Here is a 70,919-nt window from a genome sequence, read left to right as displayed (position 1 = left end):
GGCGCTCACGCTCCGTTTGCACAGTTTCCACAAAGCAGGGAATCACCACATCGAGTAACTTTATGAGGGCTGGGGGAGATTTCAAGAAAAAAAAAAAATTGTTATCAGTTTCATTTGACATCTTAGATAAATGGAATAGAATATAATCTTGCTGTACACATATAAACATATAGTTATTCATCTCTCCCACTAGGCCAGAAATGCCCATGTCTTTATCCCTGTATCCTGCATTACCCTGGTGGTTGGCCTCAGTGGGATTCTCCTTCCAAACTTTGTGCTGAGCTCTACAAAACTGGCCCATAGCTGCGAAAGCTGCCCTGCGGACGTCCTCATGGGGGAACTGAGGAGAACACACAGAAGCCATGAGCTTACAGCAGAGCCCAGATGGGCTGCACCAAGCACTCATATGGACACAAATACAAACATTCATTCAAGCTTCCATAACAGAAAATAGATTAGAGAATCTAATAGAATAGAGAACTTCAGAATGCTGAGAAGACTTGTGGGACCAATATTGTTTGACTGCTGTATAATTCTATTAACAATAATCTACTACTACTGTCATTCAGCAGATGCCTTTTTTCCTTACATGTGAGAAAACATCACAAGTAATAAATCACATCACAGCAGGATACAGCATGGATAAGTGCTGGTCAGACTGCTGTGAGTCCAGTTGGACACAGGAGCTGCCATGCTAGTGGCATTTTTTTAGTTCCCTTCCCACCCTACAAAAGTCCCTTTATTCAGCAAAGGGAAGGTAATAATCCTCCTTAGTCAAGGGATGATCACAAGTCTGAACCATAAAGCGTGAGGTTAGAACAGAATTAAATGCCGTCAGTGAGTTTTGATCAACCTACTACATATTAAGACAAACTACAATTATTGAAGTGAGAATTAAGGTGACCATTTGAAGCTTTTCTTTCTTAAATGGGAATGTTTTAACAAATTTGTCCACATATGTATATTAGCACTTGATTCTGAAATGTCAGAATATACTTAAAACGGCCATTTTCAATAAGAAAAACTGCAAAGCAATAAGTAAATATTTAAATTGATAAACTAATGAAAGATAATTGATAAATAATAGCTTTTAAACATAATCTTATAAGATATTATAACGCCAACATATTATTCAAAAGATATGGGCCCAAACTGGGCGCACTACGAGTGCTGCGTGAACAAGATTATCTGTCCTTGGACAAGGGCATCAGTCTAAAACCAGACATGTATCTAAGATAAACAATGCACCAATTAAGACAACAAAAGGCCCTTCACAATAGATGTAAAAGAAATGGACAACAAACTTACGTCTCTCATTTCATACACCTGCGAGAAACAGGATTCCCAGTAGGGCTGGAAGGCAACGCTGTCACAGGAAACCAAAGTAACACATGATAAATATGCTCAATAGACATTCACACTAGAAACGTTTAACACTGAAGAACAGGTTTTTGACTCTTTTTTTTTGGTTGTCATATTTTTTTCACAACCTGAAGAGCAAAGAACTCAAGCATGTGTATAATAACCACAGCAAAATGCATTTAGGACGTAGCTGAACAAGAGTCAGGCTGATGGACAATAGTCAAGCTTCAAATAAATATTTAGAGTAGATACTAGTAAATATGTTACCCGGTGCTGTACGCAATCTCTCCCAGGGCTTCACAGGCATCCTCCTTCTCATCAATGTAGGCATTTTCCACACTGAATCTGAGATGTACATTGAATGTGAGTGACAGTAGTCCTTTGTTGAATTAGAGCAGTACGTGTGCAGGTGAGCACATTTGAGAGAACCTACCCTGCAACATCATGGACATCTGGTTCTGAGCCATCGTCCAAAAAATCCTCGCCGACACTCCCTTCTTCATGGTCATCATCGTCAGAATCATCCAGCAGCAGAAATGTCTTGTCTTCTTCAAGGTGCGCCTGTAACCAAACAAGAGGTTTTTCAATCAAACATTTGGATTAAGAAAAGTTTCAGAAATTGCTTCCTGAGTGTCGAAGGTGCATTTTATACCGTGATGCCTTCAGTGGACTTCAGGGCGAGCACCATGACGGTGGTTATGGGGGTGAGGTGGGGCGTCAGGCTTTCAGGGCAGATTGTGGACACAGCAGAATAGAGACTGTACCTGAGAGAAGGAAAAACAGACACTCGTCACAGCTCAATTATGTTCTGTACTTAGTAAATACTACAACAAAAGAGTGAAAACATAAAACAAAAATTTTAAAATAATGTGGCAGAATTTCTAGCCTTTGTGAAGGTCAGTCCATACAAAGTTTGAAATCAGAACACTGTTTTGGATAAATAAATAAAGACTGAAGCAATAGTTCTTTAATAGTTATTTGGTAGACATTTTGAAAACTGATTGCGTTTCAGAACATCTCTGAAAAATGTGATACAAATTGCAGTGCAATGACTCAGGCCCCATTTACACGTAGCAAAAACGGTGGTGTTTTCATGCGTTTTGGCCGTTCGTTTACAGGAAAACGAAGCTCAAAGTCTCCAAAAACGATCATTTCTGAAAACTCCGGCCAAAGTGGAGATTTTCAAAAACTCCGTCTTCACGTTTGCTTAAGAGACAGAGAGAAACTGACATTTAGGCTTCAGAACGTCACATTATGCGACAGAAACGTCACCAGCGTCATGTGTGCGACCTGCGTTTACAATTTGTTTGGCCACCATCAATATTTTCTTGTATTTTGCCTGTTTTATATTCTAAAGTCACACAAAAGTAACTCCACTTCTCTGTCACTCCAAACGAAAGACTCTCGTTCCGTCTTGGAAGTAACTGGAAGTTACTCGTGTCATTTGTTGACGTTTTCTTCCAGGATTCCGATTGGCTAGCATGACTTTATGCTTCTCGTTACACTGCCCCCTGCAGGTTTGGCTGCTCATAGCACCTTAACAGCTATTTATGCCGGTTCGTGTAAATGATGGTATTTTCCAAAACGTACATGGGGAATTATCAGTTTTTGTAAATACCCGGCTATGTGTAAACGTGGTCTTAAACTACATACGTGCAGCGTCTGAGGTCCGGGTCATCAATGGTGTCAGTGAGGTTGAGGCCCAGCTGAACGCACTCTGCAGCAAGAGGACTGAAGACATCTTTGCCAACGGTACGGGCCAGAACAGACAGAGTATCTGAGAACAACAACCAGAGTCTAAATACACTATGATACAAAAGCTACTGAAGTGAATGGAAAGATGAAAGAATGGGCTATGTTAGTGTGTATATATAAATATATACATTTCTAGGCTTGGATAGAGTTTTGGAGGGTTTGCATACCCAAAGACTGAGTTTGCAGCGACCTCATCTCTTCTGTAGTGGTGGTCAGGAAACCCTTCAGGCTTTCAATTATCGGAGGGAAGTAGGGAACCAGCAACTCCTTGGCAGCGTTGGCTGAAATGAGTAACAATAATTCAGGATCACGATAACTTGGTTTTCATATAAACAATAACATCTAGTGGACACCTAAATACAAGCAAATGGATGGTAAACTAAGTTTATTAACAACTCTTTTCACATTGTGTTTTAATTTGGAAGTAACGCATGTGGAAAAACAGCTGCATGAGTATTGATTTAACAATTAGTGTACCGAATGAGCTGTAAAGCATCTGCGTCTACTGTGTTGTGAAGGGCCCACTGTGATCTTCACTTGTGTCCTAGTGGGTTTGAGTCTGAATTCATCCTTACCTATGGCACCTATGGCAGACACTGCAAGCTCTTTTATCTTGAGGTTTTCAACGTTGTTGAGAGCAGACAACATGGTCTCCATCAAGGTAGGAAGATAGGGCTCAATATCAGCTCCTGTTTTTAAAAAAAGAAACCATTCACGTTATTGAGCAATTCCATATTGATGAAATATACTTTTAAAAGAGAAACTACCATTAATGATTTTTGCTGTGATTTGGATATCAAGAGACCTCATGCTTGAGGTTTCCATTTTGTAAATGAGTCTAACCAGTGTAAACGTTCTACTGTCAGTCTGTACTTCCACATTTAGCTTACCAAGGTTCTCCATGAAGTTCTCCAAGGCATAAAAGGCTTTTGTGACATGGCCAACCTTTGCCTTGTTCAAGGATGAAAGGTAGCCCAGCAGCAAAGGCATCAACTCTTCACAGTACTTACTCACTTCAGGCTATATGGCAGAGGATGAAAAAATCAAAACAAAAAAACACAGTAAGCAAACGAAGCTGAGACAAGTATACTTTTATACTACAAATGCTAAAAGACAGTATTTTCAATTAAAATACAAGTTGCAATCTAACTAAGTTTAATAAAATCAATAATTTTCCCCACTTTTGCTAACATAGATTCTAATCTCAATACATCTCAAATGTTAGCATATTGTACCAAAAACAGGAAAATACATGCGTTAAATATATCTATAAATGAAGAGATTATTCAAAGTATAATTGGCTCAGCACAATACTTCCCTTGGTTTAAATTGATTTGTCCTGACTCACCTGTAAATGTTCAGAGAATTGTCCAATGGCAAAGAGGGCAGCACTGCGCACCACCTGATCGTTGTCTGAAAGACTTTGGCAGACTGTGTGCAGCACAGACGACAGCATCCTGCCAGAGAGATGCACAAACAAGCTGAATGCTAAAGAAAAGTAAATGAATAAAAGATAAACTACAGGACACTCATATTTAGACGTACGTATTGCGTATGTGGTCTGCACATCCTTCTGCCAGCACAGCAAGACACATGAGAGCCCCCTTCCTTTGATAGGGGTTTTCACTGGTGAGGCTAGTTTTTGTCAGGGGGATCTGGTGTACAAGACACAACGTGCATAACAATCTTAAAAAGATAGTTCTAAAAACCGGGGCTTGGAATTGGAAAATCTTTTACAGAACTGGGAAATATCTCCATGACTTACAAGGTGATGAAACAGCTTCTCTGGAGGCATATGGAGAGCCATAGTGTCGATCACCTGGAAATAAACAAACAGATTTAAATGCCGATGCTAATCTTCAGCAATGTGAACTTGCAGTAAAATAAAAAAAAAAATGAAACAACTTTCTCCACCTGAGCAGAGCACTGCTTGGGGTTTTCATTATCTGTGCCATCACCAGTGTCGTCTTCTTCATCCTCTGGATCCTGTTCACCAGTTGGGGGAGCTGCTGTCAAGATAGGGAAGATGCTCTGCAGGATGGGGCCCAGCAGCTTCAACTTCAGTACAGTCTACAAAGCAGAGAGAAGGCAGGATTCTTTCCTTTATCAATATTATTATATTGTTATTCCACATACTCTGTTCCTGCTCTGTGAAGCATGTCATAAACCATCGAGGCACATCGTACTTTGCATTCAAATAAAAAGGGAGACGTCAATAAAACAGACCTAAACATTTAATTCCAATGAAATGCTGCAACTTTACAGTTAATGTGTGTTCGATTTCCAGCTCTTACTTGTGTCTGTGACTCCAGAAGATACTGTAAAATCCACTGACGTTATAAAAATCACATCCTCATTATTAAAATCTAATTTCCCTGAAGACTGATTTTTTTGTAAAAATGTAATTAATAGTCAGTGCACATGAGATAGACTTGCTTCAAATTGAATAGCAGCATCACATAAACTCACTGATTAGGATGAAAATAAGGGCATCAGTACTGGCGAGTATTCACGTCTCTGAACTATCCCATAGCAATTATTTATTAGCAAACAGAATCCAAAAACAATAACGTAATAGTGCCTTTTGCAATTTTCTGTTATGAGTTGACTGATACAGAAGCTATATGTATGTGTGTTGTTGGACTGAGAGGACTATTTAACATTAACAATATGGAATTATTTTACACCTGCAAACCCCACCAACAAATCCACAACATGCTCATTACACAAGGTAGCATGTAGCTATCATGTGAAACAAAACAAGTAGTTTAAGTCGAAGGGGAACACAGACAAACCATGACAATGATAATAACATTGTCCATAAAAGGTTAGTAGTAAATATAAATTAATGAGTAGAATAACAATTGTATCAGATCAGTAGTCTGTATTGACTAAACCCAAAGTCGAGGTATCAGATTCAGTATTAGAAAGGACAAAAATGGTATCAGAACATCTTTATTTGGAGAACATTTAAAATTTTCTGTGCATAACTGTAATTTTTTAAACATCTAAAACAAAGACAACCTTCTCTGAAGAACCAGAATCGTTCTGTGCTGATGCTTTGTGAACAGCACTGCAAGTATGGGCTGTTTATTTACAAAAGCTGGTGGATGACTTTACCTTACTCTTCAGCTTGATTAGGAAGGTGATGCAAGAGAGTGCTTTCACACGCAGAGAGTCGATCAGTGTTGTGTCAGTCCCCACCTAACAATAATGTATATTGTTAGAATTCTCATATAAGACCACCTAAGCACTTAAAAAAAACAGTTATTTTATTTTTACTGAATGACTTTAGGAATTAAAACAAAAAATAAAACTCAAACTAAATTTAGACCCAACCTCCAGGCAGAATTGGACAATCTCAGCTACATGAGGAGCGATGATGGACAACTCAGACTCCACAAGCTCAATTAACACTTCCATGGCCTCACTGGCTTGGTCCTGTGCAAACACAGACACAGACAAAAGGGACTTATTCATATATAACTTCAGATTTGACCAGTGTCTTACCAGCAATAAAATGTCTTGAATATCCTAATTTACCTGGTTGGCCTTGATGAGGTGTTTCAGAGCAACAAACAGATTTGGGATGATGGAACGCAGGGGCTTCTGTAAAATGTTAAATGTATAAAATATCACAAATATGTTTTAGATATTGAACATATTCAAGGCCTTAGACATGCCATGTTTGTACGCAATTTGTTAAGTATCCAAGGTAATGCTGGGACATTTATGACATAAACATTTACATGCAATCTGATACCCGTGTTACTCATAAACTTGAAAGGGAAAACATCAGCACTTCCTCACCATCTCGTCTGTGCCAGAGTAAGGTGTTATAGCTGTGATGGTGAGGATGCAGTAGTACAGGGCTGTTGGGTTGTTCTGGTCCTGTAGCACAGCACCGAACAGTTGCAGCAGCTGGCAGTAGTAAGGCTTGAAAGGTTCAGGGTTGGACTCCATCACCTTATTCAGCAGCAGGAGGCCAACCTATCGGGACAAAATATTGGATATTTTAAAGCCAAGACCAAGACTATGGAGTACACTTTAATCATCAAACATATTTGTAGAGCTTTAGCTCAAAACACAAAATGAATGAATTGTCTAAACTCCTCCTACCTGTCTGTCATGGGGGTTGGTACTTTTGGTGGCCTCATTGAGGAGCTGCAGCAGGGCAGGCCAGCGGTCTGGTGTCTCATGTTTAACCATAACTGCACAAAGCTGGGAGAGCGAATACTGCACGGTGTGCCTTCAAAGCAGACACACACCAGCAACAGGTCAGAGGAGCCACATGACAGTTCACACTTGTGTATAGTACCATACTGTGTAGGCGCGTTTCCATTACCCCTAGATTTGCGCAAAACCAAATATTGAAAAAGAAACCCTAATGGTAATGGAAATGACACCAATTCAAAACAACTCCTGAAAACTGAATAAACCTCTCTTGCAAGAGGTGGTTTTTCAGACAATTCGATAATCCACTTATTCACAAAAGTGTAATGGAAAAACTTTTTGCAAATTTTCACATCTCTGGCAGCACTGGATCTGATGTAGCGGGTCAATATAAGGTCATCAAAATCTAGTTTCAAGCTGTTTTTGGCCTCATTAATACGATGTAGTTGTCCTGTAACACTACTTAATCATTAATTAATGAATGATCATCCACTGCATTCATCATCTGGCTATTTTCTCAGTTAGCATTGCAATAATTTATCAAAGACTAAAGATGTTTTAGTCCATTTCCATTGCTATTTTCTTTTTCGTTGCCATAAAGAGAAATCTTGCTGGACAAGATGTGTAGAGTTATACTTATTTGAAAAACTGTGATCAATGGAAACACCAACCCCCCTTTTCAGATATTTAAATTTCTTTTGGGCAAAAGTGTAATGGAAACGCAGCTGTCAATTACATCCAAATACTCACTCTGCTTCCTGTGTGAAGGCTTGCAATACCACTGCTTTTAGGCTATTAGAAAAGAGGCAAACATCAAAATCATGACTAGCTCAATCTACTTTCAGATATATGTGACAATAGCATAAAATTGAATTAACAAAAAAACCTCTCTCTGTCATTAGGGTTAATCTTCTTCCAGTGTTTCTTCACTCTCAACCTCAGCATCACTGTAGCCGACTGCCGAATCTGCATGACAGCACATGAATAGAGAAAAAGATTAATGTAACTTAAGCGTATATAGAGCGTATATATATATCCTGAGATGCAAGAAATGTAAAGTAACATTAACATCTTCATAAATCTGTTAGAGCAGTGTTTTCCTATAAGTGAGACACAGCTTTAACAGTAAACTACGCTTTATGGCTTTGTTCTGACGTGTTCATGGCACTGATGGAGAAAGCCACTACTCTACCATGTTGTGTACTGAAAGGTTTTATACTTTTAAGTGTGTTTGACAAAATTTGAGAGCTTTCAAAAACATTTAGCAGGTCTTATCAATCCCAACTTGCATCTGAAACCTGACTAGACCTGTACCAAAATGGTTATACAAATGATAGTAGGTCTAATTTCACAAAGTCAAGCAATGCAATCTGCAGTAATCAGATTACTGGATTGGAAATGCAACTGCTATCCCATAAAAACCACGGTCCGCTATGATAGTTTCCTGCTTTTGAAAAAAAGTTGACATTTCTCTTTTTCCCCCCTAACTTACAGTTAAGTTTGAAATATAAACGTCGTTAGTAAAGTATAATTAAATGTATATTTTAATTTCATTTGTTGTGTAATGTGTTTTGTGTAAGTATTTGTTCCATGTATGGTTTGTCTGGTGTGTGAAATATGCTGTAGAAACAGACTCAGTGAGTTAAATCAGTGACAAAGCTTTAACATCCGTCACTCCCACTCTCAAACTGCATACAGGAGCTCTGCTGGGATCAAGTGTTTTGTTCGTGTTGACATTTCCACAATACCTGCGGATTTTGGGATCCGCTCATGACAGCACACAGCGCTGGGATGATGGCCGGGTTTCTGAACGCCTGCTTCAGCTGCACTGTCGCCTAACGACGGGACAAAATACATTATCAAAGTTACACAGGCCCATTAAAAGTACATGGGGTTAAAAATTATACACAGAATGCACATATCCCCAAACCGTAGGCATCACTTCAATCCTACTCTCTCACCCATGTGCCTTAAATGCAAGATAGAAATTGGTACCCTAACTCATTGTTTTTGGTCATGTTGTAAATTGCAGGTGTATTGGTCTAATGTGCTATCTGAAATAGAAAAGATATTGGGTTTAAAACTGGAGATGGACCCCGTATCTCTTGTATTGTAATCGGAGGCTGTATTGTATTCTTACTTATGCAGCGAGGAAGAATATTTTATTGCAGTGGATCAATGAAAAAGTACCAAGTGTTAAAGGCTGGCAAAGAGTGGTGTTTTATCTGGCGCCTTTAGAGCACCTGACATGTATATAACATTCAAAAACAGACCAATTCTATAAAGTTTGGGAGCCTTACTTGAACTATGTAGAGCCGGGTGTCTCTAATATGTTGCAGGGATTTTCTTGACTGGTCATACTGTAAATTTTTATTGTAACCAGGGTATTATTTATATGGATCTGAGCTGGTGTTTTTTTTTTTTTTTTTTTTTAGTTGTTTTTTTTTTTGTTCTGTTGGTTTGTTCGCCTGTTTCTTGTTATTTCTGTGGATCATATTACATTTTTTTCTTGTAAAAGTGAAAAATTAATAAAAAATATTGTTTACATACATAAAAAAATAAAAAATAAATAAATAGTACATACGGTTCACAAAGTACAGGGTTCCTACACATTTTTCAAGGTCAAATTCAAGCACTTTTCAAGCACTTTCAAGGGTCATTTTCAAAATCTTCAAGCACCTTATCGCTGGGGTAAAAAATCTACAGGAATATATATATATATATATATATATATATATATTCATAATTATTTTTTTTGCTTTTTAATCACAATGTTGTATCGTGCTGTAAACATCTAGTTATGTTTCATCTTACTGATTTTATTTCTCCTTGTAATAACTAAACTATACAGTCTGATCCCAATGTTGTTAAAGACACAGAGTTATAATTTCAAGCACTTAAAACTAAAATTCAAGCACTTTTCAGGCCTTGAAAACAAGACATTGAAATTCAAGCACTTTCAATGATTTCCAGCCCCAGCAGGAACATAAGTTTGTTTGCTTGTTATTTCTGTGGATCATATTACATTCTTTACTTGTAAAAGTGAAAAATTAATAAAAAATATTGTTTACATACATAAAAAAAAATTAAAAAAAACTGTACATGGGTTCACACAGTACAAATTAATCAAAACTAACCCTTGACTGTGTTTAAAGCTCACACATGTGCTTTAACGGGCGTTGGTTCATTTTAACTGGCAGGAGTCAGCCGTTAACGTGGCTGTTTCTTCAACCGTTATATTATAAATTATTATAAATACAGATATTAACGTTAGTTTTTAAACCACTTTCACAAACTAGTGCTAGCTGTATGAAGTTTGGCCAGTACCTGCTGAACAGCTTCGTTATCGGGCTGTGTCATCAGCAGGAGGATTTTCTCCAGCTCCGCTGTCATCTCGATAGTTGCCATCGCCTTCACTTGCTCTTTACGGACCAAATTAACGTGAATCTTTTTTTTTTTAAACCAATAAGAGGAAAGAAAAAAAAAAGAGTTGTCCTTTTCGCGACGTGTCTGTCCGGCGACCTACTGCTACCCCGGTGGGACAGCTGTCAAATGTTTCCGTGGAGCTGTAGGAGTGTGTAAGAGTGAGCGGCTGAGCTGAGGGTCGGGGTCGTTAAAGTGACGTTAACGTTAACGGCAACACGCGGGGAACCGGCCCGGAGCTCCACGTGAGGGGCGTTCAAGGGACCTGCGTAATTCTGAGTCCCCGGGCTGTTCCAGGCTAAACAGCGCCGACAACTGCAGAGGAGTACGAATTAAACATGTCCCAAACAAACCCACACGCTAAATGATGAGATGTACGATATCTCGTCTTTTACAGTTGTTATAGGTTGAAATTCGATATAAATGTAATCTATTTAACAATTTTGAACTATAGAAAAACAGGCAAGTCTGTTGCGGTTGTAAAATGTTCCAATCCAACGTAAATACAACTTGGTTAAAAATACAACACAGTTAAAAAAAACGGGAATAATGATTAAACTATTAATTTTTTGTTTTTAGTCTTTATCAGATCAGATTTCAAACTTATTTTCTGTCTTTTTTTTAAAGCTGGAAATAAAGTACTTGTACTGGGCTAGAATGAGCTTCTCTCGCAGATAATTTGCATTTTAAAACAGAGCAGTTTTACTGACTGACCGTAGTTAGGGTTACTCGAGTTGTAAAAAAAAAATCAGGGGGGATGGTGGATTTTATCATATGGGGACAGATAATTTGTGCTGATTACAAATAATATAATATATTACAAATAATAGCACTGACCAAAACTCCTGCAGAAATACTGCAGGAATGACATAGCAGCAGTTAAATGCAGCCTTCTGTAAGCTTTAAATATCCACTGGGCTTACATCAAATACATCAAAACACAAAAATAAAAAACAGTTTTCCGAACTTATCAATATGATTCTGTCCTTCACAGGATAAGTAAAATGGATCACTGCAAAAACTCAAAATCTTAACAAGAATATTTGTATTATTTCTAGTTAAAATGTCTAATTTTAGTAAAAAAAATCTCATTACACTTAAAACAAGACTCATCACTGGAAAAAACAACAATTTTCACCTGTTTCAAGTAGATTTTCAATTGTAGAAACATCTGCCAGTGGAACAAGATTTATTTGCTTGTAATAAGAAGATAAATGTTGTCCCACTGGCAAATTTTCCTACTTATTTCAAGTGAAAATCTACTTGAAACAGGTGAAAATTGTTGTTTTTTCCAGTGATGAGTCTTGTTTTAAGTGTAATGAGATTTTTTTTTACTAAAATTAGACATTTTATAACAGTGGTGTCGCTTTCATTTTTTTCAAACATTATTGACTGAGCTGAGGAATATTAAACATTTTGAGTGTATTTCCCATTATGAGTTGAGGAAAATAGAAAATTTTTAGTGTATTTCCCACAGATTATGAGTTGAGGAAAATAGATAAATTTTGAGTTGTGTGAACTTATTCGGGTTAACAGTGAAGACTCATCACTGGAAAAAACAACAATTTTCACCTGTTTCAAGTAGATTTTCACTTGAAATAAGTAGAAAAATCTGCCAGTGGAACAATATTTTTTTGCTTGTAATAAGAAGATAAATCTTGTCCCACTGGCAGATTTTCCCATAAGTGAAAATGTACTTGAAACAGGTGAAAATTGTCAAATAAGTTATTTTTTTGGTGTTATTTTTTTGGTGATGACTCTAAATGTTGAAATAGCAGTAAAACCACATTCATTGATGAAATGACATAAGGGATGGAAAGGTTTTACTGGGGGTTTGGACCGTTTTTATTTCAGGGGGGATGCCATCCCCCCTCATCCCCCCTCAACTTGAGTACTGCCCAACCCCACACACTAAATCATGAGATGTACGATATCTCATCTTTTACAGTCGTTATAGGTTAAAATTCGATATAAATGTCATCTATTTAACAATTTGTTCACTATAGAAAAACAGGCAAGTCTGTTGCGGCTTTAAAATGTTCCAATCCAACCTAAATACAATTTGCTCACAGTTCAAAAAATGGGAATAATTATTGAACTATTCATTTTTTGTTTTTATTCTTTATCAGATCAAATTTCAAACTTATCTTCTGTCTTTTTTCAAAGCTGGAAATAAAGTACTGGGCTCGCAGATAATTTGCATTTTAAAACAACAGTTTTACTGACTGATCTATAGGGTCTTGACCTCGCAGAGGGTCAGTCCCAGATATGGCTTGATTATTTGAAAAAAAATAGATTTACATAAACAAACTTGTACAGACACTTGAAAGAAAATTGTTATTCCAGAAAACACAGGATGAGATGTTGCTATCCATGTGCGAGCACATACAATTAACTGGACTTGTCGGCCCCCAGACTGGTCCAAGCAAATAGCGCAGACAACTGCAGAGGAGTACGAATTAAACATGTCCCAAACCCCACACACTAAATGATGAGATGTACAATATCTCATCTTTTACAGTCGTTATAGGTTAAAATTCTATATAAATTCTGGGAAGAGAGGATTTCTTTAGATACCTACAAGTGAGACACTCTTTTGACAAGAATATTAAAGAGGGGTTAGGAAAAGATGAGTAAGGGTTCATGGAGGTTTTTTTATCATCATTTAAGTCTGAATCAAGTAATAAAATTATCTCCAAACTATATAAGACCATACAACTTTCCAAACAAGATAATAAAGAATACATAAAAAAGGAAATGGGAAGAGGAAATAAGGATAATAATAACACAGGAAAGCTGGGAGAAAATATGCCAACTACAATGGATCTCAACCGGGTCAAATACATGGAGGGAGTTCTGCTGGAAAAGTATAACAAGATTTTTTATCACACCCATTCAAAAATTATATCGGGCAGCGGGGATGCCTGTTGGAGACTATGTGGGTCTAAAGGAGCTAACCACTTTCATATTTTTTGGGACTGCCAAGCTATAAGACCAATTTGGGAAGAGATACAGAAGCATGTTGAAAATATATTTAATGTGACCATGCCATTGAATTGTGAAACGATATTTTTGGGAGACATAATGTTCGAAACATGGAATGTAAAAGACAAAAAACTGCTGACTATACTGTTGGCAGCCAATAAGAAATGTGTTAAGGAAATGGTTAAAAGTGGAACCTCCCACTATCAACGATTGGATTGAAATCATCTACGAGATCTATGTTATGGAGAAGATATCTTCCTCCCTCAAGGTTGAGAAAGAAAACTTTTATAAGATCTGGTCCAAATGGACTGAGTATGTTAAACCAATCACATCTGATGTCATGTGAACTACCTTTTTATGTGATGGAATGATTGTAAACATGGGTGCGCTCCCTGGTTCTGTTTTTTATTTTCTGTTATTGTTTCTATTCATGAAAAACGCCTGGAGGACAGTAGGGACAAAATCATTTAAGTTAAAGATTGAATGTAAAAATGTGTAAGATGGAAACCTGCTGTTCTAAATAAAAAGAGAATTAAAAAAAAAAAGAAATTTGATGTCATCTATTCAACAATTCATTCACTATAGAAAAACAGGCAAGTCTGTTGCGGCTGTAAAATGTTCCAATCCAACCTCAATACAACTTGATCACAGTTAAAAAAATGGGAATAATTATTGAACTATTCATTTTTTGTTTTTATTCTTTATCAGATCAGATTTCAAACTTATCTTCTGTCTTTTTTCAAAGCTGGAAATAAGGTACTTGTACTGGGCTAGAATGAGCTTCTCAGGTAATTTGCATTTTAAAACAACAGTTTTACTGACTGATCAGTCCCAGACACGGCTTGATTATTTGAACAAAGCTGATTTACGTAAACAAGCTCGTACGGACACTTGAAATAAAATAGTTAGACTATAGACAGTAAAATTATAAATCCAATGATTTTGTAATTGATGTCAAAAACATTTTGGGGAATAACAGACTTTTTTTTTCATTGACATTGAGAAAAAAAACTTGATCTGTGGTGAATGACTCATGAGATGATAGTTAAAGATATATTGCTATTTCTTTGAAATTAATTTAGTTATCATGTTGATACATCAATAGAATTAATCTGCAGCAATCCTGTGTGATCAATTGATAGCTGAACATTTTGGAAAAAGATTAAGCCGAAATGCAATTCTTCATGGTATAAATGCTCCTAAAATCTAAAATAAAGAGTGCTAGTCGTCGAAGTTCAATCTCTAATCCCCTCAGCACATACCAATGCTAATGCACTGCACACCTGTTCACCCATCCCCTATACAGATCAACGTGATCAACCCTGTCCTGTATGTCTGTCTATCAGAGATCAGACAGACACGCCCTGATCTGACTGAAATCAGATAGAAATGCTAATGTGCCCATTAGGCTCACCCTTGTCACACCATTTCACCTCTAACTGAATCATTAGCACATCAATGCAGGCGAGAAGGGAGAGCACAAACAACACTTGGATGGTAACACACAACTTAATCTAAACCATGTTTGTGAATAGGGTTGAAAGTGGAGGGAAAAGGGCTGTTTGAGCACACAAGTCCAAGACTGTGCCGAGTAGAGGGGTGTTGGGGCATGAAGCTGCAGCTCAGTGTCCATCTGCTTCTCTTGTTTTGCACCAATAAATAAAGTTTCTTCAATCATGCTTGAAGCTAAATTCACAGCATGATTTCAAAATAAGCAGATGAGACCTCACTGCAAATTATTATTCTTTACAACAGCATCTGTCTAGAAATCAGATCAGTTGTTTGTTACGTGTGAAAATGTGAAACTTGCACAATAATCTTCCCCTGCTTGCACAAATCTCTTATTACAAAATACACAAATACACGTAGTGGTGTATGAGAGCTAGAAAGATGCCACAAAATACCCCAAAGTCTCTTAACCACCTAGAAAGATGTAACATATACCTTCCATTATTGAGGGTATAAATGATTACATTGAGACCTGAGACTCTTTTGTCAAAATAATTGCAACAATAAATACTTCACATTATCTCAGCCTGAAAGGCCTTCTTTTTAAGAGGAAAGCTGCAAACAGAATTGAAGCTGCTTATTGAGACTCCGACAGGCATAACCACATAATGAAAATCTGCAGAAAGTTCTTAGCCACGGATTCAAGGAGCTCAAATAGAACAACAATCAGACATGCAATATGAAAAAGATCCCGAATAAAGTTGAGGAGGAACAAAGAGATTCAAGTGTTGAACCTTCCAGTGGTCCCCGACTGAAACGAAAGGATTTAGGGCACTTTATTATTTGTACTCTCTATATTTTTACACTGAAAAACTTAATAACCATCCGAATGAAGAAAATTAATTACTTTCAAATCCTGTTGAAAACATGGTTTTGTCAGACGGACGGGTCCAGTATTTGAACAGTGGTGTTTTATGGTTTTGCCTTTATGTACAACCACAATAAATGTGTTCACGTGTGTAGACCTTCGTGTTTAATTTGAGAGGTTTTCTAATAAATAGGGCATTTATCATTTAGACCTGCGATAGACTGTAATTAGCTGGGTTAGGCTAGAAAATGGATGGATGGATGGATGGATGGATGTATCATTTAGGAATCACAACCATCTATATTTCTAAATGGTATTGTTTGTACGGTTGAGTCACATGTTTAAACTTTCACTTTTCGTTCAAGAGGTTTGAGGACAATGTGTTATTTACCACTGAGGATTTACAGCCATTTAAAGCAAAGTACGTTAATATTTACTTTCAAATGTGTTTTAGACAACTGACTTATAAATAAGTTAACTGAATAAATGTGGTTAATTTCCTTTTTAGGTGCTCGGATATTCAGATTTTACCCCCTCACACTATATTCATTTAAAAAACAAAAACATTTTCATTTCCAAAGACAATTATTTACTTCCTATGTATCAACTCGCCTTTTAAACATATATTTGAGTCCATGTGGGTGTTTCTTTGGTGATTAATGAAGCACTATCAAACTCACTTACAGCTACTATTTCTAATTTTATACCGTCTACACTTTTTGTGGCTGTGAATGAGAAAACGATGAAGCAACTAAGGTCAACCCCAAATGGGGGGCTCCACCTGCCCGCCCTGAAAATAAAACAACAAACAATTCAATACAAACACATACGTTCCTAAATTGTGAATGAAAGGGAGCAGAAAGAAGAAGAATCTTATTTAATCTGCCCCTTTTTCCCAAGAAATCAATTTACAAAGAACTTAAATTAAAAAATTAAAAACGACAACTAAGTAAATAAAAAACTAAAATAAAATAAAATTACTGCTGGCTATGGGTATGTCAATCAAACTTAACTAACATTTTTCCTTATATTTCCTTAACATACTGGCTTCAATTGTTCTTTTGAATGTAATATTTGATTTGGATTCTTTGTTTTCTTTGTTCAGATTGTTCCATAAACTTCCTTTCACAGAAACACAACGTTCCATCAATTTAGTCCTGAATCTTGTTTTTTTAAATCTCTGTTCCTTTTAAGTTATACTTGCTTTCTCTTTTTTCAAATCTTTTCTGAATGTTGATTGGTAAAGTTTTTTTTTATGAGCTCTAAACATAATTTGCAGAATACTACTCTACTAATTCATGAAATTTCAACAATTGTAACTGAAGGAATAATGGATTTGTTGGATCTCTACAGTATATTGTTTTCTACTGATTATTCTTATGGCTCTTTTTTGCAATATGAAAATTGACTGAATATATGTTTTACAGGCATTTCCCCAAACTTCAACACAGTAGGTCAGATATGGAACAATCATAGTGTTATACACAGAGGTGGATAGTAACGAGTTACATTTACTCCGTTACATTTACTTGAATAAGTTTTGGGAAATTTTGTACTTTTAGGAGTAGTTTTGAATCACTATACTTTGTACTTTTACTTGAGTAGATTTGTGAAGAAGAAACTGTTCCTCTTACTCCACCACATTAGGCTACGTTGAGCTGTTACTTTTCTTTTATCCCTTTTATCCACGTACGCGTCAATCTCATGACATCACTGAGTGATTCTAAATGTTTGTTTTTGCATGTTTTGTCACATATACACAGACTTAAACACACACAGTTTCTATGAGTTCATGGGCTTGTTCTAGTTCTGCCTGGTTAAAAAAGAAAAGTACAAAGGCTTGAAATTTTGTGCTACTGGTGCTTAATTTATTTTTTTATTCTGTTATTTTATTTATTTTATCATTTATTAAAGTACTTGAATTTACTTTAAGCTTATATTAATTGAAGCTATTTTTTAATTAATTTTAATTATTTAATTATTTAATTAATTTAATTTGCCTGAAGATGATTATTTTGTACTTTTGTCTGTTTGAATGGGTGTGTTAAAACTATAAATCAGACTCAACAGTTACTCAGTACTTGAGTAGTTTTTTCACCAAGTACTTTTTTACTTTTACTCAAGTAATTATTTGGATGACTACTTTTTACTTCTACTTGAGTCATATTATTCTGAAGTAACAGTACTTTTACTCGAGTACAATCTTTGGCTCCTCTACCCACCTCTGGTTATCTAAAATGTACAATGCTTTGTTGTCCAATGAATCCTTTACTTGATTGGCTCAGGTGGAAACCCCCAGCCCCACCCACCCAGGACCACCCAACCCCACCCACCACCACACCCACACACGTCCTTATAAACAGGCCGGGCACACACCGCGCAAATGCGCGCATCCTCTTAACGCGATGCCCCGTGTTTTATACTTTTTTAATGAATTGGAACCTTGTTTTTAGTCGTTTCAAGTTGTTTTAGCAATATATCCAGGGCGTTTGGTGTTTAGTTTTTTGTACAGTAGTATCTCCCAGCACGGTGTGAGCACTGCAGGATGGCGGACTGGAAGACGCAGGTCTCTTACAACTACAACAGCGCGTACCACGCATACGCTTACGGCCTGGTGTACCAGCCCGGGGCCGAGCAGCCCCACCACACGCACCACACCCACCATACCCACCACAACCTGGCGGACTGGGGCGACGCCGGGGCCCAGGACCTGAGCAGCTACGATGGTGGGGCGGCGCAGGGCTGCTACTCCGCCACCGCGGGGCCCCGGGCGCAGCCCTCGGCCCCGGTATCCGGCGCCTGCTACCCGGCCCCCGGGCTCGGCCACGTGGGCGGCCCGCAGGGCGGGAACGCGGCCAGGCGAGCCGGCAGCGACTCTGCCAGCGACTCCGAGGCGCACACCTCACCCGGTACGTAGTGAACACAGCGGCACACAGTAAGTAACGCATCAGTTCTTACATTTCCTCTGAGAATTGTTGTGATCTGTGTCTCGAGATTTGAACCCGACATCCAGCTCACGTCCATCTTTAGTTGATTTTATTTTGAACATGGCGCCACTTGTTGGTCGGCAAATGGTGAAACAGCGGTCTCTGGTGGCGGATATTGGGTAGTGGTGTGTGTGTGTGTGTGTGTTACGGTAAATAAATTGTAGTTAACTAAAATGTATAAAATTATACATATTTATAAAATTATTTATATATATATATATATATATATATATATATATATATATATATATATATATATATATATATATATATATATATATATATATATATAATTTTTTTTAAATACATTGTAGTTAACTAAAATTTTATATGTATAAAATTATTTTTATATATATATATTTTTTTTAATTTATAAAATTATACATATCTCTCTCTCTCTCTCTCTCTATATATATATATATATATATATATATATATATATATATATATATATATATATATATATATACTTCCCTCGAATGATTTTGTTTTAACTAAAGCAGATATGTTCTCTGTGTAGATTCGTGGAGTTCTGTCAGCAGCCGTGAAAGCAGTCTCCCCCAGGCAGACCCTGTTACCTGGGCTGAGAAAGACGAGAGCGAGGATGTGGTTGGCAGGAGTCCGGATACCAATAATGATGTCTCCAGCTCTCTCATGGAGGAGCCACAGACTTTTGACATCATGGGAAACAAAGCCACTGAAAACCAGGCGTCTTTGAATGGGGCCCCAGCTACCCCGAAGAAGCCGTGCACTACTCCAGGAAATACCCCCAAAGGAAAGGCCAGGGCAGCTTTCTCTGAGTGTCAGATGAACGCTCTGGTCCAGCGCTTCAGCGTGCAGCGGTACCTCACCCCAGGCGAGATGAAGAACTTGGCAGAACTGACTGGGCTGACCTACAAACAGGTGGGGATTATAAACTAACCGATGATTGCAATTTTAGGCCCTTTTCACTCGTTTTTAACGGTATCTTTTTTTTTAAAACAGGTGAAGACGTGGTTTCAGAACCGGCGGATGAAGCTTAGGAGGCACCAGAAAGACACAAGTTGGGTGTCTGAGCGCTATGCCGTCAAAAAGGACAACTCTGTTCGTGGCCCAATTTTCTCAAACGGCACCTCACACATCACACCTGTAAGTATCTCTCTTTAATCCAAATTTCGCAGTCTTTCCCCCACTTGTCCAACGCAGTTTTCCTGTTCCATGATGACAGAGGAAAAAGCACTTTGGACACAGAACAAGACGTCTCTATTGGAAGCCCAATCATAGTCTTGGTTGTGGCTTTAAAGGCGAGACGAGACAAATGTATCCCATGGTGTGAAAGCTTACTGAGTACTTGTTGCTATGTCTAACTTCATCTTCCTGCTTGTGTTCCAGTACCAGGGAGATGCACGGCCCCAATTCAGAGAGCATTACGCGCAGCACATGGAGGCAGCTTTCAAGAGCGCGCCACAGAACCTGGCCTTCTACCTGGCTGCTATGGGCGGAGCTCCCAGACCTGCCGGCTATCACCCCTGGTCCTCCGGCTCATCGCAGGGCGCCGTGGCCAACAGGCCCCACGTATCTGGGTGGCCCATGCCGCTAGACGGCAGCCGCTACGACTACAACCCCAATGCATTCAACGCACCCGGGGCCGTGAACAACTTTGAGCACAGTGCAAGCTTTGAAACCAAGGATGGGGAGTCCGGGGGAACCCACGCCTCCTTAAATGCAGCTATGCCACACAATGCCGGCCAGTAGCTGCGGCTCGAGTTCAGCCTGTAAGATTCTCTGTAAATGTTATCCCCACGCCGTGTTGATAGTTATCAAGTTTGTTCACCTCCCATTAATTTGAGGTGTATTTCTCAGGCTGGATGTACGTGTGCATTGTTCTCTCCCATGTTTGATAGCATCCCCCCCCAAATATTTTTTTTTATTATTTTTATATGCAGTTATTTAAGGTGTATTGGTGTTCTTTGTGCTTGGTCATATTAGCTTTGTTCAGCTTGGTTGCATTGACAAAATCTTAATGCCATTTTTTTTAAAACCATAGTGCAAAAATACTGAAGCCGGCTGGCCCCTTGTGCATACATTTCAGTGGTATTATCATGCCTTTTCAATAAACACAGGTTCACTTTTCAACATTGAAATTATTGTCTCTATTTTATTTTGGTGTTTTATTGTTTATTTTTTATTCCATCAGGGATCTTCAGTGATTTTAAATATTTGCTGTGTAATGCAGTAACCTTTCATTCAAGCGAGGTTACATAGGCGTGAGTTCGTTGAAGTCTAGCCAGAATTTTTCAGAGATCTCCATGGTAACGGGCAGAACTCTTAACCTTCCAGCAACCTCTGTCGTCTCACACCGACTTAAAAGTGCTTGATGTTGAATAAACATTGGATTATCGAGTGAGGGCTCCGTAATTCACTCAGCATATAAATGAACTGAGTTATTTGACAAATTTAACCAGTTGTCTGCTAGATGGTGTGGCCTTCAGAGTCAAAGTCAGTCCTTGTGGGTGAAACCAGTGTTAAACACGTGATGCATTCACAGCTGTGGGAACATGACCCGGGTTGCAGGTGTACCTAAGGAACAGTTTAAGAATAAATAAAAAAATTGAACACTGGTTTGATAACAAGCTTTCATTCAATCTGAACAAGACAAAATATATATTTAGTAATATAAATCCTCAGGTATAGATAGAGGTTGATGTAAAACTACATGAAATTAAATTCCTTGGGGTAATAAATGACAAGATTTGCTGGGAATCTCACATTAAACACAGGCAGTAAAATATCTAGAAGCATCTCTGTAATAGCCAAAGCAAGGCATTAGATTACAGATCACTCCACTGTTCTGTTCACTGGTCCTATCTTATTTAAATTACTGAACAGAAGTGTGGGGAAACGCATATAAAAGTTCATTAGAGCCACTATTTATTCTGCAAAAAAGTTATAATTCATAGTCATATCTGGAACACACCCATTCATTATTTGTAAAGTCTAAAATTATAAAACTTTATAATGGCAAATTTCTATATAGAGCTAGGTACAACCTAGCCAAGTCACCTGCAAAAAAGGTTTTGTGAAAGATGGAGGGTGTGATTTAAGGGAAATGGTTAATTTCAAAGTCCAAAGATATATCTTGTTATGAAGGTAGGACATTAAATATTTCATGCTGGTTTTGGCTTCACCCTTTTAAGGGTCGGTAGAAGTCGTCAGTCCATCGCAGCATCAGAATATTGCTGACGGTGCATTTTACACCAACAAGAAAATAAACCTGCAATGCTGCAATTTTCTTTCTGATTTTAATGTTCTCTACATTTCTGCAGTCATGCAACTGCTCTTATGCATAAAGTATCAGGAAATGTGGGGGGTTTCTAGAAAAAGAAACAATAGATGCAACCAATGCTTTTTCTGTGAGCGTGCTGATTATCTGAAGGGCAAAGCTGCACAATAGATCACCTTCATTGTCCCAGTTGTCTCTTGACTCCAGCGTTCCTTGCTTTAGACAGTCTGGCTCTGTGGAAGATACTGTACTTTGCTATGGCGTAAATGTCAGGCTTACCTACGACATGCGTCCAAAGGCTGAGAGCAACATATATGTGAAAGAAACCACAGGAGTAAGAAACGGCACAGGATTCACAGCCCGGTTGTGTTAAAAAGTACTTTACTAAAAGACTATTTACACCAGAACCAAAGTCAATAGTGACCGTAGAATACAATTACAATATTGCATCCAATCACCAACATTTTCCAACAGCTCTCACATCTACAAGGCATCATTGCTATCAACTGCAGAGACAATGTGGTCCTTCAGACCAAGTGCAAAATAATGGTTCTCATATTATAACAGGCTGCTGTAGATAAATGGGGTACTGTTGCAAGTGATAAAACTTGCACTGCTGTATAAACAAAACTATGACAGTACTGTAACTCTCATTAAATAACCAGTTTAATGCACAGATACACAAAGGTTGTCCTCTCCCTTGCTCCAGTAGATCAGATACCAGAGTAACGTTGCACAAATTAAATTCATTTGCTCGTATAATGCACCATATATTTGACCCCTTCATTCCTGATAGAAAGCAATAATCCCTTTGTATTGAATTGTCCCATCGTCTCCTTAAATCCATCATAATCCCAGCCCAAATTTGCTTTTTTATCCGTCCATAATCCATCCATCCAACTTTCCCTCATTCAAACATTGATAGCTGATGAAGTTTATTAATTCAAATCAAAAGTTCAAAGTTCAAGGCCCCTTTTTCCATCTCCAACGAATCCAGTAGGAGATAAGTGTGACTGTCCATGTCTTTTATGAGGAAACGTCCGTCTGGGGGCTGCGTCTCGTGGTCCCATGGCGCCTTCAGTCCATCTTTAAGCTGCGGTATATGTAGCGAATAAAAGCCAGCGAGGCCCAGAACGACACGCTGCCCAGCATCAGCGAGAAGACGAGCGCCGTGAGCAGCGAGTACCCGAAGAACTCTGTGCTTTGCACCAGGCCGCTCATGGAGGACCGGTTCCTGTAGTAGAAGACGGAGTAGACGAAGATGAAGACGCCCGTGGAGCCGGTGCTGAGGACGCTCCGCCACCACCACCGGTAGTCCTCGCCTGACAGCAGGAAGTAGGTCAGCGCCACGGAGATGCAAGCGCCCACCGAGAGCAGGATGGCGAAGACGCACAGCAGGATGCCGTAGAGCGTGTAGTGCTCTCTGCCCCAGACTGTGGCGAATATGTAGTAAAGCTCCACCGAGATGGCGCTAAAGGGAATATAATCAAAGAAAATTCACCAACAGTGCAACGAGTAACAAGCACGTGAGCAGAGGTGTCAAGTAACGAAGTACAAATACTTCGTTACCTTACTTAAGTAGAAATTTTGGTTATCTATACTTCACTGGAGTAATTATTTTTCAGACGACTTTTTACTTTTACTCCTTACATTTTCACGCAATTATCTGTACTTTTTACTCCTTACATTTTAAAAACAGCCTTGTTACTCTATTTCATTTCGGCCTTTAAAAAAAAACTATCCAGTTAAATTGCTCCATCCGGATAGAGTGAATTTGGTTGTGGTTGTTTCAGATGTTCTTGTCCAGTTTTGTTCTTACATCCGTTCCCTCAGATTCCTGCAACTAAACTTGGATGTACATTCCAATAAAGGTTAGGATAAATGATAACATGCCTCTGACTTTTTGCACCATTACAATACTTATAGGACACTAGTCATCATATCTCCTGCTCTCTGAAACACATGTTAATGCTCAATAGTACACATATATGGTTCTTTAATATATTTGCATTATACTAAGATGCATTCATTTTCAATGGCTTTTGTCCTTAATTGCTTTTTTCCCCCTTACATTACTCTTACTTTTATACTTTAAGTAGTTTTGAAACCAGTACTTTTATACTTTTACTTGAGTAAAAAACTTGAGTTGATACTTCAACTTCTACAGGAGTATTTTTAAACTCTAGTATCTATACTTCTACCCGAGTAATGAATGTGAATACTGAAGACACCTCTGCAGGTGAGCTACACATGGTTCACATGCGGGGACGCCTCACCTGAAGGGCAGGAATCCGCCGATGGCCATGTGCACGATGGTGTGTTTGTACCAGGGCTGAGTGGGGATCTGCCGAGCGATGTTGCGAGTGCGGCACGGAGCCTGGAAGCTGCCGGCTCGGTTCTTTCCCACGATGCCGCCGATGACTGTGAGGGGAAAGCCCACCAGCACCCAGGCCCCCAGCAGCAGCAGCACGGTGGTGGCCGGCAGGGCCTGGGTGGAGCCGCTCCACCAGTGGATGGAGTTCACCACGCTCCACGTGATGAACAGGGGAGCTGTGGGAATGAATACATGAGTTACTGGGTTATATCATCCCTAGTACTGTTGTCTGAGGGGGTTTGAAATAGGTTTGGGTCATTTTGTCACTGCTTTTAGGTGAAGAGTCGCATTAAGTTGATCACATAATAAGTAATTTGCCGGATAAACTTCTATTTCTCCATTTTGTTGAAACTGAATGTGTCAGCTCGGTGAATGACTTTACTGATAAGATAAATAATCATTCATTTACTACTTGATGGGTACGCAAACCCGATATTCCTGACTTAAAGGGGACCTATGATGAAAAACAAGTTTTTTCTTGCTTTAAAATATATAAAGTGGTCTCCCCGTCTGTACAGCCGCCCGGATGAGCCGTCCAGTGTGATGTGACTTCTACGAGCCGTTCAGATTCTGCTCCCGTCGTGACGTCACGACGTCACGACGTCACGACGTCACGACGTCACGACGTCACGACGTCACGACGTCACGACAGGAGGGATGCGTGAAACCACGCCCACAACTAGCTCCGCTGGCCAGAGCTTCCGCCATTTTTTTCGTAGCGGTGTATCGCGTCATTCGCGTCAGGCAGCCAATCAGCACAGAGCCTCATTATCATAGCTGCCCCGCCCACTCAGAATCCTGCATAGATAATGAGGTTAGAGAATGGGAAGATAAAGACATGGCTCAGAGGCTGAATTTCTAATTTATTTAGCAAAAACAATCAAAAGTTTGTTTTTAAGACATTCAAGGCCTGTTTAAAATAGGTATTAGATGCCATAATAGGTCCCCTTTAAGTAAAAAGGAAAATAAGAGACAGTTTTTAAATTCACTCATGACCTTCATAACTTCAGACTGCCCCATTCAACATAAATAGAAATAAATACATTTTTCCTTTAGTAATCCAACAATGGGGAAATTCTTCCTTTGCATTTAACCCATCCTAGTCAAACTAGGAGCAGTGGGCTGGCGTTTTTGTACAGCGCCCAGGGAGCAGTGAGGGTTAAAGCCTGGGATATACTTGTTGTAGTAGCAGTAGTAGCGGTAGCACACCAGCAACAAGTTTACATGACAACATTAGATGAAGAGGAGATTATAACATTGCTTTGGTTGCGGTCTCGGCAAAGGAAACGGCGCCAGCGACCTCCGCGTCGTCACTTGTGAACAACTGGTATCTGACAGAGACCAGCGCCACTCGCGGCCAGAGCCAGAACTGCAGGTCGCGTACGCGTTCAGTGTCTTTTTGAGAAAATCAAATGAACGCAGGATACGCAGGATACAGGATATACGTAGGATATCTGAACTGCAAGTATATCCCAGGCTTATAGGGCCTATCTCAGGGGCCCAAAGTGGTTGACGTTGGTTGAACCCGGCTTGAACCTGGATCCTCCAGACCCCCAACCCTCCTCTGTAACCACTAGGCTACCACTCCCCTCTGGATGAAGGGATTGGCCCCCACCCGCAGCTCTCACACTGAGCACTGGTTCCCCTCAAGGCTTCGTGCTGAGCCTCCTGCTTTTCACCCTGTACACCTCAGACTGCACCCACATCCAAACCAGCAACACCTTCATTAAGTATGTGGACGACACCACATTCCGGGACAAGACAATAACCTGCTCCTGAACACATCCAAGACAAAAGGAGCTAATCATCGACTTCAGAAGAATAAATAGGTGGCTGAGTCTCTCAGGTTCTATGGAGGAGCAACACTCTGTAGAACCAGAAGACCCTGGCCGGCAGACCTGAGAGCCCTACTGGGTACACGGGCATGAAGCAGGTCAGACACATAATCAGGTCCCTGACCGTGGAGAGCTCTGAAACGTAGAACTAAAACTTTGATATGAATCCTGCAGCTGACAGGAAGCCAGAGCAGCGAGGCCGGGACCGGAGTTATACGGGAGCTCCTCCCAGACCTCGTCATCAGCCTGGCTGCAGCATTTTGTACCGACTGCGAGTGATTAATGGCTGCCCTACTGAGAGTTGCAGAGGTCGAGCTGTGATACAAATGTATAGATAATCATCTCCAGATCAGCCTGCGACACAATGGGACTCAGTTTGGGGATACATTTGAGGTGAAAAAAGCAAGTGCGAAGCAGAGTGTGAATGTGTTTGTCAGATCAATCAAAAACAATACCCAGGTTCCTCAGGGAGGGGCGAACACTTGAGTTTAAAGATTCATAGAAACACTGCCGTCAGGGGCAATGATGAGAACTTCATCTTTATTTGTGTTCAGCTGAAGGAAACTGTAGGCCAACCAGACCTTTATAGACATCTAGAAAATTGGTCCCGTCAGGGTTAAACGAAAACGGTAACTGAATGTCATCAGCGTACATGTGATAAGAAATGCCCGGCTACTGATTTACGATTTCACAGAGAGGAAGCATTTACAATGAAAACAAAATCGGACCCAAAACCGACCCCTGAGGCAACCCCGAAGGATAGGGGGGCAAACAAAGGCATAAACGGGCTAACAGCTACAGAAAAGGTTCTGTCAGAGAGATAAGAGGTAAACCAGTCAAGGGCGCTGCCTCAGATGCCAACGTGATCAGAATGCCATGATCCACAGTATATAATGCTGCACCGACAGCACTCTGGTGAGCAGTTGTAAACATATTCACAAATGAACATGTTTAACTTGATCCTCAGTAAAATATTGGGATGAATCCGTTCGAGCTGAAGTACCGAGGTAACCAAAGAGTTGCTGATTCATCCCCGACAGGAAGGCGGGCTCACCTGAGAAAAGGGATGAGGTGAGGATGATGTTCCAGACCCAGCGTTGGCCATTGATCTGCGTGTAGAAACTGCAGGAGACGTAACCCGACACGCAGCTGGTGAGGGCGTACAGGACGATGGCGGCCGAGTTGATGGCACCATGGCGGTGTACGTTGAACATTCCCAGCAAAGCCATGACGATAATGGCTAAAACAATAAGTGAAGAAGTCAAACCGTTATATCTAAGATCAGCGTAAATGACGTGGACGTGCATGTTATTGCCAGTTTCCTCACTGTTACATGGTCCTGACGCTGCAGTGAGGCAGAGACAACTTAAATGACTTCTGTGTGTTTGAAAGCTCACCTGTGGCAAGTGTCAGGAACTGAGCTCCGACTCCCAGAACAGCACAAAGCAAGCTTTTGAAAGGAGGAAATCTGAAAACATCCGTGTGAATGATTTTCCAGCCATTGTCTCCTTGGTCTAAGTCATCACAGCCACTTTCTTCTTCCACGTTGTACCTGCGGGCAACAGATGAGCATTTTAAACTTACGAGAGTTAATTATGAACCTGGGAAAAAACCTTTGCACTTTACCATAAGGTTTACATTTAAAGTCAAATACAGACAGACAGATGGTAAACAGACTTTGCTCCATGAGATGCATCATGTTCCTGATTCTTGTGACCATATTATTTGAATTGCGGGTAGCAGGCTTGAAAGGGCACTTTTTAACAAATGCATGAAGAAATTTGTGAAATGTTAAAAAAAACAACAAAAAAAAACACAATGTTCCTCAAGGAAAGATTGGGAGGGATTTACATATCTGTTCTACAAAATATCACTGAACAACTCAGCAGATTGTGGAAAAATAATGCAAAAGATGAACATGTTGAACTCCGACCCTTGGGATGCATGAAGAACTGTCACCCAGGAAACGGCAGATGTAACTACATGGACAGAGGATTTCTATCAGGAGCCTTGGTCATGCCATGCAACACGAAACTACATTCAAAAATACCTCCTAAATATACTCAGTGATTAAACCTAAACTCTATGTAGTGTATGTGTGTATATATATATATATATATATATATATATATATATATATATATATATATACACACACACACACACACATACACTACATAGAGTAGTACACATTTGAAGTGGATCAAAAACACACTTAACAGTGCCAAAGGTCATACCCAAATAATTAGCAATTTGTAAAATGTATGTTTTGAAGTCATTTTTATAACCTTATAAATAAAAATAAACCAACTAGTGCCACACCTAAAAATATGTAAAAATCTGAATCCCCATTCCAGAGAATGTGTTAATGATACTTCTCAGGGAATAAAAGTCAGAAACAGCAGTTTTAAAACCTCTTGACAGTTCAGGTCTGCAGTTCTTTTGAACAGTTTGTCATGAGGCCAAGATCTAAAACCTCCATAAAAGAAGTAGAATAAAAGAAGCACAGTAACTCTCGTAGCTGCTGGTGTCAAAGTGCAACTACTTTCCAGTTGGCCATAAAGTAACTGCTTCCCTTTCAGTGAGTACATGAGAACATGAGCTAACATTCAACAGATCAAAACCCTCAAATATGTTCCGTACATGACTGTTGATTGACTTATGATGTAATAAATTCCTTTGAGGGTGGTGGCACAAACACGAAACCACTGTCAGCTTAGCTGCTCAGCTGTCTGACCTGGCAAAGTCGTTCTTCAGGACCCGCATGAGGATGATGATGACGAAGCCCAGCAGCAGCACCACCAGCACCAGCGAGTTGATGATGGACAGCCAGTGGATCTCCAGCGTCTTGGGGAAGAAGGAGTAGTCCCTGAGGCGCTCGGCTCTCCGGGAGTGGGGCAGGTTGGACTCGTACCAGTGCACGCTGTAGGTGTGTGTGACGGTCAGGCTGCCTCCGCCCACTCCCACCCCCCCCACCGCGGCCCCCGCCCCTTCCTCCAGGGGAACGGGCTTCACGTCCTTCACCGACACGTTGGCGAAAATCACAGAGTCGCCGTTGTACTCGATGTTGAAGTCTAGATGAGTCCACAAACCCACCTGATGGGAAAAAAAAAGAAGAGGGATGAGAAATGATGAATAAACATGACGATGACGGGTGGCGTCTCACACTTCTCAGTCATCTCACCTTGTGACTGTGAGGCAGGAAGCCACTCTCCTCTATGTATCCCACAAACCCCCAGATTGGAATATCATCGAGAACAAATTCAAAGTAGTACAGCTCCTCGATGGCTTCACGAAGCTCGTCCACCTAACACACACAACACAAAACAAAAAACTTTAATTTACCACCGAACTTGCTGCTGGTGTTGTGATGACGACACAATGAAACATTTGTAACAAACTTCCTTGAATATATCAGCTGTTTCACTTAGGGGTGGGAAAAAATATCGATATGGCAATATATCGCGATACTTTTCCAGCTGATTCAATATCGATATTCAAAATTAGAATATCGATATATATATTTTTTTTTAAATATTTTTTTATCCCCAATTTTTTTCCCATTCTATCACCCAGTGCTCCTACCTAAGTGACAGTCCTGGGCATTGCCACTCTCTACCAACCCTGGGAGGGCCCTGCACTGAGCTCAGGTTTTATTTCATTTTATAATTTATTTTTTATATAACACAATTGCCTGTCCTTAAAAAATGAAAAATAATGGACAGATGTTTATTTATGTATGGATTTATATCTATACTGACTGATCACTGTGCCTGTCCTTGGTTTTAGTACCATCTTTCTTGTGTTTATTATCATTTGCCACATAATTAAAGCAACCTCATACTAAATTTAATGTTAATTTCATATGATGTAAATAATATGAAAAACATATACAAATATTTTGTAACTTTAGCTTGTATAGTTATAATAAAACATTGTTTTGACTCAGTTTGTCCCATGAATTGTCACTATAATCTGATGAACGTGCAACTCGGATTTTAAGATCCATCACTATCATCTGATGTACATATATACAACTTGGATTTTAAGATGTGTAATGCATTTTTAAATTTTTCGGTGAACTATGTAGAATATAATAATCGGGATATCGCATAATCGGGATATCGCAATGTGTATCGTATCGTGGCTCAAGTATCGTGATGCGTATCGTATCGTGAGGTCCTTCCCAATACCCACCCCTAGTTTCACTGCAACCACATGTTTCTGCACAAGGCAAACACTAAAACAAATGTAGTACTTTTGCGCCACAGAAAGCCTTTAACATCCGTGCAGATGCTAAATAAAATAAATAAAAACAGCCCCTCCCAGGTGTGCAGTTGTGTTTGCAATGTAAATGTGTGTACCTGTTTCTCTGACAGGGTGAGCTGGCAAAGAGTTTTTTTCTCCACGTTCTCTTTGAAGCGGAGGTGATACAAAGACTCTGCCATCCGGTCACCGTCCAACACTTCTCCCAGACTCAGGGACTTGTGGTGGACCTGTCAAAGAGGGACAAAAGATTACCCTGATGACAGACGTGTTGAATCATCGAGTGATCCGGGGCGAGCACATAAAGGTTTGCTCGTGTCCAGTAAAGGTGTGTGAAAAGTTACTGCTTGCTGCAAACCCATCCTCAAACACCAGCTGGCTTAAGCACACTTTTGGTGACGCTTTTCCCAAGCTAAGGATCGTGAGCAAAGCACTCAACCAAGGAGGGACAACTAATCTCCCGTTGACAGTTGGAAATCCCTCAATGGCAGAACACAAACAGCAAATATATGAAATGAATCCCACAAAATAAATATTTCTTTGTTACCGGCTCCAGTTCTTGACTATGTCATTTATGGTTTTACTAGTGCTCATTATTGAAGTTCAATTTCAAATATATTTATTACAATTACTTCTAAATGTTCAATATTTTCATCAGTGTTAATTTCAATGCATTTTTTCTTATTATGTAAATATTCTATCATGTGTGTTCAAGTAAAATGACACCACCTGAAAAATACTTAATTCAGGCCCATTTGTTTAAACGTACAAGATATAATTTAAATAATATTGAAATGTAAAGCATTTAGAATAAAAAAAATAACATTCAACTTTTCTGTGCTGCAACATACTGATAATAAAACAACACAAAACAAAGACATACCTTCTCCGGCCTGCAAACAGGCAACGTGTAGAAGTGATATGTCTCCTGGGGGTTATGATAAGGGCCCACTTTGTTGACATAAAGAGTCACATTGTCCCCCGGCTTGTAGCCCGCTGCCCAGCAGGAGAACAAGCTCAGGATCAAGACACAGCGCAGCGCCATCGTCGTCCCGCAGCCGCCTGGGAGGTATCCTGTTCCCCAACGCGTTATCCCTGCAGCAAAGATGGACCATTCATCAGTTTATGATGGATAAATGTGACTGAAACAACTCTCCGCTGCGACATCACACACACACCCTCCCGCTACAAGTCAAGAAAAAAGCCCAGTCCCATTCAACAGTGTGGAGCAGTATATCTGATGCTGTTATGCACTGTCACTCCTGCGTCAGCAGAATATTGAGAAACGCTCTGCCAGAGCTGTGACATGGCATGCATTGCAAACCTAGATGACAATAGAATGAGTTTCATTAGTGTTGTCAGTCCACGACGGCTTCTCAATTGGAGTTAAATCGTCTTTGGCAGTTTCCATCTGTCTTTTTGTGAGAGCCAAAAATAAATAACATTGCCCAGAGATGCTGTTGAGGTTGTGTGTCATTTTTCAAAACAACACTACAGTCTCCTCTGATTTCATTGTTATTAAGAAGCTGCTTTCAAAACACAGTATGAGTGCTCAGAAATCTGAACGTGCTATTAATAGGTGCTGACACCACATTTTCCACGTGAAATTAAACTGTTACAGTAAGATACTATATGTATGATCGCTGATAGAAAAGCTCTGAAACACAAGCACAAAGCTAAATGTGTACTTGCAAACCCTTTTTTCTATTATACATAACAGTTTTTTTATATATTCCCCCAAAAAGATGAGAAAATAACCCCAGAGGAGCATCATAGCTGCAGGTCAAACTCTCCCCCTGACCTCTATAACTATCCCCATGAACTCTTTAGAAAGGTTCAATCAGCTGGACGTATAGGATGATAACTAGAGCAGGGGTGCAGATCCGATGTCAGGATTGGGGGGGACACCAACGTGATTTTAATTTTTAGCCAATATGCAACTCATACCATGCCATAAATTGGTAAAGGCTCACCAAAAAATACTGCACAGGGACTGCCCATCCTAACAGGTATATGATAATCCATTGATCCACCAATTGATTATTGAAAAGGCTTCGTTGAAAACAGACGCATACGACTGGGAGGAGGCAGGAAAACAGCAGAGAAGTGAGCCACATGTTGGCTACGGGCAGGTATGAATGTAAACAGAACGTTGACAAAAAGTCATTGTCGAGCCCGTCAAAAATTTAAAAAATATTAATTCAGACTAAAAAAAAGAAAATGTATGGAGTAGCAATACTTTCATTCTGTACACCTCAAAACGCACTGTGGATGTATTATTTTTTTAGAAATCTATTTTTAATAAATATTCTACATATTCAACCTTTAAGTCTGAAAATACATTTGTTCAATTTTGAATAATTTAGGGTATTTTTATTGGGGGGGGACAATTCATGTTTTTCAGAACATCCCCCCCGGGATCTGCACCCCTGAACTAGAGCCAAGGTATACGTTTATTTAAGTTATATTTTTGCACACATGTGTCAAGATAAGCGGTTCAGACACTGGATTTCCTTGTATGCAGCAGCCAGAGGAAGCAAGGCCGAACTAGTCTAGTCTTCAGTCTACAGAAACGTGACTTTAACTGAAGGCTGATTTATGGTTCCGCGTTACACCAACGCAGAGCGTACGCCGTAGGGCTCGCGTACCGCGTACCCTACGGCATACGCTCTGCGTCGATTTAACGCGGAACCATAAATCATCCTTGAGAAAGGGCCTCGCTCAGTCTCCTGCAACAAACAGAGCCACATTCATCACCAGGACGATGAGCAGCAGGAGCAGATAATCACACACAGCAAACTCACCGATCTCACCTCAGTTCCGAGGCTGCAGATCCAGCAGGTCCAGCAGAACCCGTCCTTCTCCCCGGACTCCCCGGACCGGTACCGGAGCTCACTCTGAACACAAGTCCGGGATAAACATCCCGGAAAACCCTGGAAACGCGGTGCAAATGTGTCACCTATATTTTTCTGCATTCACATCCGGGTACATGCAGTACTTTTTCAAGGCGGTCAGAGAGGAAAAGGGTTCCGACTACACGTCACCGTAAACATATAAATATCATCGACGACTGCGTCCACGCTTCCGGGGTGGGCGGGGCTAGAGCATGATTTATGGTTCTGCGTTACGTCGACGTAGACCTACGCCGTAGGGGACACGTTGGTGTAACGCGGAACCATAAATCATCCTTAAGGAGGAGGAGAAACCCAGACATATATAACCCACTTCAGCAGTATTTTAAGGCCCAATCGCAATACTCCCCCTACTTTCTTTCACTAGCCCTACTTTCTATCCCTACTCCTAAAAAAGAAGGGACACATTTTAGGGCACTTGAAATCTTCCCAGGGGCCTGTCCCAATACTCCCACTATTCCTACTTTCAGCACCACCCCTAAAATCAGGAAGCTGAGAGCCAAAAGCTGTTTTAATTTCAGCTGTAGTGCCGTTAATATGCCAGGCGTATTTTTTCAGGCGTAAAAGTTACCGTTAAAGGAGCATGAGGCAGGATTGAGGCAGGATTTATGAAAAAAATTCGTAAACGTTTTAAGTTTTCTAGTAATAATGTCAGATGAAGCGTTCCAAACCAAAAAGAATGAGCCCTCTAGTGTATCTGTCCATTGCCTTGAACAGGCTGTGTGCTGCAAAATGCGCTGCAATTCTGGGCCCGAATTTCCCGCGCTGTCCTGCGGATGTGACGCAGGACACATCTGCATCAAATGACGCTGCATGCGCGTTCTCCCCGTTCTCCCGTGCCGGCTTTGCTGTTGGCTGCAGTACCCCCGACGGCCGTCGTGGTGAAGAGTCTCATTTCTTATTCTTGCCTCAAGCTCCTTTAAGTTTTAATATTTTTTCAGGCGTAAAAGTAACCGTTAAGATCCCCAACCGGGGCTCAGTTTATCCAAATAACACCTGTTAAGAAATTTGACCCGATGTTTTCGGAGATGAGAAGAGCCGCCGGCTCGGAGCAACAGCAGCCGGAGTACAGACGTGATCACCCTGCGCCGTCGTCCCGGGGGAGAAACCTGCAGCTCTGTGGAGAATTACCGCTGGCTAAAATAAATCATTTAGGAAGATAAATGTTGGTTTAATAGATGAAATCTAACAGTTGTAGCTACGCCTGTTAAGAAATTTGCTCCGAAAATTTCGAAATTTCTGCCTGCCGGTTCCGACGCAGAGCCTACGGCGTAGGGTAGCGCGTACGTCGCCGTGTAACATCGATGCAGAGCCTACGGCGTAGGTTACGTAACCTACGCCGTAGGCCTGCGTTGGTGTAACGCGGAACCATAAATCAGCCTTTATTCTGGCGTGATCTTCGGCAAACGGGCAAACAAGTGATTATGTACATTCACTGAGTGAATATTATGAAAGTAAAATATATATTTCTCGCTAGAAATGTAATCAAAACGCATTTTTATGCAGAAACTAACTCAAAATGGATTTTATTCACTAAAAAATAAGAAATGTCCGCCATTTTTTTTTTTTTGGATTCAATCCACAAATGACGACGAAAAGCATTCTGGGAAATTTTCCTGTCCCTAGATCAAACTTTACTACCCCTAGATGGAAAGAGGAATTGGGACACCACTACCCTCACGGGAACGCGCAAAATTTAGGGGTAGGGATGAAAACTAGGGGTAGTGGGAGTATTGGGACAGGGCCTAAATCTCTCCCTGTTTCTCTTTGGTCGTCGCTCAATCTGTGTCAACAAGATGGACTGGTTAATATTCTACGGAAGAGTGTTAGGGCTATGCAGGAGAAAAAATATTTGAGAGGGGAAGATATTTTTTTATTGTGCACAAAAGTCGAAATGTTGAGAAAAAAGTTGAAATGTCGAGATTAATGTTGAAATACAATTTCAAGAATAAAGTCAAAATTTTGCCTTTTTTCTCAACATTTCAACATTAATCTCGACATTTCGACTTTTTTCTCGACATTTCAACTTTTTTCTTAAAGTGCATAACGAAAAAAAAATCTTCCTCTTTTATTTTTCTCCTGCCTGGTCCTAATACTCTTCCGTAATATTCAGTCTATTGCTCATGTCCTTTTATTATTTTACATATGACAGTGAATGAGCTGAGTTTTTTTATGGTTTTTTTTCAGCATCTTCTGTAGCCTACATTTGATACTGGTAGCGAGGAAAACGCGACCGTATTACATGGTCCTGTCTACAGAGCAGCAGTAACAGCTTTTATTGTCTGAAAAATGGTTCAAATGTTATTTTGTTGTCTGAAAAATTATTCAAATGTTATTTTGTTGTCTGAAAAATGGTTCAAATGTTATTTTGTTGTCTGGAAAATGGTTCAAATGTTATTTTATTGTCTGAAAAATGGTTCAAATATGTTATTTTGTTACTTGAAAAATGTAAAATATGTTTTGTTGATGAGAAAATATGTTTCTCTATTTTTCTTATTTTTGTGAGGGGGGGATATATATTGTTTTTCGGCACTACCTTGTTCTCTATAGCTGATATAACATGAATTACTCCTATGTGGGATCAATAAAGTTCTTATTTTTGCCATCTGAGAAAATTAAATATATTATATTTGGTACCTAACTGTTTCCCAAGTATATTAGTGCGTGTGTGAATGAATAAATGAGACGTAAAACGTAGATTTCTTTGTAGAAAGGCGCTTTATGAAAATAAGTCCATTCACTTGTATTAATTTACAGCGCAATCTTGCCTCCTCCAATATGGCGGCGACGTTGACGTATCAGAGCAGCGGGCAAAACCACTCGATGCGGCATCTACGTATAATTTCTATGGAGAAACCCACCTGCGGCGGTACACGGAATCATTTCTCCTGGGAAGCAAAGATAATTGTCTTTGGTTTTCTAGTCCTAACAAAACACATGAAATTGATATATATTGTAATTTATAACCGTGGCAGAGTGTTTTATTTTTCTGAATGGACCGGATTTCCTTGAGCATGAACCAACCAATCAAGACGTCCATGTCAGGACCCAGGCCAGTGTAATCGAACCTGCAATAGTCGATGCACGGGAACCGAATGGCGAGCGACGATTCGGTGCTCGACGGTTTGACAGTCAATGCCTGTTATTTGATTTCCCGCGAAACCTTCGGCGCTGCTCCCGCGCAGACCAGGGGACAGTGCTCAACCCGGAGTAACGTTACTGACTGGTGAGCGAATAACAGTTAAACTGATTAAAAACCTAACTGTTGAGCTGTCAGAACATGCTTTTCTCTCATTGCAATGTTGCTATGGTGAAATGCTCGTCGTTTATGTTGCAGCGCTTTGGTTAATCGCAGCTTTATCGACGCCATTGTCCAGCAGCCAAATTAGCTTAAAGAATATAGGTCATTGCAATACATTTACACAAACAAACCTTGTTGTATGTTACTTAGAATACTACAGAACGTACATATCCCCCACGTTTATTACTCACCTTACTGACAGTCATAAAGAGCGAGCTGTTAAATCGATGTAAACCTCATGTTGTAATGTAAACAACGCGTGGCTCAAGCTCTGACGTGTATTAGTTTATTAGTTAATTATCCTCCACGATGCATGTGTCAGGAATAACATGTTTTTGCTTGTCAGATATCCCTCCACCATGGGAATACACGGACTTGCCAAGTTAATCGCAGACCATGCGCCTGGTGCCATCAAAGAGCAAGACATCAAGAACTACTTTGGTAATGTCTGCAGGTCCATTTATCCACATGTGAATGCTGTAGTCTTGGTACCAAGTAGGGATTAGCTCAGTAATCATTTGTGCAGTGTCTATATAGAATCTGTGAGATCAGAGGTGTCAAAAGTATTCACATCCATTACTCAGGTAGAAGTATAGATACTAGAGTTTAAAAATACTCCTGTAGAAGTTGAAGTATCAACTCAAGTTTTTTACTCAAGTAAAAGTATAAAAGTACTGGTTTCAAAACTACTTAAAGTATAAAATTAAAAGTAATGTAAGGGGGAAAAAGCCATTAAGGACAAAAGCCATTGAAAATGAATGCATCTTAGTATAATGCAAATATATTAAAGAACCATATATGTGTACTATTGAGCATTAACATGTGTTTCAGAGAGCAGGAGATATGATGACTAGTGTCCTATAAGTATTGTAATGGTGCAAAAAGTCAAACTTCAGAGGCATGTTATCATTTATCCTAATCTTTATTGGAATGAACATCCAAGTTTAGTTGCAGGAATCTGAGGGAACGGATGTAAGAACAAAACTGGACAAGAACATCTGAAACAACCACAACCAAATTCACTCTATCCGGATGGAGCAATTTAACTGGATAGTTTTTTTTTAAAGGCCGAAATGAAATAGAGTAACAAGGCTGTTTTTAAAATGTAAGGAGTAAAAAGTACAGATAATTGCGTGAAAATGTAAGGAGTAAAAGTAAAAAGTCGTCTGAAAAATAATTACTCCAGTGAAGTATAGATAACCAAAATTTCTACTTAAGTAATGTAACGGAGTATTTGTACTTCGTTACTTGACATTTCTGGTGAGATGGATCAGATAGATGCAAGCATGTCTGTTTTGTTTGCTTTTTTCCTTTTCTTTGTGTATTCCCCACTGACGTTTTGAAAAGCAACACAGTTTTTTTAATGACCCTTTTGTAGGCAGGAAAATTGCCATAGATGCCTCCATGTGCATTTACCAGTTCCTGATTGCTGTGCGCCAGGATGGAAATGTGCTGCAGAATGAAGATGGAGAGACAACGAGGTACTGTTGCAACAATGAGAGAGTTAGACCATAGTATCACTGCTGTAGTAGATGATCTAGCGACACTAGTTTTTGTTGTTATAGCTCAAGTAGGGCTGGGCGATATATCGAGATTTTAATATATATCGATATATTTTGAAACGCGATATGGTACGAGACAATATCGTTTATATCGATTATTAATTTTTTTTTTTTTTTTTTTTTTTTTACATTTTTTTTTTTAATGATTTTGATATAGCTTATTTTGTGACAAATTGACTTGAATGTTTTATTTGAGATTTGCACAAATGTTTTGTTATTTGCACAACTGTCAACCTCAGTGGAAAAGTCTGCCTGTTACTGTCTACATTGTATTAATTGCACAGTGTATTTTAATTTAATTGTTATGCAGGAAAGGGATATTTGTTTTATTTTATTCAAGAAGTATTTTTATTCTATATATGCAGGCAGTTTATTTTTATTTCATTTGTTTTATACATTTTGATATTGTGCAGACCTCTGTTAATAAAGGAACCTGTGTGACATTTGGCACGAGGCTTTGTATTAAAACTGACTGTTTTTTAAGGGTTTGCCTCAGAAAAAAATGAAGCTAACAGAGATGCTATGCTATAATGCTTTGGGGGAAACCCCAATTAAGGCACAGAAAAAATATCGAGATATATATCGAGTATCGCCATTCAGCTAGAAAATATCGAGATATGACTTTTGGTCCATATCGCCCAGCCCTAAGCTCAAGTGTGGACACTTGAATGACATGGATTTGTCTTTTTCACAGCCACCTGATGGGAATGTTCTATCGTACAATCCGCATGATGGAAAATGGCATCAAGCCAGTGTATGTTTTTGACGGCAAGCCTCCACAGCTCAAGTCGGGAGAGGTTAGTGGACATTTCCTTTTGAGGCTTTCTTCCCTGCGGGTTATTATTAGTAGAATAGTAATAACAATCTATTTATTTTCATTGCTGTATTGTGATTTGCTCCTCATTAGTTTCACTGGCGAGGACAGACAGCCTCTCAACCCGTCGTTATATCTTCTTCCCTGCTTTCTTTCTTGGTCTAGCTTGAGAAGAGAGGAGAGCGGAGAGCAGAAGCTGAGAAGTTGCTTGCTCAGGCGCAGGAAATGGGTAAAGTTTAAATTCAGAGACCTAACTACATGATTTGATTGCTGCTGAACTTGGGCAGATGAGATCTATTTTATTTATTCATTTATTCTTTTTGTCTCAAAACAGGGGAACAAGAAAATATTGAGAAATTCTCCAAACGTCTGGTTAAAGTAACCAGGCAGCATAACGATGAGTGCAAAAAGCTTCTGGGCCTGATGGGAGTGCCTTACATTGAGGTGAGAGGGATATTTCTTTACTCTGCTTTCACTTTCATGCACTCATTTTAAGAGGCTTACAAAATTTGTGATTTCACTTTTAATCCTTAATTTGACAGCGATTTGTCTTAACCATCCTTCAGCAGCTCAGCTCAACTCAGAAAAGTCTAATGATTAGACACCAGTTCAGTTATGCATAAAGTAACATGAATTTTAGTTTTGATTGGAGGCAGAAGTATCTGAACGTCTGAGAGAAATCAGCTGAATAGTGATCCGAGTGATTTCAGTGACTGTTTTCATTTTAGGCTCCATGCGAGGCTGAGGCCAGCTGTGCTGCTCTCGTTAAAGAAGGAAAAGTCTTTGCCACGGCAACAGAGGATATGGATGGGCTGACTTTTGGGACGAATGTCCTTCTCAGGCATCTCACCAGCAGTGAAGCAAAGTATGAACCTTCTGCATTATTTCCACTGCTCTCGCTGCAGATGTTTCAGGCTGAATGACCCAAACTCTTCTCCTTTTAACTTTAGAGTCATTTCATAATTGTAATTATTTAAAGACTGAAAGAAGACACAAAAAATTGTTGAAAATATTAAGCCTTCACTCTTTTTTCAGAAAACTTCCCATTCAGGAATTCCACTTCAGTCGCATCTTGGAGGACATTGGTTTGACCAACGACCAGGTGGGGTGTGTGTGAATGAAAATATTAAACACTAAATAATCAGTCAGGTCCAGAACTGATCTTTGTCTTGTGTTGCAGTTCATAGACCTGTGTATTCTGCTTGGTTGTGACTATTGTGGCACCATCAAGGGGATCGGCCCCAAGAGAGCCATCGACTTGATCCGACAGCACGGCTCCATCGAGGAGATCCTAGAAAACATTGACTCAAATGTAAGTTGATGATTTCCAGGACGCTGTTATGTAGTTTTATCCAGGTACTAAGTTGTGACTCTTTGCGATTTGCTTCCTCTCTTGCAGAAATACCCCGCCCCAGAGGACTGGCTGTTCAAAGAAGCCAGGACTTTGTTTTTGAAACCTGAAGTGGTAGACTGTTCAACATTGGAGCTGAAGTGGGCTGAACCTGATGAGGAGGGACTGATTCAGTTCATGTGCAACGAGAAACAGTTCAGGTGAACTGAACCTAAACTCTTGGATTCTGTGCATTGCATTGAGTTTGACTGGACCAGCTGTTTTTACAGTGTTTGGCCACTAGGTGGCACTGTTGGTCTGGTAGATGCATTAAAGGTTTCATCATTTGAGCGCTCTTGCAGGCCTAATTAAAATGAACATACTTGCTTAAAACTTATAAATAGGCTAATTTGTTCTTTTCAGTTCTTTTCATAATTTATTTTTGCATGCAAGATATTTGTCTGACTGTGCTGATGATGAAAGTGAAGAAAAGAAGCTTTTATCTTCTTTGTTTTGAATAATTGTTTGGTTCGTGTGTGCAGTGAGGACAGGGTGCGTAACGGCTGTAAGAAGATGATGAAAAGCAGACAGGGCAGCACGCAGGGACGACTGGACTCTTTCTTCACCGTCACTGGATCCTTGTCCTCCAAACGAAAGGTACATTTAGAAAAAACTATTGTCTTTTATCTCTAGAGTAACTTATTGCACTTTAACTGTTACTGTTTACACACATACGCACACACACTCTATGTGTGGTTTCCGTTTATCACAATAACAATCTTCTGCATTATTCATACTGGACTAAAATTAGCATTGGACCCGCAGTAAACTGGACGATGGACAAAACCGCATGCTTAAGTTGTCATGGTAACACTAAAACTAGGGCTGGGCGATATGGACCAAAAGTCATATCTCGATATTTTCTAGCTGAATGGCGATACTCAGTGGTGGACAGTAACGGAGTAAATTTACTTGAGTACTGTACTTAAGTACATATCCAGAGGATTTGTACTTTACTTGAGTATTAGATTTCTTTGGTACTTATTACTCTTACTTGAATACATTTCCAAGACAAATATTTTTACTTTTACTCGAGTAAATTTCTAGGAAGGCTGAAAAGTACTGAGTAAAAAACGAGGGCACAGACAAACCACAGACATTTATTTTCAAATGTTTATTGTGTCTGCCGAAGCAGAACTACCTCTCTGCTTTCAACAACTCAACATCGAATTTGAAGAAACACGTTGACGTGTTAGTTAACCAGACTTTTCACCATGTTATTTTCTGTTTGTCTCGGTCAATTTGTGAGAATGTGAGTGTGTGTTGTTGAACACAAAAACTACATGCGTGTGCGCGAGTGTGTGTGTGTGTGTTTTAAACAATGACCAAATGACACGCTCTCTTAACGTAACGTTATTTGTTATTAGTTAGCCATTTGCTATACTGAGACATGCTGTTCGAGTAGGTTAATCCTGGAGGAACAGGGTGCTTGCGCAAGTCTTGAAAGTCTTAATAAGTATGGTATTTTGAAACACTGTTTTCCAGACCTTGAAAAGTCTTGAATTTTGTGTGAAAGTCTTAATAAAGTATGGGGAAAAAATGTATGGTAGAATTTTACAGTATGCTCAAAGGCATTGTGAAATGAGAAAAAGAAAGGTAGGCTATAAAACTTATTTTACTAACTAGTCACGTACTGTCTTCGCCTAATGGAATGATATCCTATCAACGCTTGCTTAGCCTACTCTGGAACATTTCGTGATGTCACTGCTGAGGTCGATTGACACAGCTAGCCTAGTGGTCAACAGAAATGGATCGTTGCGTGTTTTCGAATTTATGGCTACAACACCCGAAATTTACAAGTACGTAAAGTTAAGGTCATGGGAAAAAAAATATCGGTTTTAAAAAAGTCTGGGAAAAGTCTGGAATTTTAATTTGGAAAAAGAGCAAGCACCCTGAGGAATGCTGCTTTTGGGTTGATCAAGATGGATGTATAGGCTACTTGTCATACAACATCCTTGCATGCCTGATTAACAGGCAGGCCCATAGCAGAAGTGATGTGTTTGTGAGCTTGTAGATGGGCTATTTGATGCAGCATCGAACATAGCTACTACAGTGCAGTTTCCTTATACATTATACATTAACAGTTAGGCCTACCGTATGTTAATCTAGACATGCTGTTATATGTATTGTACTATATTTTACTTATCTTGTGTGGCTGTATAGCGTATATCAGTGTGTTTGGTATTACTGGTGGTGCAGGAAGACATGAACCCATTCATTTTCCCACAAAGTCTTTTTTACAAAAATATTTGTTAAGCATAGAACCATGTGAAAAATGATCATAAAAGACAGACATTGGGAGACAGGCACAGAGACAGACATTGGGAGACAGGCACAGAGACAGACAAGACAGACATGGGGAGACAGTTTGTTATGCTCTATATTGCTATATTGTACTGGTACATGTCCTTCCTGTAAAGTTAAGTGACTTCAACATTGAGTTATTGAAAGCAGAGATGTAGTTTTTTGTAAACAGTGGTCTATGAGGGGGATCCAGACTTAGTTGGATGGTGAAGGTTCATTTGGTTTCAGTTCATGATTGTTAATAAACTCTGCATCATCTGCTGTCCTCTTATGATCCCATTCAGTTTTATATAACATTGTGGTTCTAAAAGCAGCACATCAGTGCAGCTGGTTTCAAAGAGTTCATTCTCAGAAACAAGAGTTAAAAGATCCTTAAATTAATTTAGAAAAAATATAGTAATTTACTGATGTGGAAAATAAGAAATTTACTCTTACTCTTACTCTTACTTTTACTTAAAGTACATTTAAAAGCATTTACTTTTGGATACTTAAGTACCTTTAAAAGCAAGTACTTTTCTACTCTTACTCGAGTAATATTTTGACTGAGCTACTTTTACTTGTAACAGAGTAAATTTTGACCAGTAGTATTTGTACTCTTACTCAAGTACTGGGGTCGAGTACTCTGTCCACCTCTGGCGATACTCGATATATATCGATATTTTTTCTGTGCCATAATTGGGGCTTCGCCCAAAGCATTATAGCATAGCATCTCTGTTAGCTTCATTTTTTCTGAGGCAAACCCTTAAAAAAACTGTCAGTTTTAATACAATGTCGTGCCAAATGTCACACAGGTTCCTTTATTAACAGAGGTCTGCACAATATCAAAATGTATAAAACAAATGAAATAAAAATAAACTGCCTGCATATACAGAATAAAAATGCTTCTTGAATAAAATAAAACAAATATCCCTTTCCTGCATAACAATTACATTAAAATACACTGTGCAATTAATAAAATGTAGACAGTAACAGGCAGACTTTTCCACTGAGGTTGACAGTTGTGCAAATAACAAAACATTTGTGCAAATCTCAAATAAAACATTCAAGTCAATTTGTCACAAAATAAGCTATATCAAAATCATACAAAAAAATAAATACATTTTTAAAAAAAATCGATATAAACGATATTGTCTCGTACCATATCGCGTTTGAACATATATCGATATATATTAAAATCTCGATATATCGCCCAGCCCTAACTAAAACTTAGCGGTAAACGTAACAAGGGTTTTAGTTGAAGTCTAAATGTTGTCTGCTGTCAGAGGGACTTTGAGATTGAAGACAGATATAAAGTTTCATACTGCGTGATGCAGCCACACGTGTTGTCTTCTCGTCGTTGCCCTTCTGCCGATCTGATTGGCTCGTTGGCACGGGATTTAAAGCACAGACGTCCCCTGTTTTTTTTTTTTATTACAAGTTACTGCAGGTCCTCTGTTAATTTTAACCCAGTCAGAATGGGGCATTAGCATCGAGATGCTAGGGTCTCATCAGTCAGTAATTATTTTCTTAAATGTTTGTTTTTGTCTTAGGAACCAGAGACAAAAGGATCAGCGAAGAAGAAACAGAAGACTGGAGCCACACCGGGCAAATTCAGGAGGGGCAAATAGACTGAACACGGACCTCTTGATTCCTTTGATAAGTTAATAGTGTTATGAGAAAAGAAAAGAAACAGTTAACAATAAAACTATGACTCCATTTGTGTAGAAGAACCTGCACCAATTACAACTCAAAAGGTGGTTTTGTTTTGTATTATGGTTAAAGTTTAGTTGAACAACTGTGATGTATTCCACCCGACCAAATCCAAGGTAGCTGCTTTTTAATGACTGTTGAAAGATTTTGATTGAAATAATAAAAAAAAACATGTTCACAGAGAAAGTTGTCGTAACCTTTGATTTAGTTTAGAATTGATAATTAAAACTTGGTTGATTACTGCGTTTTCTTTGTTTAAATTAAGTTTAAAGTTAATTTATTAGATAGTTTTAGGGAAAATACAGGATTTCCGTGTAAAGAAGGCATTGTAGTTTGTGAATGCTTGCAATTAAAATCCTAAATAAATAAAGTGGGGCAGGTATTACAGTCATTTAATTGGACCCCAATGATGCTGAAATCTTTTGTGGGGGTGTAAAAGAAAAATAACAATATCGATCTTTTGCCTGATTAGATTTAAAGGGAGAATAATGTGGTCGTTGTTTATGAACTTTTCTGCTGTTTTTCACCATAAAAAGTGGATTGTGTGTTCAGTTGGAGCCTGCACGCTGCAACAGTACGTGTCGTGGACAGTACTGATGTGAACTATTGTAAAGAGATTTAAAAAAATCTGTTTCAAGTTTGTTGAGGTGGTATGGAAAAACAATCAGTCACTGTCCTCCAAACTCCACACCAAAATGTAGTCTAACAGCAGTTTTAATGGACACATTAGTCATAAATACACCTTTTCACCTCAACTGAAATGTCAGGAAAATAGAAAGTGAGCTTTTTTTTTAGTGGTTTGTTTGTGCATCTCTAAATTGAATGTGATAAAACACAGAGTTTAGTTCTGTGGCTTTTGGGGCTTGTGATAACATCAGGGGGACGTGGTGTTGCATAATCTCATGAAACGCACTCGCACAAGTAAAGAGGGAAGTGAGGGGCCTTTGTCAGCGGTGACTACAGGCTTTTACCAAAACTCACACATCTCTTTTCTCGCACACATCTATCAATCAGTATCCCCTTACTCCATCTGTGAGTCAACACAAGTATGAAGAAGATGGAACAGGAAGATGAAGCATTTCATGTTTAATTTTAGAGGAGTAATATTCTGTTTCTTTTTTAATTATTGCAGGTCGGTTGTTCTAATTTTCCTTATCAATCAGTGTTGCTGATGAAGATCACGTTTACACAGAATACTTGGTATAGCCTGCACGTTCACCTTAGTTACCTGGTAGAACTTGTGAACATGAGGTAAAGGTTACCAAGTCCATACATACTAGAGAATGACAGGCCAGCACACTTTTAAGTCTCAAAACATCATTCTGTTAAGAGTAACACAAAGAGTAAAAAAAACACAGAGGAAAAATGCATTTCCCATTTTAGCTAAAATACCAAAATTGCACAATTCTGATGTTGCCAGATCTTCCTGTTTCTGCAGCTGTTTGAGTTCATAAATCCAAGCGATGAGGGTCATGGCAGCTGTTGTGTTGAGGGTTTACATGTCACAGAGACGTCTGTCTCAGGGGGGCGGCTTTATTTGAAGACGTAATCACTCGAAGCTTTTCCAGCCTGAAGGAAGTCCATCCACAGAAATCAAGAACAAACACGTGTCATGAAGCCACTTTTTCCAGCTGCTCATTTATTGACTTAAAGCATGAAATTGCTAATAGATAAGAAAATAAATGCTATTAAGGATCTTGTCAATGCTGAAACTGTGCTTGAAGATGTTTATTATCAAAATATTTAATGTTGAAAAGTCTGTATAAATGCTGTAATTTGATAATTAATATACTGATGATGTCATTATTAAAACTCACAAATATGGTTAGCTTTTAATTTCTATATTTGTATTTAAGTATTCATTATATATTCAAATAAAAAACACCCCAGTTTTGTTTTTAACAGATTGTAAATAATATTTTTATCATTATGAATGGATTGGTTAATTTTAAGGTATTTTGGGATTTATTTCTTTATTTTTTTAATGTATACAATTTTTTTTTATAAATATAATGGGAGTTGTAGAGTGTCTCAGAAATTAATGTATAAAATATGATAGATCCAGCATTATTGGGTTTAGTGTTTTTAAGAGCTTTTCATTCTGACCGAGCGTGCCGTCACCAGCCGATACATGAAGGAGGAAGTGCGGTTCACACCTCCTCCAACCTCAGAGACCAAGAATCGTGCTGAAGGGAACGATCACGCTGGTCAAACGGTGCAGATGGGGCTAAACCATTGTTGGCCGTTCTCTCTTCACATTCTCTTCAAGTTCTCCTCTAGTTCTCCTCATATTTTCCTCAAGTTCTCCTCAAGTTATCCTCAAGTTATCCTCAAGTTCTCCTCAAGTTCTCCTCAGGTGATTTGATCACTTGTCCTCAAGAATCAGCCGTCGTCCTGACATCACCAAAGAAGTCAAAGGCACCGAGGGGATCTTGTTTGCAAATCTCTTGTTACTTCAGAACTAAACAAGTTTTGAAAACAAGAACGTTTTGGAGTTCAGATCAAAAATCATTTAGCAGGTAGATAGCAAGCTGTAGTCTGTTCATCAATGTGAACAGCAAACACGTGTTGACTCCCTCTAATAGGCCTTAAAGATGAACATGATCATGAAATGCAAGGCCGACCACAGTAGGGGAGGATTGATTAATGAGATGTGATGATGTTGTGGCAGAGTCTGATCTTTGATGTCGTATCACTGTAATATCTTTTCCAGACCCTCCCAGGAACAGCTCACTGCTGATCAGTCTGGTGCCGCGCAGAGGTGGACAGAGTACTCGACCCCAGTACTTGAGTAAGAGTACAAATACTACTGGTCAAAATTTACTCTGTTACAAGTAAAAGTAGCTCAGTCAAAATATTACTCGAGTAAGAGTAGAAAAGTACTTGCTTTTAAAGGTACTTAAGTATCCAAAAGTAAATGCTTTTAAATTTACTTTCAGTAAAAGTAAGAGTAAGAGTAAGAGTAAATTTCTTATTTTCCACATCAGTAAATTACTATATTTTTTCTAAATTAATTTAAGGATCTTTTAACTATTGTTTCTGAGAATTAACTCTTTGAAACCAGCTGCACTGATGTGCTGCTTTTAGAACCACAATGTTATATAAAACCTGCAGAAACACCAAAAACAAATCAAATGAATGGGATCATAAGAGGACAGCAGATGATGCAGAGTTTATTAACAATCATGAACTGAAACCAAATGAACCTGCACCATCCAACTAAGTCTGGATCCCCCTCATAGACCACTGTTTACAAAAAACTACATCTCTGCTTTCAATAACTCAATGTTGAAGTCTCTTAACTTTACAGGAAGGACATGTACCAGCACAATATAGCAATATAGAGCATAACAAACTGTCTCCCAATGTCTGTCTCTGTGCCTGTCTCCCAATATCCGTCTAAAAATAGGATTTTAGGGAAGAAGATAAAAGAGCAGACCTGAAAGTAACGAGTACTTTTCAGCCTTCCTAGAAATTTACTCGAGTAAAAGTAAAAATATTTGTCTTGGAAATGTATTCAAGTAAGAGTAATAAGTACTGTAACGTTCTCACTCGGGTGTAGATGACCCAAAGCTAAACGTTCAGCTAAACCTTTGTTCAGTTTCAATAAAAAAATGATGACAGAGGCGTGGAGTGGCGTTTCATCAAGTATATTGAAGGTTGAACATGTAAAAGAGTGGTAAAAACTGCAACAGAAACATACAGAATTAAATTATAAGATGAACCAATGCTAATGGCTAGCTAAAAGATCGTTTTTTTATGCTAACAATGCTCCAATCAAATACACAAAGAAGCAACATTAGCAACAAAAGATACAAAAATAATTATCTGATATATCGAACTTAACTTACAGCATTGCTTGTATACAACTGAAATGGTGAGAAGAAGATAGAGCAGGAAAATAACGGCTGGTCTGACCGGAACCAAACCGGAAGTGACATCGCGAAACCGGAAGTAACATCGCGGTTTTTAAATCATCCCAAAACAACTAAATATTTAATTATACTGTACATACTTTGTTTCCCAACCCATCATTTGCCCGTCTACCACATATGTATATACAAAATGTCATTTAACATATTAAAATAACTGAAAAGTTAATATAATAGAAGAACACACAGGGTAACACAATTACAGGGCAACACACTCCCCGCCTGACCTGTTATGGTCACTCAGGATTACAGGTAAGCAATAGCAAAGACTCATCAGTCCTTAGGCAGAAGTAGAATGAGTTCTGCAATTGGTCTCAGAAAAGTTTTCACATTGCCTTGGTCTGTTGTCTTCAGCTCAACTTTTCTGACATGTCCATCTTTTCCAGGGAAGGTGGCAATAATCCTGGCCATGGGCCAACAGTTGCGGGCCGTCTGCTTGTCTCTGAGCAGGACAATATCCCCAACTTGAAGGTCTCTTCTAGTCGCTGTCCATTTTTGCCGCTGTTGCAGGGAAGGTAAGTATTCATGTTTCCAGCGTGTCCAGAATTGGTTTGCCAGAGCCTGCACGTGTCTCCATTGCTTTGTGTGTAGGTCCTTTTCTGTAAAGTCCCCAGGAGGAGGAGGGACCCCTGACCTGACCCCGTTGATGATGTCGTCCTCCTCCACATCCAAATCATCAGGAAGTGCAGATTCTGCAACTTTTGACTTCTTTTTCTTTCGGGGTTTTTTCACCACTTCTTCTCCATCGGTGGTCTGATCTCCTGTACGACCATTTAACAGGTTGACTTGGTCATCCTCCAGATCAATGGTGGCAGCTTTCTTCTTCTTCTTTTTTCTCTGTGGTGCTGCGTCCATCGTGCTGTCGAGGGTCAGGTTTTCTCCGATCTCGGAGGCCCTCCGGCTGCTCATGCCACCCATCTCCACTGAAGGGACAGGTTTGTCGTTATGCTTGGTGCCTTGTCTTGTTCCCTTAATGCCTATGAAATTTGGGCAAGGTTCGAACATAGAAGGCTGGCCACTGTCAAGCACATGAGTCTTGTATGTATTAACTGTTGGTCTGGGTACACTCCCCAGACAGACCTCTCCAATGACTACCCACCCTAAGTCCAGACGTTGGGCGAAGGTAGAGTTGTGTGGGCCGTTCACTTGCTGCCTGACCTTGTGAGCCCGTAGGACGTCTCTGCCGAGCAAGATGAGTATCTTTGCTTTAGGGTCCAGCTCTGGGATTTGTTGAGCGATGTGACGGAGGTGAGGCAGGTGTTTAACTGCACTTGGGGTAGGTATCTCACTCCGATTATTTGGGATGTCAGCACACTCGGTGAGTGGAGGGAGAGAGATGTGGACCTTTCCATCCAACGACTCCATTTGAAGTCCTTCTGCTTTCTTTCCAGATGTTTCGAATGTGCCAGAGCACGTTCTAAGACGGTAAGGGAAGATTTCACTCTCCACGCCAAAATGTTCAAAGAGCTCTGGTCGAGCTAAAGAGCGGTTGATCTGGTCATCCATTATTACATAGGCCTTTATAGCCATGTCCTTTGACCCTTTGGGGTAGATCCTTGCGAGGCAAATTTTTGAGCAGGAGCGGCTCCACTGACCTGGACCACATATTTCTGTGCAGCTTGTGTTGACCTTTGTGTGACTGAAGTCCGCCTCGTCCACTTCAGTCTTTTTAGGACGTACTTCTTCCTCCCCGCCGTTCTCTTGTGATGCTGGAGGAGCCTTTCCGGTTGACTGAGGTGATGGGCCGGGATGCATGGCCGCATCGTGTCTGGTGCTATCACACTCGGAGCATCTTACCTCGCTCTTGCAGTCTTTGGCAAGATGAGAAGTTGCAGAGCAGCATTTGAAACATATTCCTTTCTCCATGAGAAAGGCCTTTCGGTCGTCGAGTGACATGTTCCTGAAGGTTTTACACTTTTTGAGAGGGTGAGGTCTATTGCCGTGCAGCGGGCAGTTCTTACTTGGGTCAAGTTGAGTGGTGGAGAAATCAGTCTTGTTCACGTAGATGGCTTTATTGGTGTACTTCCCATCATATTTCTCTTGTCTTGTCTGGATTGTGGAGCAGCTTTGGTACATGAAGCTCGGGTCATTTCGCTTTTTGGCTTCGCGACTCACAAAGTCACAGAAATAGTGAAATGGAGGAAAGCGGCCGCTGTTTTGTTCTTTGAACCGCGTTCCAGATGTCAACCACTTCTCCTGCAGCTGATATGGGAGCTTCTCCACAATTGGTCCGATCCCACGGGAAGTGTCCAGATATGCAAGGCCTGTGAGGTACCCATCCTCCTTGGCACCTTGGATCTCCTGTAGCAGGTCCCCAAGCTGGCGTAGCTTCAAGAAGTCTTTGACTGAAAACCTGGGAAAGTCCTCTAGCCTCTGAAAAAGGGACTTCTCCAGGATTTCAGGGGCAGCATAGCACTCACAGAGTCTCTCCCATGCTTTCATTAAAGCAAGACGGGGATTGTTAACGTGTACAGACCTGATGCGTGTCACGTGTTCTCTGGATTCCTTCCCAAGCCATCTGGTCATAAGATCCAACTCTTGGATTGCTGTCAGGCTAGCTTCTCTGGTTGCACTGATGAAGGACGAGTACCAAGCGCGATAATTTTCCGGCTTATCATCAAACTGGTACAGACCTGAGCTGACTAAGTCTCGTCGTGCCAGATACTGTGCCAATGACTCTATTGGATTTGGTATGCTAGCTGGCTGGATGTATGGGGGGAAATGTACAGGCGTATTTATATATACGTTAGGTGTTATAGCTTCAGGCTTAATCTGGGCTTTGCTAGAATCAGGTACATTGGGTTGAGGTAACGATGTCCTTATCTGGTTACTAGGTGCAGGTGGGTTTGCTCGAGGTGAGTACATGTTATCATCTTTCTTCTGGCTAGATTGAGACTGATGTGAGATGTCTCCCAAAAGTAGGTTTAGTCCTGATCTCGCTGTTACATAGCTGGGGAGTGGTTTGACGTCAGGTGAGTGATCGACGGGCTGTGGCGATGATTGTTGTGAGGGACAGAGACTCTTTATCTCGATCTGATCCTGCACATAACCATGTGTTCGCTCCGTTTTGGCCCTTTCTGATCCTGCTCGTTCTGATTTATTTTCCACAACCTCAGATATCACAGTACTCTGCGCCATTTCCATTATTTGTGCTTCTACAGTAGCTGCTTCTGCTTCCTTTTGCAGTGATAACACTTCCAATTGTGTTTCTAGTCTGGTTGTTTCCACCTTTATTTCTGCCTCTCTGACAGCCTTTTCCATTTTTAATTTAGCCTCCTGGGCGGCGTATGAGGCTCTCACCTTGGCAGCCTCTGCTTTGGCCCGAGCCCGGGCGACACTCCCAGATGAGGTTGACGTGTTGCTCATCGTCATGGAACTCCTGCTTCTATGCGATGACGTCTTGCCAAGTCAGAGTGAAAGTTTGCTTTTTTACTGTAACGTTCTCACTCGGGTGTAGATGACCCAAAGCTAAACGTTCAGCTAAACCTTTGTTCAGTTTCAATAAAAAAATGATGACAGAGGCGTGGAGTGGCGTTTCATCAAGTATATTGAAGGTTGAACATGTAAAAGAGTGGTAAAAACTGCAACAGAAACATACAGAATTAAATTATAAGATGAACCAATGCTAATGGCTAGCTAAAAGGTCGTTTTTTTTATGCTAACAATGCTCCAATCAAATACACAAAGAAGCAACATTAGCAACAAAAGATACAAAAATAATTATCTGATATATCGAACTTAACTTACAGCATTGCTTGTATACAACTGAAATGGTGAGAAGAAGATAGAGCAGGAAAATAACGGCTGGTCTGACCGGAACCAAACCGGAAGTGACATCGCGAAACCGGAAGTAACATCGCGGTTCTTAAATCATCCCAAAACAACTAAATATTTAATTATACTGTACATACTTTGTTTCCCAACCCATCATTTGCCCGTCTACCACATATGTATATACAAAATGTCATTTAACATATTAAAATAACTGAAAAGTTAATATAATAGAAGAACACACAGGGTAACACAATTACAGGGCAACACAAGTACCAAAGAAATCTAATACTCAAGTAAAGTACAAATCCTCTGGAAATGTACTTAAGTACAGTACTCAAGTAAATTTACTCCGTTACTGTCCACCACTGGAGCCCAGTGAGTCTGTGGTGGAACCTGCGGCAGCTGCGCGGGGTCCAGCCAGATCCTCGCCCTCTTCCCCCTCTCAGGTAACCTCCTCTTCATCAGTCCACACCTTCATACTGCAGCTCCTGGATCTCCCTCCCAGTCGCCTCCTCACACTCTGGCCTCTTCTAGGGAGCTCAATGAGCTGCTGCATCTATGAAACCATGTTTCTTAGATTCTTTAACTCAACCTCCACCCTAATTACTATTACACACAACCTCAACCTTAAAAATACCCCTCCTCCACAATAAAACCTCTCATAGCTGTTCTCCTCTGAGGACTAGCTGCGATCTGTCCAAGCCACAACACATCAGCAGCAACTGTTCGTCTGAGGCGCTGGTTTTGAGACTCGTGTCATCGTGAGCTCACATAGAAAGTTGTAACTTTGGTTCTGTCAGTGATTATGAACGGTGCATTGTTCACATTTAGACCTCGAGTCTCCTCTAGTGCTGCCCATGACACTTAGGTCTTGTGTTAAAATACTCCCTAAAGTCCCGCTGCCCCTCCACACAGAACTTTCTCATTCCCTGAAACGTAAGTGAACAGTGAAAGATCACCAGGAACATGAGTAGACCAATTCCTTATTCTAACATGCAGCACCCTCATTCAGCAGCTACAATGTGTCTGATCCACTGAAATACATCTTTGGGACGTCTTTCCAGCCTTGAACACCATGTCTTTTCTTGCTCCCTGTTAATATTAAATGATCATAGGTAATATATCATATATAACAGACTGTTCTTGAACGTTAGAAGGTGCTTGCTTCTGCAAAGAGTCAACTCAAAATGATCTCGGTTCTAGTAAACGCTGCTTTCAGGAAACGTTTTGATTCATTTTGTTCTTCTTCTACTGCATGAACAAACATCCATGTAATGCATGTTGGTTGTACTTCTTAATAGATAGTATCATTTCAGAATCAGAAATCTAAAGTTTCCATCAGTGTTTATTTCTGTTTATCGAAATCGACATCTCCTCATTCTGAAGCTTCCTTAAAGGTTCTGTTTGAGCCCAGATGAGTTCTTGTGATCATTCAGCGTCGGTATCGGTCCGTCGTGCTCCCTCAGACAGACCTGTTGTCATCTCAGCTTCTCTGCAGATATCAGAGAACTTTTTCTTTCCTCAACCACAAGAACTCCTGCTTTTCCCTCCCCTCTTGTAACAATGATGGACCACATTTCGGGGCTTATTTCAGAAATTACAGACACTCAGCTGCTGTTGCAATGGTTGTTATAATCTGTAAGTCAACAATATTGTGGCTAAAACATGCTAACCAGAGAAAATGTGGCCCCAAGAGTTGCATAAACATGAGCAAAATAAAAATGAAGTTAGCGAAAATTATGAGAGATATCTAGTATCCAGTTCACATCAAACCTGTTTCTGTGTAAATACATTCAGTTATATTGTAATAATCCCAGGAGATATGGCTTAACATGACACCGTAATATTAACATTACAGAACAGATGCTCAGCGGACTGATCTTTATCATTTTTTTTTTTATTATTTAGTTTTGATGGCCTGCCAATGGAGGCTCAAATCCTCCATGGCAGGACCCTTCCATACCGCATTCTCACCGACACAGACACACAATCACGCACCGTTTCCCCCTCCCCGGGGGGGTCCAGCACTGCCAGAAGGCACCCCAGGCTGCACGGCGAGCCCCGCCGGGCCCGGGTACCCCGACCCACGTATCCCAGGCCGGTGAGGGAGCGCGGGTGATGTGGGACCCCCTCCCGCCCCTGGTGTTGAGTGCATGTGATTAATGCCATAAAAACAGGGAGGGGAAGGAGGGGGAGAAGAGGCCGAAGCCAGGAGGCAGGACCAGCAAAGCCGGCCCTGATAAGACACCCGCGTCCCCCCACCGGCCATCCAGTAGACGGGAGCCAGCCCTCCGAGCCGGGCCAGGGCCCCACCGTACCTCCACGGGCGCCCCCGGCGCCGCCGGAGCCCCCAGACGGAGGGAAACGGTCCAACATCCTCCCATTCATACTGACAACATAAGACATAGACACCCAGGGCCGGGCCCTCCGAGTGGGGCCCCCAAGTCCACGGCCCAGCCCCCCCGGGGAGACCCGGAGACGCCCAAGCGCTTTCTCCAGTTCTTTCGTCTCCTGTTCATCTCATTGATTCGTCTCCTCTTGCAGCTCTTTTTTCTGTGCGGCTTCCTTTTCCTTCTCGTTTTCCACCTCTCTCTTGAGTTCTGCACACTCTTGGTCTTGTGTGTCTTGTGTGCCAGAATGTTCTCCATCTAAATGCAGAAAAAACAGAGGTGATCATTTTTGGCCCTAAAAGTGAAAGGGAAAACATCACCTTGACTCTATGTCATTGACAGCTACAAATCAAGCCAGAAATCTTGGTGTAATTATTGACTCAGACCTGAACTTCAACAGCCATCTAAAGTTTATCACTAAATCTGCCTATTACCACCTGAAAAACATTGCTAGAATTAAGGGGATTCTGTCTAAACAAGACACGGAAAAACTTATCCATGCACTCATTTTCAGTAGGTTGGATTATTGCAATGGCATCTTTACAAGCCTTAACAAGAAATCTATCAGGCAGCTGCAGCTGATCCAGAACGCTGAGAGTCCTTACAAACACCAGTAAACTGGACCACATTACACCGGTCATGAAATCAGTACACTGGCTTCCACTGAGTCAAAGGATAGAGTTTAAAATCTTACTGCTGGTCTACAAAGACCTGAATGGTCTTGGACCAAAATACATGCTGGATCTGTTAGTTCCTATGAAGCTCCCAGACCCCTGAGGTTCATCTGGATCTGGTTTGTTGTGGTTCCAGAACCAGAACCAAGCAAGGTGAGGCAGCGTTCAGTTATTCTGCTCCTCACCGGTGGAACAAACTTCCTGTAGACCTGAGGTCTGCTCCAACTGTCAGCTCCTTTAAATCAGGCCTAAAAACATTACTGTTTACTGAAGCGTACTCCTAAATTAAATACTTACCTGCTGGACTCTACTGCCCTTATTTTTTAACAACTTGTGCTTTTTATTATTTTACCTCTTTTCTTATCATTTTATTTCATTTTATTTGTTATTTAAGCGTACTCTCAAATTAAATACCTTTTGAAAACTGCGCAAAGTTATGGATAAGCCCTGAATGCAGGTTTTTTGACGTAGAATTGTCAAATTGATTTGATTTACCGCACGAATCGGCACAGATTTCTTTCTAATACTGTATTTGACCCGGTCTTTGTAAGTTTTGACCGCATAGAAACGTAATTCCCGTCTGTTGTGTGAAATAAGACCTGGAAACAGGCATTGTGGCATAGAATTGTCAAATTGGTTTAATTCACCGTACGAATTGTGACAGATTACTTTTGTAATAATGTATTTGACCCGGTCTTTGTACGTTTTGACCGTATAGAAACGTAATTCTTGCCATTTTAAGAATATGATGTGTACCTGCTGTACTCTACTGCCCTTACTTTTTAACAACTTGTGCTTTCTATTATTTTACCTCTTTTCTTATCATTTTATTTCATTTTATTTGTTATTTATGTTTTAATTGTGTCTTGCCACTTTTAATGTTGATGTAAAGCACTTTGAATTACGTTGTGTTGAATTGTGCTACACAAATAAACTTGCCTTGTCTGGCCTTGCCTTGTGTGCTGCCAAAGATTCGTGTCTTTTCCATCTCCAGTTCCTTCAGTACCATTTCCAGTTCTTTCCTGTAGTCTCTTGAGAACATTCTCTCTCTCAAGAGCCTCTTCTTCTCTTTCTGTACTTTTAGAGAATTTTCCTTTTCTTGTACCTTCATCGATCTAATCTGGGCCTTTTCCTCGTTCATCGTTCGCCACAGCAGTTGCAGGTCTTTACTTTTCTCCTGCAGATCAGCTTTTGCTGCTTGGAAAGCTTCTATTTCCATCTTATGTGTTTTCTTGTCCTCACACATTTGCCATCCTTGTCTTACCAAGTCATTTTTCTTATCTTTCACATACTCCATCTCCCTCTCGATTGCTTGTTTCATTTCTTCAGCCTGTCTTTTGACCTCTTCCACTTTCTTTTTCTCATTTTCCAGTTCATCTTTCTGTTTTTGGAGGTCTCTGTTCTTCTCAGTAACTTTCCTCATCTCTTCCTCCAAACCTTGCTGTTTCTCTTTGAGGATGTTCTCATCATTCTCTACTTTGGATGTCATCCCCCGATACTGCTTCTTACTTTCTTCCAGTATCCTTTTTTCATTTGCAACCTCTTCCTCCTTTTCCTTCAACAGCTGTTTTTCAGTTTTCAGTTGCGTTACAGCCTCCTTCAGCTTTAACCATGATCTTGCCTGTTTCATCTTTTCATCATGGTTAATCTCCATTTTGGACAGTTTTTTATTTGTCTCACGGAGGGCTTTGTTCTCCTCCTGCAGCTGCTGGACCTGCTCTTCCAGTTCAGTTCTGTGGGAGAACATGTTCTGGTTTATCAGCAAAAATCTGCCCATTTCCTCCTCAAGTTCAACAACTTTAAGGCCCAGATTCTTGTTGTTTCTCTTTGTCTGGCTGAGGGCCTTATTCTCCTCCTGCAGCTGCTGGACCTGCTCTTCCAGTTCAGTTCTTTGTGAGTACAGGTTCTGGTTTATCATCAAAAATATGCTCAATTCCTCCTCAAGCTCAACAACTTTAAGATGGAGCTTGTTGTTGTAGTCGGACAGGAAATCGTTTTCTGCTTTGCAGTCTTCTTCCTCCATGTGGAGTTGGCCGAGACCGTCCGAGACCTGGGATTGAGCGCCGTCGTTGGCAGAGCTCACAAATCCCGGTCTCGTTGTTGGACGTCCTCTAAAAGCCATTTCCACAATGAGCACAGAAAGAAGTGGATCAAATGTTCGTGAGAGGTTCTGCAGCGTTTTCTGTGGTGTTTTCTGAGTCTTAGACGTCGTTTTCACCAGAGAAGTTTGCGACAGGCAGCGTCTTGAAGGTACAAGATACTACAGATCAGTGCAGAGTTCCATGCTGGTTTTTATAGGCACCGGATTCTAGAATGTTCGCCTTTGTGACCGCTGAACCTCCTTATGATGCAACACCCACCACTGAACAAACACAAGTTAGCTTTTAACAATAATCCATGAGATGAAGATGTCAATAAATGTGATTTGAACCTTTACAGATTTTAAAGATATTAAAAATGTAACACATGTTAAAAGCACCAAATGAGATCTTTCACATGCAGACATGAGGTTCATAAACATGTCATTATAAGGGAGGATTCACACACATGGACATTCTCTCTGAACTGGGAGGAATGTTTGATATTCACATTATTTGATGGTGAAACTGGATTTATTTTCCTTTTATTTAGTGATTGATGACATCGATCAGAGTTTTACGCTGAAATACTGATCATATCTTTCACTGCTATTTACAGTAAATGTTTATGATGTTCAGACATGCAGGTTTAAATCAAACCAGACCAGACCCCCCAGTAACTCAGCAGACAATACTTGTGGTTTTTGCAGCACAATATTGCAGATGAGGCGTTTCTTGAGTGAAGTTTGTGGCGTAACAGGGTAGTTGACCCTCTGACATTCTCCCTCCAGAATCAGACATGAAGTGCTGCATCTCTGCATGAATCGTTTTAGGAGCATTTAGTCTCGTTTACAAATGTTTGTCAAACTTCTGGTAACACAGAGAGTCACAGTGAACTCCAGTGACTCCACAGCTCAGCGTCACACAAACATACATCCTCCCAAATGGGGGAATATGTTCCCGTATGGACAGTACTGGAGTTGAGGGGGATGAGGGGGGATGGATTCCCCCCTGAAATAAAAACGGTCCAAATCACCCCCCCTGTAAAACTGCCATCCTTCCTTTCCATCCCTTATGTCATTTCATCAATGAATGTGGTTTTACTGCTATTTCAACATTTAGAGTCATCACCAGAAAAATAACACCAGAAATATTTGACAATTTTCACCTGTTTCAAGTAAATTTTTACTTGAAATAAGTAGTAAAATCTGCCAGTGGGACAAGATTTATCTTCTTATTACAAGCAAAAAAATCTTGTTCCACTGGCAGATTTTTCTACTTATTTCAAGTGAAAATCTACTTGAAACAGGTGAATATTGTTGTTTTTTCCAGTGATGAGTCTTGTTTTAAGTGTAATGGGATTTTTTTTACTAAAATGAGACATTTTAACTAGAAATAAGACAAATATTCTTGTTAAGATTTTGAGTTTTTGCAGTGATCCATTTTACTTATCCTGTGAAGGACAGAGTCATATTGATAAGTTCAGAAAACTGTTTTTTATTGTTGTGTTTTGATGTATTTGATGTAAGCCCAGTGGATATTTAAAGCTTACAGAAGGCTACATTTAACTGCTGCTATGTCATTCCTGCAGTATTTCTGCAGGCGTTTTGGTCACTGCTATTATTTGTAATATATTATATTATTTGTAATCAGCACAAATTATCTGTCCCCATATGATAAAATCCACCATCCCCCCTGATTTTTTTTACAACTCGAGTACTGCGTATGGATGTTGTTTCACTGTTGATATTTACTTGATTGTGGGGCTGATTTCATCAAATGAGTGGAGATTTATTTGTGTGTTTATTTGGATATGACAAACAGGATATGAAACCTGTCATTGAGGGAAAAGTATTGATGGTGATTAATTAACCTGAGCATCGGTGAATACCGCATTTTGTGGACCACGAGGTGCACTGCATTATAAAGCACATGATAAAACATATAAAGTGCAATAAAACAGTCAGGTCATTCAAACTTTAAGGTGACGTTGACTAGATGTTGGATGATGGGTGATTGCAAGCACTACATAATTAGTCATCTAACGTTGTCTGACGTTGCAAACCAGAAAACTGAAGGATTTTAAGCGTGCTTTATAGTGCGTAAAAATACAGTATATGCTCCCAGAACTTAAAAATCAGACTTACTGCATAGAAGATCATTTTGTGGTCACTCATTGAAATCAGGCCAAACACACTAAATACGAGAGCCTGACTTTTTTATTTTAATCAATAAACACATGATCTCCTCTTCCCCGGCTGAAGTCTTCCTGAAGCAGCCAAGCTGCCGTACTCCAAGTTCCTGATGTTTCCAGGAGATCTGTTCATGACGGGGCTGCCAGAGAGAATCTCCCTGGGAAGACCACACCATGCACCATCTTGTCTGCCAGCAGTCAGATCCAGCTTGATATCAAAAGCTGAGTAAAATACTGTATAAACCAAATAATCTTCACAGACCTGAGTTTCATGATGCAGATGGATATCCTTCCTCTTTTAGTAATATTTCCTTATTTATGGTACATTTGAACCTGGGTGTCAAAACTCGTGTTGGTTTTTTAGGCCTGAACTTTTCACTGAGCAACTAAAACAAGAGATGCCTTCATCCCCGTCTCCGATACTGGTACTCATGTTTGACATTTTAGATATTTGAAACACATCCTGTCTCCCGTCTCTAGATTGCACGGAGTCCAAACTGTTTCATCAGTGATTTTTCTTCCCTGCAGAGACATTTAGCTCGATGAGACAAGTGGACGGCTACTCAGAACAGGAACGACAGTCACTCACACTCTTTATTGTAGTTTGGGATTTTGGTTTTTTACTCTGTGGACCTTCAGCTTTTACCTTGCAGCATCTACAGTTTGCATTATAACATTTTTTACAGATATAAATGTCATGTCCTCCTCGTCCCCCTTGCCTGGGCGTGAGTAACCACGGCCTGCAGCCATGAGGCCCGGCAGGGCACGGCCCAGTCGTGTGGGCAACGACAATGACTATGTTTACATGCAGTCAAAATTCAGGTTATTGCTAATATTCCGGTTACTGAAACATTCAGAATATTCCGTTTACATGGTAATTAATCATTCGGGATATCTGGATAAAACCAGTGACGCACGGAGAACATCATGACGCAATTCCCGCCATTTCCGCTTCTTCTTCCTGTTTCCAAATTCAAAACAAATGCTGCTTCGCGCAACTTTTCGCTCACCTTCTTGTAAATATCGCTATCCCCGTACTTTCTACTGTCTACAAATGCCAAAATGTTCATATTCTTCATTACATTTATGAAGTGATTAGTCTCCTCCTCACTCCAAAAGTGTGGCGTGGTCTTGCGGTTCGCCGTGTTTAGAAGAACTTCCTGGACTCAAAAGACCAGAAAAAAAAAAAAAAAAAAGACCAGGATTCCTTATGAACAGAGCATGTGCAGAAAACAAATTCATGTTCCGTTTGATGGGGATATTCTGTTTGGCGTTTACATGACCGAATATTTGGGTTTTAAAAGGAGTAACCCAGGGGTCATATTCGGGTTTTTAAAAACCCGAATATGAGCAAATTCGGGTTATTCAAAAGGGTTATTGGTGTTTACATGGCCGTGCAAATCCGGGTTATTGCCAGGGTTTTAAAAGGGTTATTGACAGCTTTTTGAAGCTTACAGAGCAGGAGGAAAATATATGAACAACTCAAAGTCTTTTCTCTATCCAGCAGTCAGCAAAAGAACATCAGTTACTTTGTGTTGTAACTGATTACTTATCAAGTAAGAGTTGGATTACATGCTTCTCTAACTAGCTAATCGCTGACATTGGTTTTCATATGGCAGATGTAATGAGAGGAAGATGCGAGATCAGCACGTGTTCAGAGGTCTCGAGCCTCCTCTGACCACACGCGTTAGTTTTCAGCCCCGGCACTGGATCTTCATTTGAGAGCCAGGCAGACGTGAAGTAAACGGGACAGCATGTGCTGAAACAGCACCACCAATAACAGCCAAGAAAATAAAAATCACTTTGTATGCTTCGTACAAATACTTCGTTACCTTATCTAAGTATACATTTTGGTTATCTATACTTCACTGGAGTAATTATTTTTCAGACGACTTTTTACTTTTACTCCTTACATTTTCACGCAATTATCTGTACTTTTTACTCCTTACATTTTAAAAACAGCTCGTTACTCTATTTCATTTCGGCCTTTAAAAAAAAACCCCTCCAGTTAAATTGCTCCATCCGGATAGAGTGAATTTGGTTGTGGTTGTTTCAGATGTTCTTGTCCAGTTTTGTTCTTACATCCGTTCCCTCAGATTCCTGCAACTAAACTTGGATGTACATTCCAGTAAAGGTTAGGATAAATGATAACATGCCTCTGAAGTTTGACTTTACAATACTTATAGACAACTAGTCATCATATCTCCTGCTCTCTGAAACACATGTTAATGCTCAATAGTACACATATATGGTTCTTTAATATATGTGCATTATACTAAGATGCATTCATTTTCAATGGCTTTTGTCCTTAATGGCTTTTTTCCCCCTTACATTACTTTTACTTTTATACTTTAAGTAGGGCTGATGAATGGGATCGCTTGCTTTTGTAGATACTGCTATGAGTGGGGAGGAGCCCAGCAGAGGTGGACAGAGTACTCGACCCCAGTACTTGAGTAAGAGTACAAATACTACTGGTCAAAATTTACTCTGTTACAAGTAAAAGTAGCTCAGTCAAAATATTACTCGAGTAAGAGTAGAAAAGTACTTGCTTTTAAAGGTACTTAAGTATCCAAAAGTAAATGCTTTTAAATTTACTTTCAGTAAAAGTAAGAGTAAGAGTAAGAGTAAATTTCTTATTTTCCACATCAGTAAATTACTATATTTTTTCTAAATTAATTTAAGGATCTTTTAACTATTGTTTCTGAGAATTAACTCTTTGAAAGCAGCTGCACTGTTGTGCTGCTTTTAGAACCACAATGTTATATAAAACCTGCAGAAACACCAAAAACAAATCAAATGAATGGGATCATAAGAGGACAGCAGATGATGCAGAGTTTATTAACAATCATGAACTGAAACCAAATGAACCTGCACCATCCAACTAAGTCTGGATCCCCCTCATAGACCACTGTTTACAAAAAACTACATCTCTGCTTTCAATAACTCAATGTTGAAGTCACTTAACTTTACAGGAAGGACATGTACCAGCACAATATAGCAATATAGAGCATAACAAACTGTCTCCCAATGTCTGTCTCTGTGCCTGTCTCCCAATATCCGTCTAAAAATAGGATTTTAGGGAAGAAGATAAAAGAGCAGACCTGAAAGTAACGAGTACTTTTCAGCCTTCCTAGAAATTTACTCGAGTAAAAGTAAAAATATTTGTCTTGGAAATGTATTCAAGTAAGAGTAATAAGTACCAAAGAAATCTAATACTCAAGTAAAGTACAAATCCTCTGGATATGTACTTAAGTACAGTACTCAAGTAAATTTACTCCGTTACTGTCCACCACTGGAGCCCAGTGAGTCTGTGGTGGAACCTGCGGCAGCTGCGCGGGGTCCAGCCAGATCCTCGCCCTCTTCCCCCTCTCAGGTAACCTCCTCTTCATCAGTCCACACCTCCATACTGCAGCTCCTGGATCTCCCTCCCAGTCGCCTCCTCACACTCTGGCCTCTTCTAGGGAGCTCAATGAGCTGCTGCATCTATGAAACCATGTTTCTTAGATTCTTTAACTCAACCTCCACCCTAATTACTATTACACACAACCTCAACCTTAAAAATACCCCTCCTCCACAATAAAACCTCTCATAGCTGTTCTCCTCTGAGGACTAGCTGCGATCTGTCCAAGCCACAACACATCAGCAGCAACTGTTCGTCTGAGGCGCTGGTTTTGAGACTCGTGTCATCGTGAGCTCACATAGAAAGTTGTAACTTTGGTTCTGTCAGTGATTATGAACGGTGCATTGTTCACATTTAGACCTCGAGTCTCCTCTAGTGCTGCCCATGACACTTAGGTCTTGTGTTAAAATACTCCCTAAAGTCCCGCTGCCCCTCCACACAGAACTTTCTCATTCCCTGAAACGTAAGTGAACAGTGAAAGATCACCAGGAACATGAGTAGACCAATTCCTTATTCTAACATGCAGCACCCTCATTCAGCAGCTACAATGTGTCTGATCCACTGAAATACATCTTTGGGACGTCTTTCCAGCCTTGAACAGCATGTCTTTTCTTGCTCCCTGTTAATATTAAATGATCATAGGTAATATATCATATATAACAGACTGTTCTTGAACGTTAGAAGGTGCTGCTCCTGCAAAGGTTAAAGAGTCAACTCAAAATGATCTCGGTTCTAGTAAACGCTGCTTTCAGGAAACGTTTTGATTCATTTTGTTCTTCTTCTACTGCATGAACAAACATCCATGTAATGCATGTTGGTTGTACTTCTTAATAGATAGCATCATTTCAGAATCAGAAATCTAAAGTTTCCGGGGGTTCCCGGATGCAGTCGAGGAGTGCGGACGTGTATTCGTGAGCTCTCGGTGGAAGGCCTCGACAACTGCATTTATCCTGCTTTATTCACGCGTAACTTTAAATTACATGAAAGAGGAGAAAGTATTCTTAACACTTTTGTATGGCAAGCTACAATTTTCGCCACAAAAAGCGAGATAATACTGCAAATCGGACCTCGCGGCACCCGCACGCGGGACATCAGAAGAACATGGCGGACGAACAGAAAGAAACAGAGACGACCCTCAGTAAACTTCTGGATGCTCTGCAAGAAACCAAAGAGGACCTGACGAAACACATCGATAAAAAAACAGCCGACATCCAAACTACATTAACGAAAATAGAGACGTCTCTCTCTACGCTGTCGGAACAGGTCCAAGAGATGGAGACACGTGTGAGCGCAAATGAGGACGACATTAAAGACGCCCGTGACCGCGTCGACAAGATGGAGAGGACGGTTGCTCAACTCAAAGACAAAACCGACGACTTGGAAAACCGCAGCAGAAGGTCGAACATCAGGATACTAAACATCCCTGAGCAGTCGGAAGGACGTGATGTGGTGGGATTTTTTGAAAAGTTAATTCCGCAGATCCTGGGTGAGGATAATTTCACTTCACCTGTTACTCTGGAGAGGGCGCACCGCATCGGCAAGCAGACGGACAGAGCGCGGCCCGTCATCGCAAAGTTCCTGAACTTCAGAGATAAAGAGAAAGTCCTCCGTCTCGCCAGAGCCAAAGGAGAGGTGACATATGAAAATAAGAGGATATCATTTTACCCCGACTACAGCGCAGACCTGCAGCGGAGGAGAGACGAGTTCCTGGGTGTAAAGAGGATGCTGCGAGAGAGGGAGCTGGAATACGCGCTGCTCTACCCGGCCCAGCTGCGCGTCAAGCACCGGGGATCCGCCAGGGTGTTCTCCACTCCGGCTGAGGTGCAACGTTTTCTCAAGGAGCTGCCGAGTGAGTAATGAAGTGACTGCTTTACATAGCCCACGTCTATGTATGAGGATGATGGTGGTCAACATAGGATCCCGCTGTTACCCTACCAAGAGGGGGAAGATAAAGGGGAAAAAAAAAGAAAAAAAAAAGCCGCTATGCGGTCATGTTGTGACATTTCCTTTTTTTCTTCTCTTTTTTTTTTTTTTTTTTTTTCTTTTTAATTATTTTTATTTTATTCTCTGCTGATGCTCATCACAAATGTGACTGATTGAGGTTTAGTCTGCTTTGTTAATTTACTTATACTTTTACGGGGATGTGTGTATGTTCACACTCCTAATAGTAGTCAATATAAGACATATTCATGCAGGCTCGCAGAAATGATGTCATATTTTGCACATTCAAGGCAAAGTGGGATCGCGTTTGATTTAACCAACTTCTTATAATTTTATTTCTTTGGTTCTCCTCTTAGATCTTGGAATTTGAAATGTTTCTATACAAGTTGTTATGAGTGGCCAGTCATATTCAGCAGTTGCTGAGGCCACCACTGTTGTTTAAGAAAGTTACCTACCTAATGTGTTTGTTTTTTTTGGGGGGTTTTACGAGGCAGGTTTTATTTTGTTTTGGGGTTTTGTATGGTCTCTCACTACAACCAAATTTTCTACTTGCACAAATATAAATATTACTTTTTGGTCCGGATCGAGTCGTATCACTTTATCGTTGCCTTTATTTTATCAAGACACACAAAGCAGGAATACAATGTGATAATTTTAGAAGCCATGCGCTATGATACGCATCCTGCTGATCATCCATATATAGTTTTTATGTCATGGGTCAATTAACATGTATTTCTTGGAATATCAGAGGGATTAATTCACCTATTAAGAGAAAAAAAATGCTAACATACTTAAAGAGGCAGAATGTAGATATCGCCTTTATCCAAGAGACCCACCTTACTGACTCTGAGCACTTGAAACTGCGTAGAGACTGGGTGGGTCATGTTTTCCACTCTTCCTACTGCTCCAAGTCCAGAGGTGTGGCATTGCTCATCAATAAACACCTGAATTTTAAATTAAATTCAGTGGAAAAAGATAGAAATGGTAGATTCTTGCTTGTAGATTGTGAGATAAATAGGAACAGGTTGTCTCTGGTGAATATATATGGGCCCAACTATGACGACCCGTCGTTCTTTAACAATCTCATTATGAGATTTGCTACCATTGAGGGTCAGTGCATTGTGGGTGGAGACTTTAATTTGGTTTTAAACCCGGTACTGGATCGTTTATCACCCAAAACAACTTCACTGTCAAAAGCAGCTGCAGCATTAAACCAAGGTATTAAGGACATGGGTATAATTGAGGTATGGCGAAAGCTTCATCCAAACCAGAAGGATTTTTCCTGTTTTTCAGCACCGCATAATACATACTCCAGAATTGATATGTTCCTGATTTCACAAGATATGTTGTCGACAATAAAAGAATGCTGTTATATAGCTGCCACCTTCTCAGATCACAATCCTCTTAAACTCACTTGGGTGGCCAATACCCCTCAACCTGAAATTCGCAGGTGGAGGTTCAAAAATTTCATGCTAAAAGATCCTGAATTTATATCATATATGACTACTAATATAGAAATATTTCTTAATGCCAACTCAAATTCCTCTTCACACAGCAACATTTGGGAGGCTCTAAAAGCCTATATGAGAGGTCACGTCTTATCATATAGCGCCCATAAAGTGAAAAAAAATAGAGAGACTCTAACTAAATTGGAAAGAGATATAAAAAAACTGGAACAGGACTATATTACTACTAAAAAGGAAGAACACTGTGAGATTGATAGATCTTTTTGAATTAAGTTGCTGTCCTTATGAAAATATGAAACTACCAGAATTAGGCTTAATTAGGTCAGCTCAGAGAAACTGACCGCTGGGTTTTTCCACATCCTTATCGCAGTTACCAGAGGTCATAAGACAGGCCACCCCCCTGAGGGTAAAGGGGGTTGTCTGCTCTGATGAACAGTTGACCATTGTCAGATGGACACATCTGTCCCAGATTTCCTGGGTTCAGGAGGAGGCCCAAATTGACCTTTGCCCTGAAACCGATCACATGCTCTGAAAATATGGCCAGTTGCCCACTTCCTGAGAGATACTCAGGGGTTTTTTTGGACTGTCCTGGGACAACTGTTCTATTATATTTGTAAAGTTAGCCTGCACACATCTGTTCAGAGTTCCTGTTTCAGCCCCAGAGGGCATATAACCTCAGCGACCTATGGTTTATAAAAACTTTAAGCTTCTGTTTACCTCTTTAACTGAAAATATCACATGTGTGACATTTTGACCCCGATGTCTGTTCCTCTGTATGTTTCCCGTTTTCTTCCATATGTCCATTGTATGTCTATTTTCTATTGGCTACCTAAATATGGTAATTTCCTGTGTCCCATTTTAAATAAAAAGCCCCTGCAGAGGATGAAACAGCGAAGCATTCCGTCGAGGGCATCCATAGAGCCACGTTGCTCTGAAAAGCTCTGACCTTGCTTCCGCTTTCTGCAGAAAGGGCCTTAAAAACCATTCCAACAGTCTTTGGTGTTATTTTTTGGTTGAGAGCTGGGTTTTATGTTGATTTAAACCTAACATTTTTGGTACCGAAACAACCGGGACTCAAAATCTGTGACTTGGAACAGGCGTAGGATCAAAAAGGCCACCTTAACGGACGGGGGCAATAGAAGTTGGTCCTGCGCTGGTTCCAGTGACGGTGACGGGTCCACGGCCCAGGGAAGACACCTAATGACTGGTAAGAAGACCTCCTCTTACTTAAAATACCTGGGGTATTGAAGTATTTTTTTTTGTGTAAAATACGAGTTAAATTCTGTGTACTAACCAGGGTCTTAGTGGAAAAGGTGTTTTGGTGGCAGGCCAGGGGCTCATTTTTTTTAATTTTTTTAAATCAGGGGATTTAAAAAGGGGGAAAGAAAAACTAGCCTGGGGCAGTGCATAAAGCCACACGTACTCGGTAGAAGACCGGTTTTGTTTAAGGTCAGGGGACTTTAAGAAGTGCAGAATAACGAGGAGGTTTCTTCGGAATGTTTTTTAATGGTTTTTGTTTAATGTTTGTCTTGTCTAAATGTTTTTTTGTTGAAATGTTCGTGATTGAAACTGTCTATTGACAATATTGCAGTTTTTAAAAATATGAAGTAAAAGTTTTCAATTGCTCACTAAATAAATCAGCGCTAAAAACCAAACTGTTGAAACAAAAGATCACTAAAATAACAAATACGTAGTTAAACTAAAACTTATGGTGAACCTAAAGTAAATATTAAAAAAAAACAAAAAACAAAAACAAACTCTTAGTTGACGGGACGTCCCTGAAATAGGTAAATAAAAGATTGTGACACAATATTGTGCAAAATATACGGAACATAAAAGATAAAAAAATAATTTAAGGCTAAAAAGAAAAACTGACTGAACGTTCAAAATGGGACAAAAGTCCAGCAAAAAGTTACCACCAGATACACGGTTTATGATGCAACGTTTTCCTGAAAGTTGCAAACCTGTGAAAAAGTGGCAGAAAAAACATGGTTTTGATGGTAAATTTGACACTTCTAAACTGCTTGAAATAAAAAGAACATTGCAGCATGAAGAGAGGGTAAAGAATGGCAAAGCGGGTGATAAAATACGAAAACAGTTGAAGAATATTGAAGTGTGGATTGTACAAGCAAGACAAAGAGAAGCAGATCGTGAAGCGAAGAAAGAAAGAAAAATGTTTAAAAAAGAAAGCTATACTGCAGCGATGATGAGGATTAAACCAGATGAGGAGACAGGCGCACGCTCACGCACCGCCCAGCCCGATGAGGTCCCAGTGCTGGCTCCGCCCCCACAGCCAATCCCAGTACTGGCTCCGCCCCCACAGCCAATCCCGGTGCTGGCTCCGCCCCCACAGCCCATCCCAGTGCTGGCCCCACCTCCACAACATGACGCCTCATCTACAGTTGTAGTCCACACACTAGAGGGAGCCACAACCCATGAAAGAAACGAGGTTTGGTCACCAGTACAGACCAGAAATCAGCGACAGTTGAAGGGAAAAGACAGGCTTTACCCTCTGCTCACCGTTTCAAGTGGTTATGAAGACCCACCACCATATCCACCCGCTCAACTTCAACCTGGGCCACCACCATCCCAGCTCTACCCCTTGGTCCAGGTCGCAAACCCCCACTATGGTCTCGACAATGACCAGGACAGGACCCTGAGAGTTTTTCGCCCGTGGACTGAGACCGAATGTAGAGATGCCTGCAAAGGCCTGGGGGACCCCACTGCCACCCCCGGCAAATGGATCGAAAATTTCCGTCTACTCTGTGATTCATATGGACTAAATGGGATCGAGGTAGAAAGAGCTTTCAGAACCAGCTTGGGCCACAATTGGACGAGGGTTAAAGGAAATTTTAACCCAAGGGGTAACCAAAACGACATTTTACAACCAGGAGATGCCCTCAGAGGACGGGTGGATGAAGTGATGAGACGAGTCCGCGACGCCTGGACCGCCGCCCCAGATTATGGTAAAATCAATACCACCGCCCAAAGGGAAGATGAAGATGTCCATGTGTTCAGAGGAAGAATGGAAGAGATCTTCAAAGCCCATAGTGGGCTGGAGGAAGACCAGGATCCTGAAGGTGCTTATCAAAGACAACTACAGCAAAGCATCATGGCAGGCTTCCTCCCACGAATTTCAGGTTTCATCACCAAACACTGCGTCACCCATCGCACCCAGAACATGGCACAGATGATGGAGTGGGCTGCTCATGCTGAGACAGTCCACAAGAAGAAAACCACCCCCACCACCCAAGTCCACGCCCTGGCCCAAGCTCTAGCAGCCCTGACCCATTCAGAGAAAGATCAAGAAGAAGAAGAAAAAGTTCTTTACAAAGAAAATAAAAAATTCCCCCGGAAGTTTGATCGCCCCGGAGAAGGACGCTCAAGAGGACCAATACGTTTTAATGGCAGATGCTACAACTGCTGCCGACTAGGTCATTACTCTAAAGACTGCCCTGACCCTCGCAAATGCTACAACTGTCGCCGACTAGGCCATTACGTTGAAGACTGCCCTGAGACTCTCAAAGAAAAGCGTCCACCATCACATAGCCCGCATCATGGTGACCACCAAGAATGACGCCAAAAGGATCCAGTGGAGAAAAAAGGGGATGATGACAACGAGACCCCTACCCCTGTTGACATCCTCGACTTGACCCAATTGTGCTCTCTAAACTCATCAGATCCAAAGAAGCCATATTATACCTTAAGATTAGGCCCCTCAAGAAAAGCCATAAGGTTTTTGTGTGACTCCGGTGCTGACAAATCAGTTCTGAAAGATAAAGCTCCAGGAGTAGAGCCAGGAAAGAAGCTGATCACAGTAGTCGCTGCGGGGGGCCACACCTGTTTACTGAAATGGTCCAAACCAATTGATTTCGAAGACGAAGACGGAGATGTTAGTACAACTGAGTTTGTGCTAAGTCCACACTGTCCAGTAAACCTTCTAGGGAGAGATCTCCTATTGAAATTAAAGATCAGTCTAATCCCGACCGACGATGGGATAGAAGCTAGGAAAGCCACTGATGATCTAGGTGACGAGACCAAAGTCTATGTGATCCAAGGGACCGGAGAACCAAAAAAGTTCTACACCTTGGACCCCATACCTGGGGGTCCCGGTTCAGTAGTAAGCGCTTTGGAGGGAAAAATCAGTGCAGTAAAAGGTGAACATCAAACCAAGTGGCCTCTCCACGTCACCATGAGAGTTGGACCTGGAGACGAGCAGTACGACCACAAGTTTGAACACTTGGGCCCCCAAACGCTCACAGTTAACCACTTGTTCACCACCACCGGTGGAGATGCATGGGTTACAGTCAGTATGCCCACCAAAGCAAGAACACTATGGTGTTTCTGGTCAAACGCCAC

General features: G+C 40.4%; 4 protein-coding genes across 5 annotated transcripts in view; 2 read left to right on the top strand and 2 right to left on the bottom strand.

The window, feature by feature from the left end:
- The window catches only part of ipo4 (importin 4), a 14,120-nt gene extending 3,147 nt beyond the window's left edge, over positions 1-10,973 (bottom strand). The window contains exons 1-23 of the mRNA XM_061713166.1: positions 10,618-10,973; positions 9,039-9,125; positions 8,177-8,256; positions 8,041-8,082; positions 7,237-7,366; positions 6,928-7,107; positions 6,661-6,726; positions 6,457-6,558; positions 6,238-6,321; positions 5,032-5,187; positions 4,883-4,936; positions 4,663-4,772; positions 4,466-4,574; positions 4,008-4,137; positions 3,693-3,806; positions 3,285-3,398; positions 3,016-3,139; positions 2,015-2,126; positions 1,796-1,923; positions 1,630-1,707; positions 1,309-1,366; positions 235-340; positions 1-69 (exon numbers count right to left, since the gene is read on the bottom strand). The exon at positions 1-69 is cut by the window's left edge and continues 125 nt beyond it. Of these exons, the coding sequence (XP_061569150.1) occupies positions 1-69; positions 235-340; positions 1,309-1,366; positions 1,630-1,707; positions 1,796-1,923; positions 2,015-2,126; positions 3,016-3,139; positions 3,285-3,398; positions 3,693-3,806; positions 4,008-4,137; positions 4,466-4,574; positions 4,663-4,772; positions 4,883-4,936; positions 5,032-5,187; positions 6,238-6,321; positions 6,457-6,558; positions 6,661-6,726; positions 6,928-7,107; positions 7,237-7,366; positions 8,041-8,082; positions 8,177-8,256; positions 9,039-9,125; positions 10,618-10,698 (2,314 nt within the window). The 5' untranslated portion in view covers positions 10,699-10,973. The remainder of the gene's footprint in view (positions 70-234; positions 341-1,308; positions 1,367-1,629; positions 1,708-1,795; positions 1,924-2,014; positions 2,127-3,015; positions 3,140-3,284; positions 3,399-3,692; positions 3,807-4,007; positions 4,138-4,465; positions 4,575-4,662; positions 4,773-4,882; positions 4,937-5,031; positions 5,188-6,237; positions 6,322-6,456; positions 6,559-6,660; positions 6,727-6,927; positions 7,108-7,236; positions 7,367-8,040; positions 8,083-8,176; positions 8,257-9,038; positions 9,126-10,617) is intronic.
- A 7,587-nt stretch (positions 10,974-18,560) lies between these two features.
- Positions 18,561-20,736, top strand: nanog (nanog homeobox). The gene is made up of 4 exons (XM_061713753.1): positions 18,561-18,924; positions 19,523-19,905; positions 19,987-20,130; positions 20,374-20,736. The coding sequence occupies exons 1-4, from the start codon at positions 18,561-18,563 to the stop codon at positions 20,734-20,736; spliced, it is 1,254 nt and encodes a 417-aa protein (XP_061569737.1).
- Positions 20,737-22,628: 1,892 nt separating this feature from the next.
- On the bottom strand, positions 22,629-33,825 carry tm9sf1 (transmembrane 9 superfamily member 1). Of its 2 annotated transcripts, none has more exons than XM_061713663.1 (9): positions 33,544-33,825; positions 31,623-31,834; positions 30,838-30,969; positions 29,658-29,780; positions 29,211-29,569; positions 27,871-28,025; positions 27,528-27,713; positions 24,541-24,814; positions 22,629-23,735 (listed from the first exon to the last, which is right to left on the bottom strand). In XM_061713663.1, the coding sequence occupies exons 2-9, from the start codon at positions 31,782-31,784 to the stop codon at positions 23,342-23,344; spliced, it is 1,785 nt and encodes a 594-aa protein (XP_061569647.1). In that variant the 5' UTR covers positions 31,785-31,834; positions 33,544-33,825; the 3' UTR covers positions 22,629-23,341. The 2 variants fall into 2 exon arrangements, with proteins under 2 accessions (XP_061569647.1, XP_061569646.1); XM_061713662.1 differs by having other exon boundaries at positions 33,553-33,825.
- Positions 33,826-36,768: 2,943 nt separating this feature from the next.
- Positions 36,769-45,206, top strand: fen1 (flap structure-specific endonuclease 1). Its single transcript, XM_061713099.1, has 12 exons — positions 36,769-36,877; positions 37,299-37,393; positions 38,331-38,433; positions 39,209-39,311; positions 39,494-39,557; positions 39,663-39,772; positions 40,057-40,193; positions 40,364-40,430; positions 40,509-40,640; positions 40,728-40,879; positions 41,201-41,315; positions 44,552-45,206. Exons 2-12 carry the CDS (start codon positions 37,312-37,314, stop codon positions 44,627-44,629), a joined length of 1,143 nt encoding a protein of 380 aa, XP_061569083.1. The 5' UTR covers positions 36,769-36,877; positions 37,299-37,311; the 3' UTR covers positions 44,630-45,206.
- The last annotated feature ends 25,713 nt before the right edge of the window (positions 45,207-70,919 follow it).

The sequence above is a fragment of the Cololabis saira genome, chromosome 22 (assembly GCF_033807715.1).
Source record: "Cololabis saira isolate AMF1-May2022 chromosome 22, fColSai1.1, whole genome shotgun sequence".
Taxonomy (NCBI): Eukaryota; Metazoa; Chordata; class Actinopteri; order Beloniformes; family Belonidae; genus Cololabis; species Cololabis saira.
The sequence above is the reverse complement of the archived record's forward strand: the minus strand, read 5'-3'. Positions and strand labels throughout refer to the sequence as shown.

Bases quoted from the DNA above. Each gene is read 5' to 3' on its own strand.
- tm9sf1 (XM_061713663.1), bottom strand. From the start codon at position 31,784: ATGGCGCTGCGCTGTGTCTTGATCCTGAGCTTGTTCTCCTGCTGGGCA. The intron at 29,781-30,837 runs GTACACACATTT...TGTGTGTGTTAG, and splicing joins TCACCCTGTCAGAGAAACAG to GTGGACGAGCTTCGTGAAGC. The intron at 28,026-29,210 runs GTCAGACAGCTG...TGTTGCCCGCAG, and splicing joins CTGAAGAACGACTTTGCCAG to GTACAACGTGGAAGAAGAAA.
- nanog (XM_061713753.1), top strand. From the start codon at position 18,561: ATGGCGGACTGGAAGACGCAGGTCTCTTACAACTACAACAGCGCGTAC. The intron at 18,925-19,522 runs GTACGTAGTGAA...TTCTCTGTGTAG, and splicing joins CGAGGCGCACACCTCACCCG to ATTCGTGGAGTTCTGTCAGC. The intron at 19,906-19,986 runs GTGGGGATTATA...TTTTTAAAACAG, and splicing joins CTGGGCTGACCTACAAACAG to GTGAAGACGTGGTTTCAGAA.
- fen1 (XM_061713099.1), top strand. From the start codon at position 37,312: ATGGGAATACACGGACTTGCCAAGTTAATCGCAGACCATGCGCCTGGT. The intron at 38,434-39,208 runs GTACTGTTGCAA...TCTTTTTCACAG, and splicing joins GAAGATGGAGAGACAACGAG to CCACCTGATGGGAATGTTCT. The intron at 41,316-44,551 runs GTACATTTAGAA...TTTTTGTCTTAG, and splicing joins CCTTGTCCTCCAAACGAAAG to GAACCAGAGACAAAAGGATC.